We start from the raw sequence: 72,089 nt of genomic DNA, 5'->3' as shown, positions 1-72,089 counted from the left end.
CTGACTACACTCGCTCACAGGGGTTCCACCCGCAGAGCTGCTCATGAAAATGTCACTCAAAACCAGGTTACCCCTCATACACACCACATGAAAGAAATTGTTGAGAGCAGGCGCCGGTCACGTGACTACCATGATGGGAGTGCGAGGGCGCGATGTATTGATGTCAATGACCCTGTCTTTGTCCTCAACTACGCTGCAGGGCCCAAATGGCTCACAGGCACTGTGATTGCCAAAGAGCGGAATAGGATTCTGGTAGTTATACTTACCAATGGACAAATCTGCCAGAAACATGTGGATCAAACAAAAAGGAGGTTTAGCAACCCCATAGAAGAAGCAGAGGAAGAACATGATGTAGAGTTCACTCCACCACAGGTGACCGAACACCCGAACCAAGTAGAAGAGAGCCCAGTCACTGTGGGCAGTCTGGACAGGCCTGAGGCACCGCAAACAGCAAACACTCAGGCCAGCGCCCAACAACCGGAGCCCCAACTCAGGCGCTCTACAAGGGAGTGTAAACCACCAGAGACTTAACCTGTGATCCCAATAAGACTTTGGTGGGGAGGTGATGTCATGTATTCAACTATCATTGTAACCCATGTATAAACTGACCTACGTTGTACACCGTGTAATGAACTTGTGGGAGACACTCCTAACCTGGACTTTCAGGTATAAAAGGGGAAGCTCCACCCACCTTCATCACTTCAGTGCTGGAATAAAGGTTACTGGTCACAGAGTGACCTTCTCTCAAGTATGGGCCTTGTGTGCATTTGTACTGTATAGTAAGGACATATCAGCCCCAGTATTTACCATTAGTGTCTGGCCAACTGTTTAAAGAGCTTCAGCAGACCCCAGCAGCTCATGTGGATGACCTGCTCCTGTTCACTGATGAGTGGGAGGAGCATGGCCCACTGCTGGCTGAAGTGCTGGAGCTGCTGTAAGAAGAAGGGTTTAAGGTAAACCCCAAGAAGGCACAGATCGGCCTGAAGGAAATAAAATTCCTGGGACTGGTTGTGTGCGCTGGGGAAAGAGCCATTGACAAAGCTAGAAGCGAAGCAGTGCAGAAGTTACCAGCCCCCAACACAGTAATAGGAGTAAGATCTTTTCTAGGGCTAACCGGGTACTGCAGAGATTTCATTGAGGATTATGCAGCCACCGCAGCCCCTCTGCTCTGACTCCTACATAAGGGAGTGGAGTGGGAATGGGACAAAGGTTGCGAGGCAGCATTTATCCAACTCAAGAAAGACCTGCAGACAGCGTCAGCTCTAGGGGCCATCAATGGGGGTAAAGAGTTTTTTCTGGAGGTAGCAGCCAGTGGGGGCAGCCTGAGCACAGTACTGTTCCAACAGTTGCACAGCTGAGACCAATGGTCTACTCCTCCAGGATACTCACGGATGTGGAGAAGGGATACTCCAACTGTGAGCAGCACTTCCTAGCCACTCACTGGACTGTGAAAAGATCACTGATATTCACAAGGGGGTCCCCATCACACTCCTTACCCACCATACGCCCACCCAAATGCTCCTGGATGGGAGAATCAAAGACGGGACAGTGAGCAGTGCCCGCATTGCTCGCTGGACCTTGCTCCTCTCTCAAATGGACATAAGGGTAAAGGGTCTCTGCGAGCCAAGACTTGCAGCCAACATGATTTATCCAGGGACAGCCCACCAGTGTTCAGTAGAAGGGGTATGGGAAATGAATATAGGCTTTCGAGCTGGGTTATACCCACAGGCCGAGAGATCTATGTGGACGGTTCAAGCACAGTATCTGCAGGTGAACGACTCACAGGCTGCAGAGTTTATGACCCCGAGGCAGGCATTGCCCTGGCGATTAAACTCCCCAGTAATATGAGCGCCCAGCACGCTGAACCGTCTGCAGTGGTGTACGTAGTCACACACCCCGAAGAATTCCCTACCCCGTACACAATTTGCTCGGACAGTATGTTCACATGCACTTCGTGTATGGAGTACCTGGCTATTTGGTCCCGCCGCGGATATACATCCGCAGACGAGAGACCCCTGGCAATTAAGCCTCTACTGGAAAAGATCATGAAAGCCGTAGGGGAGGAAGGGAATATCTATATACATAAGGTGAAGGCACATTCTACTACCGAACCCCGTAGCGAGGGAAACCAGCAGGCTGACAGGTTGGCCAAACAGGGTGCTCGCACAGGCAAGCTCTGGGATCCGTACAACCCAGGATCCATTGCAGCGGTTAGGGGCAGTATTGGGACAACAGGGAAGGCAGGGATAGCTTTGCCCGATGTCATGTATGTAACCATAATGTAACACCACTGTATTACTGTATACACTCAACCTAGATGCACACCTTGACCACTAGGGGTGAACTTGTGGGAGATACTCCTTACTTGATCACACAGGTATAAAAAGGGAAGTCCCACGCAGGGTCATTGTCTTTGGAGTCCTGTGAATAAAGTGTTAAGGTCACAGAGTGATCTTGTCCCCAGAATGTGCCTCGTGTGGTTTCATACTGTAGAGTAAGGACTTTACACCCCCGGAACTAAAAATGGTCCAGACCCAAGACACCATCCTCAAAACTGTCCTGAACACACTAGCTAAAGGGGAAAGGATTGACAGCCCATAATGCACCGCAGCAATTGCCATTAAAGAAGGCATGCTGTTCAGGGTGGAGCAATGGGTAGTACTGCAACAACACCGGAGAGAATTCCTCCAGCTAGCCCACGAGGGTCCAAGAGCAAGACAGCCCGGACCTGAGACCACTTGGCAACGAGTGGAACAGGCAGGGTGGTGGCCAGGACTCAGGGAAGATCTCCGCGAGTTCTGTGCTAGCTGTCTGGTGTACAACAACCCCGACTCCCAGAAAAGAAAGGTGTCTATGAGGCATATCAGGAGGGTAGAGGGACCCTGGCAGTCTATCCAAATTGATTACATCGGGCCCCTACCCATTGCCCAGGGAGGTTACAATACTGCCTAGTATTGGTGAATGTATTCACCAAATGGGTGGAAGCCTTCCCATGCCAAACAGCCACTGCCCTGGGAACAGCTAGGATCCTGGTCAAAGAAGTGTTCTCCTGAGGGGGACTACCACAATATGTGGAGTCCGACCATGGGAGTCACTTCACCGGGCAGGTGATGCAGGAGATCCTTTAGGTACTCGGCATCAAAGGAAAATGGCATGCTTTCCACAACTTGCAGTCATCCAGGCCTGTGGAGCGTTTAAACTGCATTAGCAAAGAAAGACTGCGCAAAGAGACGGGGGACTCTCACCCAAAGGGTAGGTAGAGGTCCTACCACTGGTCCTCATAGGGATCCGGGCCAGCCAGTCAAAGAGCACGGGGTACTCCTCGTACGAGCACATGACCTGCAGAGCCATACGAACCCCCACCCGTATGTCAGCCCCGGTATTCGCGGAAGTTCAGCTTCGGGAAGCGAACTGGGACAGCTTTGTCTGGAATTTGTTTGAACACCTTAAACAGATTCACCGGCAGACTGCTAACAACATGGGAAAACAGCATCGGAGCAACCGACTGCTGCTAGAGGCCCGCAAGCACCACGAGTGGGAGATAGGGGACCAGGTTATGGTGAGAAACTACGCTAGAGTAGGGGTCTTTGAGGCACTGTACATGGGACTGTACCACATTGTCGACAAGACACGCCCCCCCCCATGGTCTATGCCATAAAATTGCCCCGCCGTACAAAGTGCTTCACATAGCATTACATGAAAGAAGGCAATGGCGTCATTTCCCACTTAAGGAGATAAAAACCGGTCACTAGAATGGAGACAGACCGATGGTCATGAATGGAGATACTGAAGATAGTGAATTGATCTAACACGTAAAATGGTCCAGATTAAGAGGGCTTATCAGTATTAGGAGATTCTGAGAAATCAGGACTTCTCTCTTACGGTATGGATTGTAATATTAACTGATTATGTAAAACTCGCTTATGTATGTAAAGCACGCTTATACACTCGCTGGCATTGGGTTAAGAAGAAGGATGCAGCAATGTTGATGGTTAATGAACCAGCCGTTGGATTAACCTTAGAAGAGACTTATGGAAGTGTACATATTCAGTACAGAACAAGGACAGAAATGTTTGGGAACATAGATTATAGCAACAGGGGAACAGGATGATATTAACTGGTAGAATTCTTGGGAGAGGGATAAGGAGGCACCACCCTGGAAACCAAAGTTAATCAACACGTCATGAGGAACTGAGGCAAAGTTGACATCACTCAATAACACATTCTGGGAGGGTGACATGTGATGGGAAATGGACAGGTGGGAGAGAACCACTCTGGGCTAGTCTGAGCAGTAGGCCAATCGATGGTTTTGTAGGAGGGTCATACACCTCGAAAAACTGTACAAATGTAATTGTAAAACCTCTGATCAGAGACGTGTTCATCGGAACCTTCCTGAGCATGTTCAAATAAAAACCGGTTAAACTAGGTTTTGTCTGAGTGATTCCGTGGTCGCTTTACAATACGGGCAGGTGTCGATTCCTTATATCAGGAGTCCACCTCGAGGAAGAGACGTCTTCCTTCTATCCCAACAGCCTCATCTACCAAGATGCTACCAATCATTTCCAAAACCTACCTGTAAATGACCATTGGGGCTGGTCTTCTCAGAGTTTAGATCAGCAGAGAGGGAGATGCTGTAATGTATCATATTCTCAACTTCTTGAGAAGTATTAAAGGAGTATTATTGCTGGTGACTCGTGATTGACTGCTAATTTTTTCTCTGACACTAATGAAATCACATTCTCAAAAACTGTATGATTGAAAAGATACACATTCCTGGGACTTCATTAACATTGCATTAGTCTGGGTGACAACGGGGTAGATCATGATTTTGTGCGATAATATGAATGGATGATAGCAAGTCAGCAGCGAGTCAGAAATCAATGGAAATAAATAAGTGGAGAGATGCAAAATGGGCTGCTTCAGGACATCCCACAGCACTTTATAGCTGATGAAGTGCTTTTGAAATGTAGTCACTGATGAAATGCAAGGAAACTTAGCAACCAACTTGTACACAGTAAGATCCCACAAAAAGTAATTGCATAAATGACTGGATCATCTGTTTTACGTGTTGTCTGACAATAAATTTTGGCCAGGACACTGGGAGACATTCCCCTGATCGTCTTTGAAAAGTGCCATGTCCACGTGAGAAGGCAGATGGGACCTCGGTATAACGTCTCACCACCTCCGACAATGCAGCACTCCCTCAGTACTGCACTGAAATATAAACTCATTCTTAACATGTGGACAACAGAACTGTCAACAAAAGGTATTTTGGGCTGCTTGTAGTCCAGCACCATGCGCTAGTTCTGCAATAAATAAACAAAAAGTCACAGTGTAATTTCAGAATAACTTTAGTTCTATCTCAAATATTAATTCATTTCAAATTAATGCATCAATATATAAATTTAATTCATTACCTAATGCATTCACTGATAAATAACTACACATGCAAATTGATTATACACACATTTTTTCCTAAATTAATTCCTATTTGTGAAATTTAGAATTCATTATTAAATTGATTTGTGCATAAATTTAAGAATTAATTTCAAATTTAAGCTGTTGCTAACTTTTTATTAATTAAATAAATTAGAGAGTTGCTGGTACTGCAGTGGATGGTACAAACCATTAAATTCAGATGATATACTGGCAGTTAAGGGGCTGCAAGTTTAGATCAGACATTGCTGGGTGCTACTCAGCTTTGTACTACAGAACTACTGTTTCATTGGAAGTTAGGAAGGCTTGAAGGAAGATATTACTGTTGCATGGCTGATTTCGATTCAGAATATGAAAATAAATCACACAGACACAAGACAACAGCTGAATAAAGTTATCAAGCTTATTACTCTTTGCGTAGAAATGTTCCTCCTGACTTCCCTTCTTACTCACTACTTCCTCATTTTTAGCTTCTATCACCTGGTATTTGAATCTTTCACCACAGTGAATCATGGCCCGGAATTTGTGGTTGTAATGACGGCGAAACTGTCGGCGTTCACCGTCATTACCCCGTGAAACTGACAGCAGCTTCTGGAGTTTGTACATGTGTAGCTAAACGTGGAAATCCAAAAGTTGCTGTCAGTGATTCCCTGCTTCTCCACAGGTTTCGCTGTTGGCGTCCCTGCAGAGAGCTAGCTTCGAGAAATCACTGAGCTGATGAGAACATCCCCTTTTACGTTGTAATATCATGGTTAAAAAAAAAAGTTAATCATTGTTGAATGAGGTGTAGCTGGGTTGTTAATGACATACTAAGTCATAATTGCTGCTGAACAATCTCTCTGGCCCTGAAAAACTAATTTTATATTTGTGCAATGTCACATTTTTCCATTGTGATAAAAATATTTTTTTTAATATTAAAAGCTTTTTTTTTAAAGTTTGTTCATGTTATTTCACCTTCAACATTAATCCCATGTGTATGTTGTAATCTTTACTTCGCTCTCTGTAAAATATATAAAAAGTGAAAGATAATCAGTGCATTTTACTTCCTGGTTTGCTGTCTGTGAGAATTCTTCAATGTGATTGCTGCTTAGCCTGCTTCATACTACCACTGTTGCTGGACACCGAAGATACCCTGGACTTGATGCCAGAATCAAATTAAGATTGGGAAAGGTGAAATCCACACCACAGAGATTGTTAGATCTTTGTGAGCAGCTTTCTTCAAGGTCAGCGGCGAATAGGAGAGGGCAGCACTCCGAGCTCTCCTATATAAATTAGTAGACTTGTATATCCTCATCTTCCCCAGGAAAGAAAGACTTTGCATTTATATATGAACTTCCCACATTCTCAGAATGTTTCAGAGTGCTTTTCAGCCAACAATTATTTATGTAGGCAAACATGGCAGCCAGTTTTTGCACAGCAAGATCTCCAAACAGCAAATGAATGTATGACCAGATGAGAAAAAAAAAGAAAAACAAATAATGGAAATACTCAGCAGGACTGACCAGATGATCAGTTTGTAGTTGTGTTCTTTGAGAAAGAAATGTCAGCCACGATAACAAGACATAATTGGGGTGAAAATTGATAGGCTGGATGTACTGGAAAGGCTGGATATGCTTAGAGTTGATAAGTCTCCTAGTCTGGATGGTTTGCATCCCAGGTGGCTAAGGGAAGTGGAGGTGGAGATAACGGAAGGCCTTGCCATAATCTTCCAATCTTCCTTAGATGCGGGTGAGGTGCCAGTGAATTAGAAAGTGACAAATGTGATACCCTTGTTCAAGAAAGGGTGTAAGGAAAATCGTAGTAACTACAGGTTGGTCAGTTTAACAACAGTGGTGCATAAGATTTTAGAAACAGTAATCAGAGAGAACATTAACAAGTATTTGGAGAAGTTTAAGTTAATTAAGGAGAGCCAGTACGGATTTGTAAAAGATAGATCAGTTTAAATAATCTAATTTAATTTTTTGATGAAATAGCAGAGCTGGTTGATGAAGGGAATGCAATGGATGTTGTATATATGGATTTTAAGAAAGCATTTGAAAAGTACCTCATAAAAGGCTGGTTAACAAAATTGAGGGTCAGTGTCAGCCTGGATAAGAAATTGGCTTAAGGACAGAAAACAGCGAGTCATGGTAAATGATTGTTTTTCAGACTGGAGAATGCTAGACAGGGATGTTCCCCAAGTCAGTGTTAGGACCACTGCTTTTTCTGATTATATATAAATGATATTGGAATACAGGGTAAAATTTCAAAATTTGCCGCATACCAAACTTGGAGGTGTAGCAAACAATGAGGATGATACCAAGCGACTACAACAGGACATAGATAGGCTAGCATAATGGGCAGACAAGTGGCAGATGGAATTTAATACAGAAAAGTAAGAGATTGGGCATTTCGGCAGAAGGGATAGGGAGAGGCAGTATAGACTTAATGGCACAATTCCAAAAGAGTGTGCAGGGACAGAGGGACCTGGGAGTTCATGTGCATAGATCTTTGAAGGTGGCAAGACATATTGAAAGTAAATGGGATCTTGGGTTTCATAAATAGAGGAATTGAGTACAAAAGCAAGGAAGTTATGCTGAACCTTATAAAGTTCTGGTTAGGCCACAACTCGAGTATTGCGCCCAGTTCTGGTCAACAGACTTTAGGAGGGATGTGAAGGCCCTTGAGAGGGTGCAGAGGAAATTTACCAGAATGGTTCCAGGGATGAGGGATTTTAGCTACAAGGTTAGGTTGGAGAAGCTGAGGTTGTTCTCCTTGGAACAAAGAAGGTTGAGGGGAGATTTGATAGAGGTGTGCAAGATTATGACAGGTTTGGATAAGGTAGACAGAGAAAGGCTGCTCCCATTAGCTGATGGAACAAGGACCAGGGGACACAGGTTTAAGGTTTTGGGCAAGAGATACAGGGGGATGTGAGGAATAACTTTTTTTACGCAGTGAGTGGTAATGACCTGGAACCTGCTGCTGACAAGGGCCATGGGAGGGGAGACGATCAATGATTTCAAAAGGAAATTCGATAGGCACTTGAGGGAAACAAACTTGCAGGGCCATGAGGATAGAGCAGGGGAATGGGACTGGCTGAATTGCTCTATAGAGAGCCGGCATGGACTCGATGTGCCGAATGGCCTCCTTCTGTGCCGTTATGATGCTATAACTAAGCAGAGGACCGTGTGTTCAGTGTTGTCAATGACTGCGGGTCCTGAGAAACGAGCCTGAGAACTGAATCGTGAGAAATGCATGCCATTGAGTAAAACCTGAATGAAAATGCTGGGTCCCCTCCACTCTCATTGCAACTATTTATTTTTCTGCGACATGTGTCTGGCCATTGAATTTCAGTTTCCACAGGAAAGCAAACTGAATTGTATAATGTGAGCCTGAAAAGGTAATAAAAATTAAATCCAATATAATTAAAAGGAATTTATCTTATTCAGTGAGCCTGAAGCAGTGTTCTGGTTTCGGCCATTAGTCACGGCTGTCTTTCAGTTGCTTGTCATTTTTGAGTTGTCAGTTTTTATGACGCTGTTCCAGCTGTTTTTGGAACTGTTGGTCAGTTTTTCTGAATTCTGTAGGTAGGAACATATTTGTACCCTTCACATCCATGGAGAAAATGTTGAGAACTGTTACAAGATATCGATGCCCAGTGCTGACCAACATATCAATTTAGCTGTTTTTATTGAATATAACATGTTGTTGCATAAATCATATTTGTAATTCAGCCTGTAAACTAAGAATTGACAAAGCAGTTAGGAATTGATTAAAAAGGACATGAACAGAAGTTAAATGGATGGTTAACAAAACACTTCATATTATATCAAAATAAGTTGAAACCATGCACAACAAAATCGATAAATATTAATAGGAACATGTGAATTTTTTTTTTCAATTGAAACTATCTCAATGTAACAAAACTTCTTGTTCCCCAGATTGTTTTTATAATGTAATTAAGGTATATCTCACCATTTTCTCCATTCATCTCAATTTGTTTAAATTTGTTCCGGGATGTGAACATCGCTGGCAGCATTTATTGCCCATCCCTAATTGCCCTTGAGAAGGTGGTGGTGAGCCGCCTTCTTGAACCGCTACAGTCCTTGTGGTGAAGGAACTCCCACAGTGCTATTAGGGAAAGAGTTCCAGGATTTTGACCCAGTGACGATGAAGGAATGGCGATATATTTCCAAGTCAGGATGGTGTGTAACCTGGAGGTGATGGTGCTCCCATGCACTTGCTGCCCTTGTCCTTCTAAGAAGCAGAGGTCACAGGTTTGGGAGATGCTGCCGAAGAAACCTCGGCGAGTTGCTGCAGTGGAAATGCCATTTGATGGCAACTGAATCAGTTGGAACCTACAGGGTAAATTAACCAATCCTGGCTTCCCAGCAGGGAGCTGGCCTCAAAGAGAACACAGCTGAGATGTGTACAACATTAGTGCCGATTCTCTAACCAATGGTCCCTTTGAGCATGACTACCTGCTGAGAGCACAGTATTGGTGAATTTATCCTTGCATGCCAAAATATCATATAAAAATGATGATTTTTTGAAATGTTTTTCTTTGTTGGCATTGAAGAAAACTTATTTTTATTCATTTTCAATCAGAAAGGTATGCTATGCTCTTTGTTTTGTTCCCCTCCCTCTGTCCTGAAGGTGCAGAGTCATAGTAAGGAAAATAGAAACAGCGGGTTGTGATCCCGCTGTCAACATGCCTCCATGTGGGTTTCTCAGCTGTCAGGTCTGCGGTAGATCGCAAACCCAGCAGCAAGGGACGGGCCAGTAAATTAAGGTCGTTAAGAGGTGGTTGAATGCTACTTAAGAGGGTTAACGACAGGCACTTACAATTTTACCACCTTTTTGTTGGGTTTTCTGTTCCTCTGAGAACACGCCAGGCAAGTGGATTCGGGTTCTCAGTGGCAAGCTGACAGCTGCAGAAGTGGTATAAAAGCTGCCATTTCGCAGCTGTTCACTTTCCAATGTCAGAAGCTTTCATGATTTGGAAGAAACTTTTGACCTCTTGGAAGTGTTTGCAGTGAACTCTCTATTCACTGTCACCTCCTTGGAGCAACCTCTCTCACCACTGACAGATCTCTTCTGTCATTTCAAACTCACCTGCCATCTATTCCAGCAGCATTGATGCTCTTGAGAAAATCGCACCTTGGTCCTCAGAATCCCACCACGATCAGCCCCAACATCACTAAACAGACAGCATCATTACCAGCAACACCGACCTTCTCTGCAATCACCTGATGCTGCACAGGGACAGGGCATCAGCACCTGACCACATTGCTGCCTGGGAGGCCAGGGATAGCCTCACCATGGCTCCATTTACTTCACTTGACGCTAAGCACCCTGGCTGCCACATGATGTCTTAGGTTGGCACCATCCCACACCAGCTCCATAAAGCATCTCTACAATGTCCAAGCCATTCTTTTCACACTCATCGCCATTGTGCAGGGTTCCATTATGGCTGACCATTCACTACAACTCACTAAGCCACTTCCCAAGGTTAACAAATCTGTCCAAGAACACAAAGTGTTCAACATAAAGATTTCAATGTTTGACAACAAGTTAGCAGAAACTCTACATGAACATTGGCTTAAAGACCCAAGTGCCTACCCTTGCATGTTGTTAATTGGTATGATTGGAACAGGATGAGGGTGAGTGTGAGGGGTGGCTAGTGAGATGGGGAAGTGATCATGTAAATAGAGAGGGATGGGTGGAGGTGCAAGGTAAGTTGGTGTGAGTAAGGATGTGTAGGACTAGAGTAGGGAAGGCAGAGTAATGGGAATATGATAATTGGCAGGATGAGTTTGTGTGTCTTTGCAGTAACGTTTCGTGATCCACTGAGATAATTGAAAGGTTTGCACACTGCAGCCAGCACCTCCTGACGTCATCCCTGCATGTTATCACCTGTGCAATGTGCAACCAGGCTGCATTGGTGTCCTGGGGAGGTCTCTTCCGTCCATTGGAAGGGAAGCGAACCTCCCTGCATGCTGTAACTCCCTCCATAATCATCTGGAGGGAGTCATGGGAGAGCCTGGGTGCAGCCGTGCAACTTTTGCAACACCTCATTGCTGTAGAACAGTGATAGAAGAACTTTCAAAAAAAGTTGCCCATGGTCCCTTTAAGAAAACCGGCTGATGACGTGTCATCAGACCCGCTTCCTGTTAATTGGCAGGGAACCATGCAAGGTGCGCTTAACAAGCCCAATCATCGCATGAATGCTGTTAGAGGGCGGGCTGCAGCTGGAAGCGTGATCCCCACACGCTACCAATGTCGCCTGCCCCCAACTCGCACCCAGTGGTGAAATCGCGGCGTACAAGGGGCTGCACTTCAAAAAGTACTTCATCGGTTGCAAAGCGCTTTGGGATGTCCTGAGGTCATGAAAGGCGCTGTATAAATGCAAGGCATTTCTTTCTTTTCATCTACCTATCTTGGTTACATAATCTTTAATAGCCTTGCCTAACAAAAATCTATAAATTTCAGTTTTAAAATTTTTAATTGACCGATCCTCAACAGCCTTTTGGGGAGAGGGTTCCTCCCAAAACATATGCTGGGGTACAGTCTGTGGCTGCTACTCACCCTTCAAAACAGCAACCTTCAGGGCTCCAGCACCAATATCTGTCCCCTGGGGTGGCAGTGGGAGGGGGGGCCGTGGTGGAAGGCACTTACCTTGGTTCCTGTGTTTTTGCTGCCTGCCCCTCTCTGATCCAGGAGATGCTGAACACAGATCCTGAGGTCCTCTGCAACCATCAAAATGGGAACTCCATCGGCGATTAAAAATGAAAGTGAGGCAGGAATCCTGGGAACACCCCTCCAGCCTCATTAACATCTGGTCAGAGCTGCTGGGACTACCCTCAGGGGACACCTCAGAAATCCCAGGGTTATGGAGCACCAACGTCACAGATCTCCCCTTCTTTATCCGGGTTGTTGCTCCCAAGGAGAAAAGCACAGGAAAATCGTCCCCCTAGATCAGGCTATTCAGTTGAAGCAGGGTTGGGGCATTGGGAAGCATCATAGATGAAGTCAATCCTTTCTTCATGTCTCATACACATCAGGAGTCACGGGATAGCAATCAACGCTGGGAGTGCTGACTGGCTTTTCCTTTCTATCTCAGCAATGCTGAGGCTAATTGTAGTACCCCAATCACCAGCTTGGGTGAGGTCAGCTAATTCAGCAAATATTGGCAGACAAACCTCTAACATTCCTAATTTGTTTAATTCACACCAGATAATGCGCTTACCGACATCATACAGAGAGCACATTACAATACTTATATTATTTTAGAGATCATCTCAATTTCTGAGTTCCGGGCTATCTAAGACAAAACTGTAGTGGAGTTTGGTGAGTCCGCTTATTTGTAAATGCAACAAAAATAAATCTAGTTCATCAGAAACACAACAAAATAGAGAAATTAAATCTAAGCAATTTTGAAGGCAGCAGGATAAGAAGACAGAGATTCAGAGCTGTGAAAGCCATGGTTCGGACAGAAATCAGGCAAAAAAAAATCATCATCATAGGCAGTCCGTCGGAATCGAGGAAGACTTGCTTCCACTCTTACAATGAGTCCTTAGGTGGCTGAACAGTCCAATACGAGAACCACAGTCCCTACCACAGGTGGGACAGACAGTCGTTGAGGGTAAGGGAGGGTGGAACAGGTTTGCTGCGCGTTCCTTCCGCTGCCTGCGCTTGTTTTCTGCATGCACTCAGCGATGAGACTCGAGGCACTCAGCACCCTCCCAGATGCACTTCCTCCGCTCAGGGCGGTCTTTGGCCAGGGACTCCCAGGTGTCAATGGTGTTGCCGCACTTTATCAGGGAGGCTTTGAGGGTGTCCTTGTAATGTTTCCTCTGTCCACCCTTGGCTCGTTTGCCATGAAGGAGTTCTGAGTGGAGCGCTTGCTTTGGGATTCTCGTGTCTGGCATGCGGACAATGTGGCCTGCCCAGCGGAGCTGATCAAGTGTGGTCAGTGCTTCAATGCTGGGGATGTTGACCTGGTCGAGGACCCTAATGTTAGTGCGTCTGTCCTCCCAGGGGATTTGCAGGATCTTGCGAAGACATCGTTGATGTTATTTCTCCAGCGACTTGAAGTGTCTACTGTACATGGTCCATGCCTCTGAGCCATACAGGAGGGTGGGTATTACTACAGCCCTGTAGACTATGAGCTTGGTGGTAGATTTGAGGACCTGGTCTTTGAACACTCTTTTCCTCAGGTGGCCAAAGGCTGCACTGGCACACTGGAGGTAGTGTTAAATCTCCTCATCAATGTCTGTTTTTGTTGATAAGAGGCTCCTGAGGAATGGGAAATGGTCCACGTTGTCCAGGGCCGCGCTGTGGATCTTGATGACTGGGGGGCAGTGCTGTGCGGTGAGGACAGGCTGATGAAGGACCTTTGTCTTACGGATGTTTAGCGTAAGGCCCATGTTTTTGTATGCCTCAGTAAATAACTCGATTATATCCTGGAATTCAGCCTCTGAATATGTGCAGACGCAGGCATCATCACGTACTGTGGCTCGATGACAGAGGTTGGGCTGGTTTTGGACCTGGCCTGGAGGCGGCGAAGGTTAAACAGCTTCCCACTGGTTCTGTAGTTTAGTTCAACTCCAGCGGAGAGCTTGTTGACTGTGAGGTGGAGCATGGCAGCGAGGAAGATTGAGAAGAGGGTTGGAGCGATGACGCAACCCTGTTTGACCCCAGTCCGGACATGGATTGGGTCTGTATAATAGAGGGTATTAAATAGAGGATGATTAATAACTGATCAGGTCACCAGGAAAAATGCTTCAGGTCAGGATGTTGGACTCTTTTAAGAAACAGCTTGATGCTGTAATAGGGAAATGATAGGGTTGGTATTCTGGAAGGATGAGATAAAATGGTCTCAAGGACCTTCTTGCCGAAACTGATCTTGTGAGTTCCATATAGAGTGATACAGCACAAAAAGAAGCCATTCAGCCCATCATATATGTGCCAGTTCTTTGAAAGAGCTATTCATTTAGTCACATTCTGCTCCCTTTTCCCATAGTCCAGATCATAGCAACTCGCTGCGTAAAAATGATTCTCCTCATCTCAACTTCTTTTGCCAATTACCTTAACTCTGTATCCTCGGGTTAATGATCTTTCTGCTACTAGAAATAGTTTCTCCTTATTTACTCTACACCTTACTTGTCACAGACTCTGTGAGATTGGGAGAGGGATGAAGTTAACCAACAAACACAGCAAATAATTTTCTAGAATTTTCAATTAGTTACTAGAAATGTACTGCTTGCTTGAATCATTATCTGTAATAAGTATCTTGGTGCCTTTGTTGGAGGAAACCTACTACAATAAATACTAGCTATTTTCTGATACTTTCCTTTCCTCAAGCTAGCAAGATTAAACTAGTACAAAAAAATTTAACTAGTGTAGTGTTCAAAAGGAAACTAAATACAATCTAATTTATCTAAATATTGTTTGTAGATTTCCTTTTATGTCTTCATAATAGATAGACGCACACTTTATTTTTGATTTGATTACAAAAAGCACAAAGGGCTAGAATTTCCCCAAAGTCCGCCAGCGATGGATTGCCAGCCAAAAAACCACGAAGGCTGACAAGAAAACGTCCCTAAAAAAAATCTGCCAGCGAAAAATATGGTCTTTGCACCCCCAATCTAGGTGAAAAAGTAAAATTTTGGCTAGATTGAGTGGTGCCTAAAGAAAATGGGCGAAAATTTTAAAAAGCTATAAAAATTTACCCGGAGGCTGCACGAGAAAAAGAATAAAAATAATTTTTCAAAAAACCTAACTAAAAAAAAAAAATCAAAAAAACATTCCAAACACACTTTTAAATTAAATCGCCCCAACAGATTTTGAAAATAAATAGTAAAAAACCAATCACTTATCTTTTTCTTGCAGACCTACTCACCTACCGCCCAGCTCCGCTGATCCTTGGGGGTGTTTTTTTTCATACTTACCAACGGATCCCCACTCAGCCAAAAATCACGCCAGGGCGATCTGTAGACGATGCACACCGGCGGTCCTCTCCCCAGCAGGACTTTGAAACCACCAGTGTGCCTCAGCTGGGAATTTTTTGCCGACCCGGTTCTCACCCAAAACGGCCAATACCGCCGAGAAATCGGGCGGTGAACCAGTGCAAATTCTAGCCCAAAGTGTTGTTGGAATGCTTTGCCACAGGGTATAGTTGAGGGAGAGACCATTAAATATACAAAGCAGAAGAATATTGAAGCCCAAGCTCATTGGTGTTATACTCAAAGGGTGGACCAATAAGAGGTGCAGTCTAATTACAAGTCATGATTGCCGCAAGCTTTTTTCAGTTCTCAAAGGGGAGGTTCACTGATGCTGCTGAATTTCATTCTCAGCATTGCTGGCTGTGCAGCAAGTAGATCATGGTGAAGGAGCCAAAGGACTGAAGCTGCCTGAGTCATGGCAAATCCAATGCCCCAGGGAGAGAGCCAACAGATTCTGTGATCAAGCATTGAAAGCGTTGGTGTTTGCTGTGGAGAGACAGAGGGCGGCGCTCTATCTAGCAAGTGGCAGGAGGCACTCCCCGCAAGTCTTCTGCACTGTATGGAGGGAGGTAGTGCAGCACGTCTCGGGCAACACTGTGGTCCCCAGGACCCACACACAGTACAGGAAGAAATTTAACAGCCTCACACGGGTGGTCAGGGTGAGTGAATGCTTCAACAAATGCTACATACCACCATCTGAACCACACACTTCACGCACTGTCCAAAGCATCACACCCCCCCAGCACCCATCCACCAACAATCCCTACCTACCAACGCTCACACCCACACCTTGCACACTGACAGCTATTCAACTATGGTAGGCACATAGTCCAAACACCTTGCTCCACACTCATGCACACACTTTCCTTTCTCTCGTAGGCCAAAGTGGTTCACAACAGGAGGGAGCAGGAGTGCACAGGCGGAGGACAAGCTGACACCCAACCACTGTCAGCACTGGAGAATTGAGTGCTGCAGATTATTGGGCACCAGGTGGTGGGCGCTGTGGCCACCAACAAAGTTGACCCCCTTGGGGGCAACAACAGTATGGTTATCCCTACTCCTCCTCATATCCCACTTCCCCCTCACACCAAAAGCATTTTTCACTTTCCAGTTGATCATGCTGAATGCATGCATTTCTCCCTTCCTGCACCCCTTCATTTTAACCTGACTCTTGTGTCTTTATGCTTTCAGGTAATAGCAGGCACCTGAGCAGCCAATCCCTGAGGACACCATAGAGAGTGAGGTGGGTCAAGAGGAGGAGGAGGAAGAACACACCATGTCACTGGTGTCTCGCCTGCTGGCACAATGCGTTCTTTAGAGGCTAGTATAGTAATGGGACCTCACCGGCTGAGGCATCAGGGATGACTTGGCTGCAGCAAGGCCAGGGGGAAAGGGTAGCTCAGGGGCCAGCTCCCCGGAGGGCGGGTTTTGCACATGAGTTCTACTGAACTGAATTCCAATGAGGACCTCAATGGGGAGACATTTAGAAGAAGGGCGATGGCCTTGCACTCCGAGATGATGAGTGCAATGGCAAGTGTTGAGAGCCTCTCGGCAATGATCAGAAATGTGGAGGATTCTGCCTCCAACATTGCACAAGGCTCTACGCACATCATGGAGCCCATCATTTCCAGTCTGCAGACAATGGTGGACTCCCACAGAGACTGTGTTGATCCAGACCTGATGCAGCATATGATGGGCGATTTGGCAGCTTCCATTGCAGCACAGGTGGAGGCGATGCTACGTTTTAGTGCTGTAATGCAGTCTATGCTTAGTGGCATCCAATCTCAGACTGCTCTCATGCTGTCTCAGCCTGATGCCATGCAAGCTCTGACTGCTGCCATCATGGCTGGATCTATCACCGCCAACCGGGGCTTTCACAGTGTCTCAGCAGGCCAGCAACTGGTGCTCCAACAAATTGCTGGAGATGCTGAGGTGCTTCCCCGGTGGTGCGGCAGTTCATCAGTGGAGCAGGAACCTGTTGTCCTCTCTAAGGATGACAGCATTCCTGCTCCCGTCACTGCCATTCTGCCATTGCCCTTGTCACTGCCTGTCATCAAGCCAGTCCAGTCTGCTGCCGCCCATGCTAAGGTGGTGCAGTCTAGGGCCGGACCTTCCAAGCCCAGAGCAGCCACTGAGCAAACACTTCATAGGAGCACGAGAGTTATGTAACTGGACCAATAATCTAGAGGCCTGGACTAATACTCTGGAGACAGGAGTTCAAATCAAACCATGGCAGCTGTGGAATTTAAATTCAGTTAATTAAATATATCTGGGCTATAAAAGCTAGTATCAGTAATGGTGACCATGAAAACTACCGGATTGCCATTTAAAAAAAAAACATTCTGGTTCATTAATATCCTTTAATGGAAGGAAGTCTGCCATCCTTATCTGGTTTGGCCTACATGTGACTCCAGGCCCACAGCAATGTGGTTGACTCTTAACTGCCCTCGGAAATGGCCTGGCAAACCATTCAGTTATACCACATCGTGTCGACAAAGTCACTGTGGGAGTACCTTCACCACAAGGACTGCAGCGGTTCAAGAAAGCAGCTCACCACCACCTCCTCGAGAGCAATTGGGGATGGGCAATAAATGCCGGCTTTTTCCAGCTGTATTGTCCTTACACACTACTATAAATTCACACGAGGCACATTCTGCAGACAAGGTCACTCTGTGACCCGAACCTTTATTCACAGGACCAAGAAGTGATGACCCTGCATGGGGCTGCTCTTTATATACCTGGATGACCAGGTGAGGAATGTCTCCCACAAGTTCACCCCCTGTGGTCAAGGTGTGCATTTCATAGGTGTATACAGTATGCAGTGTTGTTACATGAATGTTACATAAATGACATCACCTCCCACCCCCCCCCCCCACCCCCGCAACGTCTTATGGGGTCAAAGATTAAGTCTTTCAGGCGGCCGACGCTCTCTCGTGGAACGCCGCAGTTGGGGCTCTGGTTGTTGAGCCTAGCCATGCGTCTCTGTCACCTGTGGTGATTCCGGCTTGTCCGGGCTGGTCGCAGGGACTGTGCATGCTACTGAATGTTCTTGTTGCTCGTTCACTGGCGGTGGGCAACATCTCATGATCTTCCTCAAGTTCCTCAGTGTCCATGCTGAACTTTTTTTTTTTACTTGGTCCAGATGCTTGCGGCATATCTGTCCATTGTTAAGTCTGACCACTATGACCCTATTCCTCTTTGCCAATTACAGTACCCTCAAGCCACTTGGGCCCCAAAGCATGATTAAGAACAAATACTGGGTCATCGATTTCTATACATCTCCTCTTTGAGTTACGGTCATGGCACTCATTTTGGGACTGGCGCTTGCCCTCAACAATGTCTGACAGGACTGGATGAATGAAGGACAGCCGAGTTTTTTCAGCACCGTTGCTTCAGCAGGCTGATGATGTTCCTGGTGGCAGCATGGCTCTCATTATAGGAGTGTTGTGGTTGTGGAGGGGAGTCAGGAGCTAGGTGGAGAGCGGATAGTCTTTGTCTCGAGCAGCCAGCCGCGAGCTTGACATGTTGGCTGGAAGAATGCTGGCACAGGATTAAGGCATCGTGGCTGCTGCCAGGATAGTGGGCATTGACGGTGAGGATTCACTGTCTGTGATCACACACCAACCACACATTATGTGAGTGGTGGCCTTTGCGGTTACGGAAGATCTCAGGATTGTTATGCGTTGCCCACAAAACCATGTGCGTTCAGCCGGTGACGCCCTGCACCATGGGGAAATCCCGCTATCCTGGCAAAGCCACATGCACACTCGTCCTGCTTCTCTCTGGTGATAGGGAATGGAAATGTGATCCCTTCTCCTACTATAGAGAGCCTCTATGACCTCTCGTGATGCAACGATGGATGGCAAACTGCAAGGTATTACCTATGTCTCCTGTTGCACACTGGAAGGATCTGCTGGTAAATAAATTGTGGGCGGCGATGACCTTCACTGCCACTGAGAGCAGTGGTCACTCTGATCTGAGGCTGGAGGTCTGGTTGCAGGAGATAGCAGAGTTCTGTGACCAACTCCTTGGTGAAGCAGAGCCTCCTAATACATTGCTCCTTGCTTAATTGGAGGTAGGAGAAGTGCTCTCGGAATTATCTCCGAGGGGAAGGCCTCTTGTTGATGACCCTCCTCCTCTCTCTGGCCACATGTTCCAGTCTTTCTCACTGCCTCCAATCCCTCTGCTGTAGATCCTGTAGTGTGAGGTCAACTGCCTGTATAGCCCACATTAATGTAACCAAATGCAGCAGTTTGATTAAAAAAAATGTAGGTACTTTTTAGTAGCCACAACTCCTAATATTAAATAACCTTGAAATTACAGAATGAGACTGTTGGACTGTGTGAAACTGACAAGAAAGCAGTAAAACTCACTAAGCTACAGCTGCGACTCATTATTGATGATCCCTTTAAATAATGTCTCTGAAGCCGGCTTCCTGGTGCTTCATGCCAGCTCTCCTGTCACTGTTTACTCCAGGTGCTAAGGTAGGTGGCGACAATCCATTTTGCAGATCGGGCAGTCAGTGAGCGTTGCCCACTCACTGATGTCACGATCCACCTGGCATTGTGGCTCCTGGCAATAGCTGTTAGCGGCAGTGCTATGGCGGGGGGCAGGAGGGGCGGGATTTGGCAGGCGACATCGCTTTGCCTCAGCGATAATCTAGTGTCCATTAGTGCATTCTGGTGACGTTAACAGGATGCGCTAAGGTACCAACTTTTTCCCCCAAAGACTTGAATTGGGACTCCAATCATATCTTTGAGCAGTGAGCATGAATTTTGTGTGCAGTCTCCAACTTTTCTAATGATACAGCCCATCCCTGGGCTCCAATGAATTTCTAGCCCTAAAGACTTGAAAGAAAAACTTTTTGTCTTTCACTCTCTGTTACCTCTTCAAAGAATTCAATGAGATTGGCCAAGCAAGTCTTTCCCTTATGGAATCCATGCTGACTATTCATTATTATATTTTTGATTTCTAGATGTTCTTCTATTTTTTTTCTTTAGTAGGGATTCTATTATTTTTCCGACCACTGATGTTAAACTGACTGATCTATAGTTCCCTAGATATGTTCCATCTCCTTTCTTAAAAATAGATGGTCTGTTAGCTAACCACCAGTCCCCTGGCACGACACATTTTTCTAACAAATTATTAAGCATGTGTAATCGTGCCTCTTTTATCTCTTTCGTAGATTCTTTTTAAATGTGTAGCTGTAATCGATCCGCACCAGGGATTTTATTGTCTTTTGAGATTGATTAGTTCATTTAATATTTTTCCTTTTTATGTTTTATGTTCCTTGATAATTTAATATCATAGTTCATCTTTACTTTCCTAATTGTTTTTTCACTTCTCTCTTCATATTCTCCCTTGTCATGGTTGCCCCTGTGGTCCATGTACTCCAGTGTATGTCTTTTTCCTCACCCTCAACTTTTCCCTTATGTCTTTAGTTATCCATGGTGTAACATTAGTGTTTATTATGTTCTTGTTTTTTAGCAGAATATATATTTTACTGGACTCTGTTGAACACTGTTTTAAATGGTTCTCACTGCTCATCTACATCATTGTTTACCAATATCATTGTCCATTTTATTTTCCCAAGTTAGATTGTCTGCCCCTCAAAATTGGCTTTAATCCAACCTATTTCCCTGGTCTTCATCGTACGTACGACCTTCTCAATTATTATCTTAGCGCGTGTTATATTATGGTCACTATTGCCGAGATGTTCTTCCTCTTCTTGGACAGTCCCTCGGAGTCGAGGATCACTTGCTTCCACACGATGAATGAAATCTGATGAGTCTGATGTGAGACCTACAGTTGCTGTCGCAGGTGGGGCAGACGGAGGTTGAAGGGATGTTAGTTGAAGGACAGATGGGTTTGGTGCTTGGGTTGTCATGCGCTCCTTCTGTTGTTTGCACTTGGCTTCCACTTGCTCCGGGCGAAGAGACTCGAGATGTTCAGCGCCTTCCCGGATGCTTCTCCTCCACTTTGAGCAGTTTTGGGCCAGGGATTCCCAGGTGTCAGTGGGGATGTCGCACTTTTTCAAGGAGGCTTTGAGGGTGTCCTTGAAGCGTTTCCCCTGCCCACTTGGTGCTCGCTTGCCATGTCGGAGCTCTGAGTAGAATGCTTGTTTTGGGAGTCTCGTATCGGGCATGTGGACAATGTGAACCACCCATCAGAGCTGATCGAGAGTGGTCAATGCTTCGATGCTGGGGATGTTGGCCTGAGCGAGAACACTGATGTTGGTGATTTGCAGGATCTTGCAGAGGCAGCATTGATGGTATTTCTCCAGTGCTTTGAGGTGCCTGCTGTACAGAGTCCATGTCTCTAAAACATATAGGAGGGTGGGTATCACTACTGCTCTGTCGACCATGAGCTTGGTGCTGGTTTTTGGTCCTGGTCTTCAAACACTCTCTTCCTCAGGTGACCGAAGGCTGCACTGGCACACTGAAGGCAGTGTTGGACTTCGTCATCGATGCCTGCCCTTGTTGACAGTAGGCTCCCGAAGTATGGGAAATGGTTCACGTTGACCAAGGCCTCGTCATGGATTTTGATAATCTGGGGGGCAGTACTGTGTGGCGGGGGCAGGTTGGTAGAGGACCTTTGTCTTACAGATGTTTAGTGTAAGGCCCATGCTCTTGTATGCTTCGGTTAAGATATTAACGATAGCTTGAAGTTCGGCCACCGAGTGTGCACAGAAGCAAGTGCCGTCCACATAATGTAATTCAATGACAGAGGATGGGACGACCTTGGATCTAGACTGGAGGCGACAGAGGTTGAACAGTTTCCCATTTGTTCAGTAGATTAGCTCCACTCCAGTAGGAAGATTGCAGAGGGTGAGATGGAGTATTGCAGCAAGGAAGATCGAGAAGTGTGTTGGTGCAATGACACAGCCTTGCTTGACCCTGGTCCGTAAGTGAAGTGGGTCTGTAGTGAATCCGTTGGTCATCGTGAAGCAGGTGGAGGATGGTGACAAACTTTTGAATGCAGTTGAACTTGAGAACGCTCCATAATCCCTCACGGTTGACAGTGTTGAAGGTCTTTGTGAGGTCAAAGGGTGCCATGTACAGAGGTTGGTGTTGTTCCCTGCATTTCTCTTGAATTTGACGCATGGTGAAGATCATGTCCATTGTGCCCCTTAGTAGGTGGAATTCGCATTGCTACTCTGGAAGGGGCTCTTCAGCTACAGCGACAAGGCGGTTGAGGAGGATTCTTGCAATGATTTTCCCTGTGGCAGGGAATCCCCTCTGTAATTACCGCAATCGGACTTGTCCCCTTTCTTGAAGATGGTCATGGTTATGGCGTCTCTGAGATTCCTTGGCATGCTCTCCTACTTCCAAATAAGAGAAATAAGTTCATGTATTCGCACCAATAATGTTTTTCCGCCATGTTTTAGTGCTTCGGCAGGGATTCCATCTGCTCCTGAGGCCTTGTTGTTCTCCAGTTGTCAGATGGCCTTTGAACCTCGTGCCGGGCTGGGGTTGTGCTGAGGTGGTGGCGGGTAGCAAGTTGTGGGATGGGGTCGAGGACATTCATGTCAAAGACAGCACCTCAGTTAAGGAGATCTTCGAAGTGCTCCTTCCAGCGGGCATTTACTGCCTTTCTGTCCTTGATGAGTATCTCTCCATTGTTGGCCTGCCGTGGAGTAGGACCTTGCGTGCTTGGGTCATAGGAGGTCTTGACTGCACTAAAGAATCCACGCACGTTGTGGTTGTCGGTTATTTGCTGGATCTCCTGCGCTTTCTCTACCCACCATCTGTTCTTTAGGTCGCGAGCTTTTTGTTGGTCCTCGGCCTGATACAAAGATCCATTATATTATGGTCACTATTGCCTATATGTTACCCTACCAATAAAGTATTTTTGAAGTGTAGTCACTGTTGTAATGTTGGAAATGCAGCAGCCAGTATGCATACAGCAAGGTCCCACAATCTGTTTTAGTGATGTTGGTTGAGGGATAAATATTGGTCATGACACCAGGGAGAATGACCTGTTCTTCTTCGAAACAGTGCTATGGAATCTTTTAAGACCACCTGAGATCGCAGACGAGGTTTTGGTTTAACATAGAAACATAGAAACATAGAAAATAGGTGCAGGAGTAGGCCATTCAGCCCTTCTAGCCTGCACCGCCATTCAATGAGTTCATGGCTGAACATGCAACTTCAGTACCCCCTTCCTGCTTTCTCGCCATACCCCTTGATCCCCCTAGTAGTAAGGACTTCATCTAACTCCCTCATCCAAAATATGAGGAGACTGCAGAGCAGTGGGATAGTGTTGGATGTTTGATACAAAGACCCAGCACAGATACGATGGGCCAAATGGCCTCCTTTTGTAAGGTAAACTTATATGGCTCAATGTTACTGTCAAAATCAACTAAAATGTCCCGTATCTGTGAAGTTGACAAAACATTCTGTATGAGCGCAGATATTTCCAAACCCATCAGTTTTTATTCTGTACATTGAGAACAGATTGATACCACTGAACTGAGAAGTTCCTCAATAGCTGATTACAGAGAAAGTAAGCATAAGAAATAGTGTGGATAGACATGAGAAGTTGGGATTGTTCTCCTTGGAGCAGAGAAGGTTAGGAGGAGATTTAATGGAGGTGTTCAAAATTGTGAAGAGTTTTAGTAGTGTAAATTAGGAAAAATTGTTGGTAGCTTGGTCAGTGACCAGAGGGCACAGATTTAAGGTAATTGACAAAGGGGCTAGAGGGAAGATCAGGTTTTCTTTACACAGCGAGATGTTATGATTTGGAATACACTGTCTGATGGAAGCAAATTCAATGTTAACTTTCAAAATGGAATTGGATATATCATAGAATCATAGAAATTTACAGCATGGAAGGAGGCAATTTCAGCCCATCATGTCCATGCCGGCCGGCAAACAGCAATCCAACCTAATCCCACTTTCAAGCTCTTGGTCTGTAGCCCTGCAGGTTACAGCACTTCAAGTACACATCCAAACACCTCTTAAATGTGGTGAGGGTTTCTGCCTCTACCATCCTTTCAGGCAATGAGTTCCAGACCCCAACCACCCTCTGAAGACATTTTCTCTCGTATCTCCTCTAAACCTCTTACCAATTACTTTAAATCAATGTCCCATGGTTGTTGACCCCTCTGCCAAGAGAAATAGGTCCTTCCTATCCACTTTATCTAGGCCCCTCATAATTTTATACACCTAAAGAAAGTCATCCCTCCGCCTCCTCTGTTCCAAGGAAAACAAACCCAGTCTATTCAATCTTAGCTCATAGCTAAAATTTTCCAGACCAGTCAATAGCCTCATAAATCCCCTCTGTACCCTCTCCAGTGCAATCACTTCTTTCCTGTAATGAGGTGATCAGAACTGCACACAGTGCTCTAGCTGTGGCCTGATTAGTGTTTTATAGAGTTGAAGCATAACCTCCCTGCTCTTGAATTCTATGCCTCGACGAATAAAGACACGTATTCCATATGCCTTCTTCACCACCTTATCTACCATCGTGGGTCACCACGACCTGAGAGAACACCTCCGCAACTTGGGTCTTCAAAAAGAGCTGGAGTGGAGGCCCTTCACCGAAAAGATCTGGTGCACGCCACTGCAGCTTCCACATAAGCTGACACAGGTGGGCAACTGGGTGAAGTCATCAGGACGCGGGTCACTGTTTGGAGTGTGGGCAGGAACATCGGCGGGGCCCTGGTACAGCAGAGGAGTGGGTAGGTTGTGGCGGACTTGCGATGAGTGATCGGGGCGGAGGAGCAATGAGGGATCGTGGCTGAGAGTTGGTGGGTGATCATGGCAGAGTTTCGGCAAATGTTTGGTGCGGAGGTGCGGCGAGAGATCATGGTGGTGGTGTGGCGAGTGTTTTTGTGGCGGAGGTGTGGCGAATGTTTGTGGCGGAGGAGCAGCGAGAGATTGTGGCGGAGGTGCGGCGAATGAGGGTACGGGGCCCAGAAGAGCCCAGGGGCAACACGGGCCTGCCCACACTGCGATATGTGTGCGCGCTAGGTCTGTGTAGCAGAGCAGGTCCACGCACAGGCATCTTCCAACCCCTCAATTGGAGTTCAGGACAGGAACATCGGGTCCTTCATTGAAACTCGTGGAAGCAAGTCAACCTCGTTCAAGGGATCGCCGATGATGATCTATCTTCAGTGCAGGTCTACAGATCCCTGAAGTGAAAGGGAGCATGGCCACCTTTAGTTTGACAGTGTGCTGTCAGTGTTCTACAGCATTGCGGTGCTGCAAACACTGACAATGACTGCACAAATGTGCAAGGTTGCACCCAGGCTTTGCCATGTCTTCCTCCATATGCTTATAGAGGGAGTCGCAGCATGCAGGGATGTTCTTTTCCCTTGCCATGGGTGGAAGAGACATCCCCAGGAGATCAACATGGCCTGGTTGCACATTGCAAAGGAGGGCACAAGCAGAGATGTTATCAGGAGGACCGGGGTGCAGTGGTCCAAACATTTAAATGATTTGAGTAGATCACAAAAGATTAGTACAAGCTACACGCCCCTTCATCCTCATGTACCTCTCATCACATCTCCATCACTCTCCCTTCCCTACCTTACTCTTGCACATCTTTATTCACACCAACTTACCTTGCACCCCTGCCCATCCCTCTCAATCTACATTATCACATCCCCATCACACTGACCAATCCTCACCCACCCTCATCCGAGTGCAATCATACCAACTAACAACACTCGAGGGTAGGCACTTGAGTGCCTTATGGAATGTTCATGTAAAGTTTCTGTGAATGTGGTGTCAAACATTAAAATCTTTATTTTCAACACTTTGCATTCTTGGACAGATTTGTGTGGACTTTTGGAAGTGAATTAGTGAGTTGCAGTGAATGGTGAGACATAACCGTACCCTCTCGCAATGGTGATGAGACTGAAAGGAATTGATTGAACATTGAAGGGATGCTTTATGGTCTTGGTGTGGGGTGGTGCCAACTTGGCAGATCATGTGGCAGCCAGAGTATTTGGCATCAAGTGAAGTAAATCTGGTCATGGTGAGGTCATCCCTGGCCTCCCAGGCAGTAATATGGTTGGATCCTGTGCAACATCAGGTGATTGCAGAGAAGGTTGGTAGTGGTGTTGGTGGTGTTGTTAGGGCTGATCATGGTGGGATTCTGAGCATCAAGTTGATAGAGTATAAAGGGCACCCCTGCTGATAGAATAGATGGCAGATGAAGTAGAGATGACTGAAGCAATCTGTCAATTGATGAGGTCAGAGTGGATGGAGACTTGTGTGAAGACTTGCAGCATAGTGAATATGTTGTGGAAATGCAGTGAGGAAGAGCTTGTGGCTGAGGGGAGATATCTCTAAGGTGGGAGCTTTTACTGTACATTTGAAGCTGTCAATTCAATAGCTGATTTGACCCAAAACGTTAACTCTCTTTTTCTCGCCACAGATGCTGCCTGACCTGCTGAGATTTCCAGCATTTTCTGTTTTGCCCATCCCTAATTGCCCTTGAGAAGGTGATGGTGGTGAGTTGTCATTTCAGATGGCAGTTAAGAGTCAATCACATTGCTATGGGTTTGGTGTCACATATAAGCCAGACCGGTAAGGATGGAAGATTTCCTTCCCAAAAGGACATTAGTGAACCAGATAGGTTTTTACAATAATCTCTTAGTTTTATGGTCACCATTACTCATACTGGTTTTTAAAAAGAAAATTAATTTCAGATTTATTTAATGAACTGAATGTAAATTCTCCAGCTGCTGTGGTGGGATTTGAATTCACGTCTCTGGATCATTAGTCCAGACCTCTGGATTACTAGTGTGTGTTAGTGTGAGTGTGTGTGTGTGTGTGTGCGGCATTATGGAAGCCATGTTTTAAATCACATGTCGCATCCTTTAAAAGCTGCTGTGCTTCAACCTCTGGGGAGTTCAGATGTACTCTGCAGGTCGTTGGAGTTGATGTGAACATCTCTACAAACATCTTGAACATACTGTGGCTGATTGGAATTGAATAGGTGTCTTTGTCGGGCCATTCATTGTTTTCCACTGATTTGTCACAAACAGAGAGCTACTGCAATGGGGCCTGTCCTTTCTCACCCTCTTTTGATGCCCAATTACATGCAGCAGACTTGAGATCGCCGAAGGTATGCTCCACAGCATTATGTGCCCAATGTAAGACATGCCAGACTGATGGAGGACCAGACGTTACACCCACCGCAAGTACAGAGAGAAGCATTCTTACCTCAATTTGCCTGACACCACCTGCCTTTGGAGTCTGTGCTTCTACAAAGAGGTTATCGCTGAGATATGCCAGATGATAAGGAGAGATCTGCAGCCTGTCAGCACCATCAGTACTGCACTGTCCATCGAGGTCAAAGTCACGGCGGCACTGTCGCTCTACACCTCGGGTTCTTTTCAGGCCACAGCTGGCGACATTTGCGGACTTTCTCAACATGCCACACATTGCTGCATTAGACAGGTCACTGAAGCCCTGTACGCATGCAGGTGGGACTTGATCAGCTTCCCTATGACAAGGGAGGCACAGAGTGAGAGGGCTCTAGGATTCTCCAGAATTGCAAACTTCCCCAAGGTGCAGGGAGCAATAGAATGTATGCACAGCATGATGCGGGCATTTTTTCAGGATGCAAAGGTTTTCAGGAACCACAAGGGATTCCACTCCCTGAATGTCCAACTAGTTGTCGACCACCAGCAAATTATACTGGTAGTGAATGCTCAATTTCCAGGCAGCACCCATGATGCTCACATCCTGCATGAGAGCACTGTTAAACAAGTCAGATACAATCAGCCACAAGGTCAATGCTGGATGCTTGGTGACAAAGGATATGGCCTCGCCACCTGGCTGATGACCCCCCCCCCCCGCATGATACCCACACCGAAGCCAAGAGGCAATACAACGAGAGCCTCAGAGCAACTCGCAATGTCGTGGAGAAAACCATTGGAGTGCTGAAGCAGCGCTTTAGATGCATGGACCATGCAGGGGTCTCATGCAGGGGGGTCATTAGTCAGGTGACGAGGCCATATCCTTTGTCACCAAGCATCCAGCATTGACTTTGTGGCTGATTGTTAAACAAGTCAGATACAGTGCTCTCTCGCAGGATGAGCATCAGGAGACGAGCTCCAATACCACCCTGAGCAGGTAGCTCAATTCGTGGTGGTGTGCTCCATGCTGCACAACATGGCTATCAGGAGGGGACAAGAATTGCCTGATGAGTCTGACAGTCCACCTCACCAGAAAGAGAGAAAGAGGAGGATGAGGAGGCGGACGCTGACATCGGCCCAGGCAATCAGGCTGATGCTGAAGCCATGCCCCCGCCCCCCTGTAGACCACATAAAGGGCCCGTGATGGCATGATAGCTGCAAGAGCTTTATGTCAGGAGCTCATCAATAATCGCTTTGCCTGAAAGAATGTTAGTGTTATTTACAAGGCTGACACACTGCTGGGTGTGCAGGTGATACATCAATGGTGGGCATCACCTTGGTGCCAGTTAAAGTTTAAGTTGATTGAAGTTAAGCGTCATTATACCCTTTAAGGGATCACCAGCATGTAACGGTGCAGCTATCTGAGCCAATGCGCATCAAGGTTTTGTTAAATAAAATACATTTAAACCGAACATTTGTCTGAAATCATCAGTACTTCTGTAAAAACCATCCCCCCGACCCCCTCCCCCTGCTTCTCCTCACCACCTCTACCCCTTCTCCTTCCCCTCCTGACTCCAAGCCTCCTGGCCAAGGAGCTCCTTAGGTGATGCTTCATTGCAGGGGAGGGGGTGACGGCCGAAGCACTGCTCGGACGGATACGAGAGAGGACGCTCCTGAGGTGAGAACATGCTCCAAGCCAGAAGCAAGATGTTGCTGCTGGCTCTCGTGTGGTTGGCAATGGGGGTGGGGCACCTTGGGGTGCAGTGCCCTGCTCCGGGACCACTGGGTGCCCTCTGCCACCAGTGTTCCTGGCTACCAGCTCCAGGGCCTCCACCATCCCTTCCATGTTATATCTTGTTTGTAGGACAAAAACTCGGTGCCAACTATGTTCTTGGTGCTTAGTAGGCTTTTTGCTGCTGGTGAATCTCCCACCTGCCTCCCACAACAGCCAAACAAGCACACACCACAGCCACACACGCCTTCATTCCCTCTCAGCTCCCTCTCTCTGTCTCTTCTTCTGTGCATGTCATGATGACTCTTGACCTCCGAAATTGCGGGAATCGAGCGTTGCCAAGCCGTTGCTAAGGATGGCGATACTTCACGGCAGTAGGTCAAAAAAATTTACTACCGCCCATTTGATATCGCTCGTGGTAACGCCCATTTTCAAAAATGGAGACTAGGTGGTTTGAGAATGGGCGAGAAGCCGGTGGTCTGAAAACCCTTTTTTACCGTCCATGCCAGAAATAACGCCCATTTTTAGGCCATAAGCACAAAAGTGGAAAATCTAGCCCCATATCCACAACATAATATTAATTGCTCAATTAGAGCAATACTTCAACACACTTTTGACTTCAATATTGGTCTCCCGGACTTCCATTGAAAGTAAGGCGAGTACACAATGGCAATTGAGGGGGCTGAATCAGTCTGCCTTAGATTGGACCTCAGATGAGGACCAAGATGACCAGCAACAGCACCAGCAGCTTGTTGGATGCAGACACCAGAAAGGGACGCAGTGGAGAGATGACCAGCACAGAGGTGCAGCTCACAGGAGGCACTACTCATGAAACAGGGTCTCCAGGCAGAGGCTTAGTTTCCTTGACATGTCTGACACCAGTCTGTCCAGAGCATAAGGATGTCACATCAGATGGTAGCAGATATCTGCTGCCTCCAAGAAGAAGACCTGCTGCCTACTGGACCTTGGCAAGGAACATAATGTTGTATTTTATGATGACTGGAAGGAAATCTTATTTATGGTAATAACTTGTTGTAATTTCCAAATTTTTCTCAAACTGTCTTGCTTCCTCCTCTACCTGATTGCTACTTTTATTTTCTTCATTCCGATCTAACGTTAGACATGGGAATATGAATAATGGTTCCAAGTGCAAATGCCATGCTCTATGAAAGCTGGGTACCAGTGCTTCCCATGGTGCCCAAGTTCACCTGATATTAAGGCCCGATTAAGCTTGGTTGCCAAAACAAAAATAATAGAAACAAGATTTACGTCTGATGTCTTGAAGTGGCTCATAAATAATCCATCAGCATCAATTTGAGCTGTGTGGTGTAGCTGCAGTAAGCATCAACTAACCTTTAGTGACATTTACAAAGATTCACTAATGGATAGATCAATTGTATTAAAATGACCTTTCTGTGCAGAGTCTGATCAAAAGCAATACGCAATTCATTGTCAAAGTGGATTCTGGTGTGAAATGCTGTGGCTTGTGCCCTCTTTTCTAGTCCATTGACACATCATTCAATATGTAACGCAAGGTAAAGGTCAAAATAGGGGTAGTTGCGATTTGAATTTCTTATCTGATGGCTAATTCTCTTTGAGTGCATCATTTATGTGTGTCTTCCAGGCCGAAACTAAGTTTCTATTAATTAGTTTAGTGTTTTTCTCAACAGAAAAATGTCCAATTGTTATCTGCATCTGAATTAATAAATGAATGTTGTCCTAATGTCAGTGTTCCCCATTTTAAGTGATTCACAATTAAGGAACGATTCCTTGATCGCCCCAGCAGGGAGCCACACTCACAGGGAGCATGCATCGGAGAATTGGCGCAAACTCTGACTCATTCTTCCTGCAAGTGAGCATGAGATTGCTGCTTCACCCCTTTTAATTCATTTATTTCTTAATTTTGTGTTAACCCATCATCTTATATTCCAGTAGGCGACAACTGCAGAAAGTTGCCAGACCTTTGTGCAAGGATATCATGTCTGTATCTATGACGTAATCTATAAATAGGTGAGGTTGAACCAAGATCGAGTATTTTAACCCCCCTCTCATTCTTCATAATATCAGGAAGAAATAAAATGACAAGGCTCTTTTTGCAGCTCCGGTATCATCCTGTAACTATTTTAAAGTGGTTGTGGCGCCCAGTTGATACACATGGGGTCCTATTGAGATTATCTATTTTAGTTTGCCGAATGTTACAGGCCTATCTCCAACTTGCTTTTCCTTCAAGCACAACTTCCTGGTGAAAAATCAATGAATTTGCTCACCCAAAGGATGGCAACTCAAATGACAACAAGTAAATACACCAAGTAAACAAATCATAAATTATCAAAATCTTTCAGACAACTATTGGATTAACAGTTCTTCCAGACCTTGTCACAAGTCCCGCACTTGTAAACCTCGAGTTCCACAGACAATCCTAGCTCTGATCGAAAGACCCTCCTTAAAACCTACCTTTTTAACCAAGCTTTTAGTCTCCTATCCTAATATTTCCTTCTCTAGCTGGGTGTCAGCGTTTATCTGATAATGCTCCTGTGAAGCACCTGGGGATGTTTTCCTTTGTTAAATGTGCTATATAAATGCAGTTGTTGTTGTTATAATTGCAGGTATTCTTTCTGCTGATTTCAGAGCTGGGGTAAGTTATTTGCCTTGATTTCTAACTGTTTTGGCAGTTTAAAGTGCTCCATAGATGCAAACCATAATGGTGACCATGAAAATACCGGATTGCTGTAAACACCCATTTGATTCATAGAAACATAGAAACATAGAAAATAGGTGCAGGAGTAGGCCATTCGGCACTTCGAGCCTGCACCACCATTCAATAAGATCTTGGCTGATCATTCACCTCAGTACCCCTTTCCTGCTTTCTCTCCATACCCTTTGATCCCTTTAGCCGTAAGGGTCATATCTAACTCCCTCTTGAATATATCCAATGAACTGGCATCAACAACTCACTGAGGTAGAGACTTCCACAGGTTAACAACTCTCTGAGTGAAGAAGTTTCTCCTCATCTCAGTACTAAATGGCTTACCACTTATCCTTAGACTGTGTCCCCTGGTTCTGGACTTCCCCAACATCGGGAACATTCTTCCTGCATCCAACCTGTCCATCCCGTCAAAATTTTATATGTTTCTATGAAATCCCCTCTCATCCTTCTAAACACCAGTGAATATGGGCCCAGTTGATCCAGTCTCTCCTCATATGTCAGTCCTGCCATTCCGGGAATCAGTCTGGTGAACCTTCGCTGCACTCCCTCAATAGCAAGAACGTCCTTCCTCAGATTAGGAGACCAAAACTGAACACAATATTCCAGGTGAGGCCTCACCAAGGCCCTGTACAACTGCAGTAAGACGTCCCTGCTCCTATACTCAAACCCCCTAGCTATGAAGGCCAACATACCATTTGCCTTCTTCACCGCCTGCTGTACCAGCATGCCAACTTTCAATGACTGATGTACCATGACACCCAGCTCTCGTTGCACTTCCCCTTTTCCTAATCCGCCACCATTCAGATAATATTCTGCCTTTGTGTTTTTGCCATCAAAGTGGATAACCTCACATTTATCCACATTATACTGCATCTGCCATGCATTTGCCCACTCACCTAACCTGTCCAAGTCACCCTGCAGCCTCTTAGCATCCTCCTCAAAGCTCACACTGCCACCCAGCTTAGTGTCATCTGCAATCTTGGAGATATTACACTTAATTCCTTCATCTAAATCATTGATGTATATTGTAAATAGGTGGGGTTCCAGCACTGAGCCCTGCAGCACCACACTAGTCACTGCCTGCCATTCTGAAAAGGACCCATTTATCCCAACTCTCTGCTTCCTGTCTGCCAATCAGTTCTCTATCCATGTCAGTACATTACCCCCAATGCCATCTGCTTTAATTTTGCACACCAGTCTCTTGTGTGGGACCTTGTCAAAAGCCTTTTGAAAGTCCAAATACACCACATCCACTGGTTCTCCCTTGTCCACTCTACTAGTTACATCCTCAAAAATTTCTAGAAGATTTGTCAAGCATGATTTCCCCTTCATAAATCCATGCTGACTTGGACCGATCCTGTCATTGCTTTCCAAATGCACTGCTATTTCATCTTTAATAATTGATTCCAACATTTTCCCCACTACTGATGTCAGGCTAACCGATCTATAATTACCTGTTTTCTCTCTCCCTCCTTTTTTAAAAAGTGGTATTACATTAGTTACCCTCCAGTCCATGGGAACTGATCCAGAGTTGATAGACTGTTGGAAAATGATTACCAATGCACCCACTATTTCTAGGGCCACTTCCTTAAGTACTCTGGGATGTAGACGATCAGGCCCTCGGGATTTATCGGCCTTCAATCCCATCAATTTCCTTTCGTGAACTAATGTCCTTGAGGGAAGGAAATCTGCCGTCCTTACCCGGTCTGGTCTATATGTGACTCCAGACCCACAGCAATGTGGTTGACTCTTAACCGCCCTCTGAAATGGCCTAGCAAGCCCTTCAGGTGTACCAAAGCTCTAAAAAACAGCTCACCTTCTCGAGGGCAATTAGGGATAGGCAATAAATGCTGGCCTTGTCGGCGATGCCCACATCCCGTGAACAAATAATTTTTTTTTTAAAACCACTGGTGTTCTTATCAGCTTGGCTCAGTTGGTGGTAGTCTTGCCACTGAGTCAGATGAGTTTGAGTTACAGTGGCAGAATTCTCCTTCCATTGGTGGGTTTGCAGAAGGCAGGATGTGCACCTCCCCACGTGACTCCACTACCAACTTGCTGAAATCGCCTTCTGGGGTTCTCAGTCACCCTACAGCTAGTAGCAGTTTAGATGCCGGCCTTGGATCAGTGATGGCACTCTCACCTCAGTGAAAGAATGTCATAGGTTGAGTCAGGCGTGCCCTCCAGTGGGTGTGAAGGAAAAGAAAAATATCAGCCTTTAGTTGTTCTTGTTTCTTAGTTTTATATTGTCTCTATTGCAAGCATCCCTGCTGGCTCGCCTAACAGACATTTCTTTGTTTTTTTTTTGCATTCTCCCTATCTCTCTCTGGATTTAACCTTGGCTGTGGGCCAAGCTAACACTCAGCTTGAGTTCCCTCCTCACCAGTCCTACGCACTTATGTTACATCTTTTCGCAGATGGAAAAAATTGAAGCTGTTTGGAAAGGAGCCAAGCTCTCTGATCCTGAAGCTGTTGCCATTCCCATTTTATACTTGGGAAGTAAAACAGCCACCTTGCTCCCAATTATGATTCACATGACTTGTTTTTCTAATTTACTTCTACTTCCTCCAAACCAACTTAACCAGATTTATTTTTCAAGAGAAGCAGATTGTGACAATCTCACCTCAAATTTCTTTTATTGCCCTAATTCATTGTCCTCTCAATACTGCTCCACGTTGTTGACTAGCCTCGGCATTTTCTTTTCAATTTCTATGGAGATAATTTTATCCAGAGCTCTACTTTAAAATAAGATATCTGCTTCTCCAAGAGGGTCGTACAAAAACAAAATTTTGTATGAGCGAATAAATAGTTGTTAAAGCGCTTGTCACTAAAATTACTGAAGATAACAAACAAATGTATACTTCATCAGTTAAAGGGGACTCATGCATACAGATACTGTCTGTGTCATGTATGTAACCTCTATGTAACACCACTGCAATACTGTATATACTTAAGCAATGCACACCTTGACCACAGGGGGTGAACTTGTGGGAGACACTCCTTACCTGGTCATCCAGGTATGTAAAGGGAGGTCCCATGCAGGATCATCACTTCTTGGTCCTGTGAATAAGTCATAGAGTGACCTTGTCCATAGAATGTGCCTCGTGTGGGTTTTGTGCCATTGAGTAAGGACTTTACAGTCTGTTTCTGTATAATCACGGATTGTAACAGCTTAACTGCACAAGGTCTGCCACAGAGCTATACTTTCCCAATTACCGCTACACAATTCTTCCATACAATGCAAATAAGTGAAAGTTGGTCAAATGTACAGGGCAAAATGTACCAGATAGATGTGAATGCCACAAGAAACTATTTCTTATCAGCAACTGAGCTATTCATAAATTGACAAGTTCACGTCTCTACTTTATAAAGTCTGTAAATAAGCAGCAGGCTGATCAGCCACACAAGTATCAGGCAATGACCATCTCCAACAAGAGAGAGCATAACCACATCCCGTTGGCATTCAAAGGGCATTACCACCACCGAGTCCCCCACTATCAACAACCTGGGGATCACCATTGACCAGAAACTGAACTGGACCAGCCACAGAAATGCTGTTGCTACTAGAGCAGATCAGAGGCTGGGTGTTCTGTGACAAGTAAAAACATAAAAACATAAGAAATCGCAACAGGAGTAGGCCATACAGAGAAACATAGAAACATAGAAGCAGAGAAATTTACAGCGCAGAAGGAGGTCATTTTGGCCCATTGTGTCTGTGCCGGCCGACAAAGAGCCGCACAGCCCTTTGTCAGCAGCCCTAAAGGTTACATACAAACCCATGAATAATGACGGAAAGGCAAAGAGCACCCAGTCCAACCAGTCCACTCCACACGACTGCAACACCCCTTATACTAAAAACTTCACCCCAACCGGAGCCATGTGATCTCCTGGGAGAGGCAAAAACCAGACAAAAACCCAGGCCAATTTAGGGAGAAAAAATCTGGGAAAATTCCTCTCCGACCCATCCAGGCGATTGAACCTAGTCCAGGAGATCACCCTGGCCGTATTCTATTCCTTGCAGTACTTACCATTATATCTGTGCCGACCAACAAAAAGTCATCTAGTCTAATCCCAATTACCGACTCTAGGTCCATAACTCTGCAGGTAACCATCTCTTAAAAGTGTTGAGGATTTCTGCATCCACCACTCTTCCAGGCAGCGAGTTGCAGATCCCCACAACCCTCTGCATAAAGAAGCTCCCCCTCAAATCCTTTCGAAACCTTCCACCAGCCACCTTAAAACTATGCCCCCTCGTAATAGCCCCCTCCACCGATGGAAATAGACCCTTACGATCCACTATGTCTAGGCCCCTCAATATTTTGCACACCTCGATGAGGTCTCCTCTCAACCTCCTCTGTTCTAATGAGAACAAATCCAATCTGTTCTCATAACTAAGATTCTCCATTCCATGCAGCATCCTCGTAAATCTCCTGTGCATGCTCCGCCATTCAATAAGATCATGGCTGATCTGTTCATGGACTCAGCTCCACTTCCCCGCCTGCTCCCCAAAACCCCTTATCCCTTATCATTTAAGAAACTGTCTATTTTTGTCTTAAATTTATTCAATATCCCAGCTTGCAGCTCTCTGAGGCAGTGAATTCCACAGATGTACAACCCTCTGAGAGAAGACATTTCTCCTCATCTCTGTTTTAAATAGGCGGCTCCTTATTCTAAGATCATGCCCTCTCGTTCTATTCTCCCCCATCAGTGGAAACATACTCTCTGCATCCACCTTTTCAAGCCCCCTCATCATCTTATACGTTTCGATAAGATCGCCTCTCATTCTTCTGAATTCCATTGAGTAGAGGCCCAACCTACTCAACCTTTCCTCATAAGTCAACCCCCTCATCCCCGGAATCAACCTAGTGAACCTTCTCTGAACTGCCTCCAAAGCAAGTATATCCTTTCGTAAATATGGAAACCAAAACTGCATGCAGTATTCCAGGTGTGGCCTCACCAATACCTTATATAGCTGTAGCAAGATTTCCCTGCTTTTATACTCCATCCCCTTTGCAATAAAGGCCAAGATACCATTGGCCTTCTTGATCATTGCTGTATACTATCCTTTTGCCTCTTGACTCCCCAAAGCCTCTCTCATACTTACAAGGCACAAGTCAGGAGTACGATGGAATATTCTCATTTGCCTGAAAGAGTGGAGCTTGAACAACACTCGAAAAGCTCAGTACCATCCAGGACAAAGCAGCCTGCTTGTCCAGCACCCCATCCATTCTCTTAAACATGAACTCCCTCCACTATCTATGGAATGCACTGCAGCAAACACCAAGCTTTTTCAGCAACACATCTCAAATGTGCAACCTCCACTATCTTGAAAGACATGGGCAGCAGGAGCAAAGGAACACCATCACCTCCAAGTTCATCTACAAGGGCCCAAACCATCCTGACTTGTACATATATTGCTGTTCCTTCATTGTCCCTGGGTCAAAATCTTGGACCTCCTTACCCAACAGCATTGTGAGAGGACTTTCGCCACATGGACTCCAACAATTCAAGATAAAGGCTTCTCAAGGGCAACTAGGGATGGCAATAAATGTTAGCCATGCCAGCGACACCCACATCCCAAAAATAATTGTTTTGAAGCATCTGAAAGAGAAAGATTGGCCAATGATTTGGGTGTAATGGTTCTGCTGAAGGGTTTAGTTCAGCTGCAAAGGGACCAGAAGTTGAGGATAAAACAATAAGGAGCAGAGAAAATACATTGAAAAATAATGCATTACACTTAAAATTTGTTTCCAAATATCAAGTTAATTCAACAAGAAATACTCCTGCAAATAAAAGTGGTACCTCATCTTATTTAAACAAAATAAATGATGAAGAAGATGCAGATATCTTGCAACTATTACCTTCTGTATGTCCCTTCCACATTAATATTACTTAACATAGTAAAACGTCCCAAGGCGTATCACAACAGTGTTACAAGACAAGAAACATCATGGACCGCCCCGACCTGTGTGAGAACACCACTGCAGGTCGTGGCTATAAATAGAGCTGGAGCGTCGGGCTCGGGAACATCGTGGCGGAGGTGCGCCAAATGAGGGTATGGGGCCCAGAAGAGCCGAGGACCCAGGGGCAGCACGGACCTGCCCACACTGCGATATGTGTGCTCACTTGGTCCGTGCAGCAGAGCAGGTCTTCAGTCATCCTGATTAATCCTTGCCACTGGATAAAGGCATAGCCCTGTCAAGCCCGTATGTGGCTGATGTGCAATGGTCACCACGCGTTGAAAAAATTCACGCACAGGCATCTTCCACCCCCTCAACTGGAGTTCAGGACTGGAACATTGGGTCCTTCATTCAAACATCTGTGAACTCTCATGGAAGCAATTCATCCTCGTTCGATGGACCGCCTATGATGATGATGAATATTACTTCTGTAAGAAGACCAACCCTTAATTGCTCAATTCAACTAATGTGGTATTTAACACAATTATGGATCACCTCAATGTGGAGACATTTTTTAGTGTTAGACATTGTGCAAGTAAGATTGCTTCACCAAACTGTTGGCCAATTGTGCAGCCTGAGTGCCCTCTCTTGGAAAAAATTGACATTAATTTTATTTAATTGCATTCGAGGTAAAAGCTGTTTTTGAAACACTGAAATGTTGTGCTTCTGCACACTTCTCCTTCTCCCTCTTACCTCACAAGCAAAAAAACAGTCTCGGAGCGGGTGCAGGACATTCTGAAATGGGAGGGAGAACAGCCAGTTGTCGTGGTGCACATTGGTACCAACGACATAGGTAAAAAAAGGGATGAGGTCCTACGAAACGAATTTAAGGAGCTAGGAGCTAAATTAAAAAGTAGGACCTCAAAAGTAGTAATCTCGGGATTGCTACCAGTGCCACGTGCTAGTCAGAATAGGAATCGCAGGATAGCGCAGATGAATACGTGGCTAGAGCAGTGGTGCAGCAGGGAGGGATTCAAATTCCTGGGGCATTGGAACCGGTTCTGGGGGAGGTGGGACCAGTACAAACCGGACGGTCTGCACCTGGGCAGGACCGGAACCAATGTCCTAGAGGGAGTGTTTGCTAGTGCTGTTGGGGAGGAGTTAAACTAATATGGCAGGGGGATGGGAACCAATGCAGGGAGACAGAGGGAGACAAAAAGGAGGCAAAAGCAAAAGACAGAAAGGAGATGAGGAAAAGTGGAGGGCAGAGAAACCCAAGGCAAAGAACAAAAAGGGCCACTGTACAGCAAAATTCTAAAAGGACAAAGGGTGTTAAAAAAACAAGCCTGAAGGCTTTGTGTCTTAATGCAAGAAGTATCCGCAATAAAGTGGATGAATTAACTGTGCAAATAGATGTTAACAAATATGATGTGATTGAGATTACGGAGACGTGGCTCCAGGATGATCAGGGCTGGGAACTCAACATCCAGGGGTATTCAACATTCAAGAAGGATAGAATAAAAGGAAAAGGAGGTGGGGTAGCATTGCTGGTTAAAGAGGAGATTAATGCAATAGTTAGGAAAGACATTAGCTTGGATGATGTGGAATCTATATGGGTGGAGCTGCAGAACACCAAAGGGCAAAAAACGTTAGTGGGAGTTGTATACAGCCCTCCAAACAGTAGTAGTGATGTTGGGGAGGGCATCAAACAGGAAATTAGGGGTGCATGCAATAAAGGTGCAGCAGTTATAATGGGTGACTTTAATATGCACATAGATTGGGCTAGCCAAACTGGAAGCAATACGGTGGAGGAGGATTTCCTGGAGTGCATAAGGGATGGTTTTCGAGACCAATATGTCGAGGAACCAAATAGGGGGGAGGCCATCTTAGATGGGTGTTGTGTAATGAGAGAGGATTAATTAGCAATCTCATTGTGCGAGGCCCCTTGGGGAAGAGTGACCATAATATGGTGGAATTCTGCATTAGGATGGAGAATGAAACAGTTAATTCAGAGACCCTGGTCCAGAACTTAAAGAAGGGTAACTTTGAAGGTATGAGGCGTGAATTGGCTCGGATAGATTTGCGAATGATACTGAAGGGGTTGACTGTGGATGGGCAATGGCAGACATTTAGAGACCGCATGGATGAATTACAACAATTGTACATTCCTGTCTGGCATAAAAATAAAAAAGGGAAGGTGGCTCAACCGTGGCTATCTAAGGAAATCAGGAATAGTATTAAAGCCAAGGAAGTGGCATACAAATTGGCCAGAAATAGCAGTGAACCCAGGGACTGGGAGAAATTTAGAACTCAGCAGAGGAGGACGAAGGGTTTGATTAGGGCAGGGAAAATGGAGTACGAGAAGAAGCTTGCAGGGAACATTAAGGCGGATTGCAAAAGTTTCTATAGGTATGTAAAGAGAAAAAGGTTAGAAAAGACAAACGTAGGTCCCCTGCAGTCAGAATCAGGGGAAGTCATAACGGGAACAAAGAAATGGCAGACCAATTGAACAAGTACTTTGGTTCGGTATTCACTAAGGAGGACACAAACAACCTTCCGGATATAAAAGGGGTCAGAGGTCTAGTAAGGAGGAGGAACTGAGGGAAATCTTTATTAGTCGGGAAATTGTGTTGGGGAAATTGATGGGATTGAAGGCCGATAAATCCCCAGGGCCTGATGGACTGCATCCCAGAGTACTTAAGGAGGTGGCCTTGGAAATAGCGGATGCATTGACAGTCATTTTCCAACATTCCATAGACTCTGGATCAGTTCCTATCGAGTGGAGGGTAGCCAATGTAACCCCACTTTTTAAAAAAGGAGGGAGAGAGAAAACAGGGAATTATAGACCAGTCAGCCTGACCTCAGTAGTGGGTAAAATGATGGAATCAATTATTAAGGATGTCATAGCAGCGCATTTGGAAAATGGTGACATGATCGGTCCAAGTCAGCATGGATTTGTGAAAGGGAAATCATGCTTGACAAATCTTCTGGAATTTTTTGAGGATGTTTCCAGTAAAGTGGACAAAGGAGAACCAGTTGATGTGGTATATTTGGACTTTCAGAAGGCTTTCGACAAGGTCCCACACAAGAGATTAATGTGCAAAGTTTTAAAGCACATGGGATTGGGGGTAGTGTGCTGACATGGATTGAGAACTGGTTGTCAGACAGGAAGCAAAGAGTAGGAGTAAATGGGAACTTTTCAGAATGGCAGGCAGTGACTAGTGGGGTGCCGCAAGGTTCTGTGCTGGGGCCCCAGCTGTTTACATTGTACATTAATGATTTAGACGAGGGGATTAAATGTAGTATCTCAAAATTTGCGGATGACACTAAGTTGCGTGGCAGTGTGAGCTGCGAGGAGGATGCTATGAGGCTGCAGAGTGACTTGGATAGGTTAGGTGAGTGGGCAAATGCATGGCAGATGAAGTATAATGTGGATTAATGTGAGGTTATCCACTTTGGTGGTAAAAACAGAGAGACAGACTATTATCTGAATGGTGACAGATTAGGAAAAGGGAAGGTGCAACGAGACCTGGGTGTCATGGTACATCAGTCATTGAAGGTTGGCATGCAGGTACAGCAGGCGGTTAAGAAAGCAAATGGCATGTTGGCCTTCATAGCGAGGGGATTTGAGTACAGGGGCAGGGAGGTGTTGCTACAGTTGTACAGGGCCTTGGTGAGGCCACACCTTGAGTATTGTGTACAGTTTTGGTCTCCTAACTTGAGGAAGGACATTCTTGCTATTGAGGGAGTGCAGCGAAGATTCACCAGACTGATTCCTGGGATGGTGGGACTGACCTATCAAGAAAGACTGGATCAACTGGGCTTGTATTCACTGGAGTTCAGAAGAATGAGAGGGGACCTCATAGAAACGTTTAAAATTCTAACGGGTTTAGACAGGTTAGATGCAGGAAGAATGTTCCCAATGTTGGGGAAGTCCAGAACCAGGGGTCACAGTCTAAGGATAAGGGGTAAGCCATTTAGGACCCAGATGAGGAGAAACTTCTTCACCCAGAGAGTGGTGAACCTGTGGAATTCTCTACCACAGAAAGTAGTTGAGGCCAATTCACTAAATATATTCAAAAGGGAGTTAGATGAAGTCCTTACTACTCGGGGTTCAAGGGGTATGGCGAGAAAGCAGGAAGCAGGTACTGAAGTTTCATGTTCAGCCATGAACTCATTGAATGGCGGTGCAGGCTAGAAGGGCTGAATGGCCTGCTCCTGCACCTATTTTCTATGTTTCTATGTTTCTATGTGATGCTGTGTGTTATTTGAACAAAAGCAAAATACTGCGGATGCTTGAATCTGAAATACAAACAGAAAATGTTGGACATCTCAGCAGGTCCGGCAGCATCTGTAGAGAGAAACTCGAGAGATCAGACCAATGTATTGTTTGCCCTCTTTCTTCCTAATTCCTCAAGATTTTTGAATCTTCTCTCTCTAGTTTTTCAATACAATTGTGGACTTTCCAATTGAGCTTTCCTCTTTTCTTCCTCTTAATTTCAAATACACTATAACATATGCTCTTTCTTCTTCCTGACTTCTGCCTCATTCTTGATTTTTTTCTGCCTGAATGAATTTTGATGATTTTATTCATAACCTTGACACTTCAATTAGATCACTCAGTCTTCTCTTTGCCAAGAAAATAAGCTCATTAAATGTGGAGCTACTTACATCACTCAGCCTTCCTTTGTGCATTCCTGTAGCTATTAAAACCCAATCTGGAAATACCTGACCAATAGTCCTTGACTTACCTTGTCTAGTTTAATCTTCTATTCTTTTCAGCCTTGGAGACATCCCACACAATAGGTGCCAGGCCTTCACTGAGACTCCTCACTGTCCACAACTTCAGTCCATGCCCCACTGGTCAGAAAACACTGGTCCACTTCAATATACCATCTGTCATAACCTGATTAACAGACAACATCACAGACTGGCACAGCTCTTCCTGTTGATGTCAAATTCACCATGACATTACATAAGAACATAAGAACATAAGAAATAGGAACAGGAGTAGGCCATATGGCCCTTCAAGCCTGCTCTTCCATTCAATAAGATCATGGCTGAGCTGAACATGGATTCAGCTCCACTTCCCCGCTCGCTCCCCATAACCCCTTATCCCCTTATCGCTCAATAAACTGTCTATTTCTGTCTTAAATTTTTTCAATGTCCCAGCTTCCACAGCTCTCCGAGGCAGCAAATTCCACAGATTTACAACCCTCTGAGAGAAGAAATTCCTCCTCATCTCTGTTTTTAATGGGCAGCCCCTTATTCTAAGATCATACCCTTCAGTTCGAGTCTCCCCCATCAATGGACATATCCTCTCACCTCGTCAAGCCCCCTCATAATCGTATACGTTTTGATAAGATCACCTCTCATTCTTCTGAACTCCAATGAGTGGAGGCCCAACCTACGCAACTTTTCCTTATAAATCAACCCCCTCATCCCCGCAATCAACCGACTGAACCTTCTCTGAACTGCCTCCAAAGCAAGTATATCCTTTCGTAAATATGGAAACCAAAACTGCATGCGGTATTCCAGGTGTGGCCTCACCAATACATTGTATAGCAGTAGCAACACTTCCCTGATTTTATACTCCATCCCCTTTGCAATAAAGGCAAGATACCATTGGCCTTCCTGATCACTTGCTGTACCTGCATACTATCCTTTTGTGTTTCATGCACAAGTACCCCCAGGTCCCGCTGCACTGCGGCACTTTGCAATCTTTCTCTAATTAAATAATAACTTGCTCTTTGATTTTGATCTTATGGCACATTAAACTTCTTAACGTGCCACAAGATCTAAGTAGGCTGCCACAGTTGGAATTTCCCAGATAATACAGACTGCAGTTCATTCTTGCATTATGCGACTGAATGATACTATTTTGCCTGTAAAACAACTTCATCATATTCCCAAGGAATAGAAGACACCAACTGGATAGCCCATATTCTCATTCGCACTAAAACCAATTGATCCATCACCTCTGTGCACTCTGACTTACATTGTCTCCTGGTCCGGCAACGCCTCAATTTTAATATTTTCATCCTTGTTTTCAAATCCGTCCGCAGCCTCACTCCACCCTATATAAGCTGTTGTTGTTTATTATGTGGCAGGTAGTCATTTGTCAGCAAAGCGTGTATGGAGCAACACGGGTCCAATTCATGGTGCTCCCAATTTTACAACCATCAACTTTCACTGCACAAATGAGACTGCATTATTGCCGTGCAAGGACTTTAAAAAAAATATTATACTGTGGGCAAGGGACCGAACATGGCATCTTGCTCATCCGTTTTACCTTGGCATATCAGGGCTCATAGGGTCTAACCTGCTCAAGCAGGCCTCTTAAAGATAGATGGATGTGCTCATTGGGAGGGTTTTTGTTTATGCTGCATCTCGCTCCATGCATTCATAAGAACATAAGAACATAAGAATTAGGAACAGGAGAAGGCCATCTAGCCCCTCGAGCCTGCTCCGCCATTCAACAAGATCATGACTGATCTGGCCGTGGACTCAGCTCCACTTACCCACCCGCTCCCCATAACCTTTAATTCCCTTATTGGTTAAAAATCTATCTATCTGTGATTTGGATACATTCAATGAGCTAGCCTTAACTGCTTCCTTGGGCAGAGAATTCCACAGATTCACAACCCTCTGGAGAAGAAATTCCTTCTCAACTCGGTTTTAAATTGCCCCCCCCTGTATTTTGAGGCTGTGCCCCCTAGTTCTAGTCTCCCCGACCAGTGAAAACAACCTCTCTGCTTCTATCTTGTCTATCCCTTTCATTATTTTAAATGTTTCTCTAAGATCACCCCTCACCCTTCTGAAATCCAACAAGTAAAGACCCAGTCTTCTCAATCTATCATCATAAGATAACCCCCTCATCTCCTGTATCAGCCTAGTGAATCGTCTCTGTACACCCTCCAAAGCTAGTTTATCCTTCCTTAAGTAAGGTGACCAAAACTGCACGCAGTACTCCAGGTGCGGCCTCACCAATACCCTATACAGTTGCAGCAGGAACTCCCTGCTTTTGTACTCCATCCCTCTCGCAATGAAGGCCAAAATTCCATTTGCCTTCCTGATTACCTGCTGCACCTGCAAACTAACTTTTTGGGATTCATGCACAAGGACCCCCAAGTCCCTCTGCACGGCAGCATGTTGTAATTTCTCCCCATTCAAATAATATTCCCTTTTACTGTTTTTTTTTTACAAGGTGGATGACCTCACATTTTCCGACATTGTATTCCATCTGCCAAACCTTAGCCCATTCGCTTAACCTATCTAAATCTCTTTGCAGCCTCTCTGTGTCCTCTACACAACCCACTTTCCCACTAATCTTTGTGTCATTTGAAAATTTTGTTACACTACACTTTGTCCCCTCTTCCAGATCATCTATGTATATTGTAAACAGTTGTGGTCCCAGCACCGATCTCTGTGGCACACCACTAACCACCGATTTCCAACCCGAAAAGGACCTATTTATCCCAACTCTCTGCTTTCTGTTAGCCAGCCAATTCTCGATCCATGCTAATACATTTCCTCTGACTCCGCGTACCTTTATCTTCTGCAGTCATCTTTTTTGTGGCACCTTACCGAATGCCTTTTGGAAATCTAAATACACCACATCCATCGGTACACCTCTATCCACCATGCTCGTTAAATCCTCAAAGAATTCCAATAAATTAGTAAAACATGATTTCCCTTTCATGAATCCATGTTGCGTCTGCTTGTTTGCACTATTCCTATCTAGATGTCCCACTATTTCTTCCTTAATGATAGCTTCAAGCATTTTCCCCACTACAGATGTTAAACTAATCGGCCTATAGTGACCTGCCTTTTGTCTGCCCCCTTTTTTAAACAGAGGCGTTACGTTAACTGCTTTCCAATCCGCTGGTACCTCCCCAGAGTCCAGAGAATTTTCGTAGATTATAACGAATGCATCTGCTATAACTTCTGCCATCTCTTTTAATACCCTGGGATACATTTCATCAGGATCAGGGGACTTGTCTACCTTGTGTCCCATTAGCCTGTCCAGCACTACCCCCCTTGTGATAGTGATTATCTCAAGGTCCTCCCTTCCCACATTCCCATGACCAGCAATTTTTGGCATGGTTTTTGTGTCTTCCACTGTGAAGACCGAAGCAAAATAATTGTTTAAGGTCTCAGCCATTTCCACATTTCCCATTATTAAATCCCCCTTCTCATCTTCTAAGGTACCAACATTTACTTTGTCTGGGAACGCTGCCGTTTTTGAGATTTATTGCTATCAATGCTGTCCTCCAGTTTCTGTGGCACTTAAATGACAACACAGAAAGTGGTGACCATGGGCATTCCATGCCAATTACCAAATTTAACTGCATGTTTCAGATGAGGAAGAGGAAATTATGAAGGTCCACCAAATGCAGGTGCAGCAACACTCAAAGATGTTCTGTCTGCATCCATCACTACCCTAAGTTCCATGTTTACACATTTCTCCATATCTACCTGGATATTCGTGTGTGCTATCTTTGCAAAATGATTTGCAGACCGGATCTCTATCATGCTATTGCATCTTTCTAAGCCAACCAGGAACATAAGCTACATCAGGCAGTCTACAGTGAATCAATAAAGTAATTGTTGCTATGCTTGATCACTTCACCTGCAGAAAGGAGGCTGGACAAGATGCAGTTTCCTGGTAAGCTTTTCTCAAAGTGTAAGGTGCCACAAATGGTGCAATTTCGTGCTGTAGCATTCATCATATGAATCATATGGCCTACATGCAAAGAAAATATTTACATGGAGGCCATATCATTCAGATCTTCAAGTAATGTGGTTCCTTTGTTTCAGAAGGGAGAAAGTGATAGACCGAGTAATTACAGGCCAGTCTGCCTAACCTCAGTAGTGGGAAAATTTATTGCAAGAAATCCTGAAGGACAGGATAAATCTACATTTAGAAAGACACAGATTAATCAGCCGACAGATTTGTCAGCACAGATTTGTTAGAGGAAGGTCGTGTCTGACTAACTTGATTGAATTTTTCGAGGAGGTAACCAGGAGGGTCGATGAGGGCAGTGTGTATGATGTAGTGTATATGGATTTTAGCAAAGCTTTTGATAAGATCCCACATGGCAGACTGGTCATGAAAGTAAAAGTCCATGGGATCCAGGGAAAAGTGGCAAGTTGGATCCAAAATTGGCTCAGAGGCAGGAAGCAAAGGGTAATGGTTGATGGGTGTTTTTGTGACTGGAAGGATGTTTCCAGTGGGGTTCCGCAGAGCTCAGTGCTTTTTGTGGTATGCATCAATGATCTAGACTTCATTATAGGGAGTAGGATTAAGAAGTTTGCAGATGATACATAAATTGACTGTGTGGTTGATAATGAAGAAGAAAGCTGTGGACTGCGAGAAGATATTAATCAACTGGTCAAGTGGGCAGAACAGTGGCAAACGGAATTTAATCCAGAGAAGTGTGAGGTAATGCATTTGGGGAGGGCTAACAAGGAAAGGGTAGGACACTGAGAAGTGAAAAGGAACAAAGGGACCTTGGAGTGCATGTCACAGATCCCTGAAGGTAACTGGCCAGGTAGATAAGGTGGTTAAGAAGGCATACAGAATGCTTGCCTTTATTAGCTGAGACATAAAGGCAATGTAAGAGCAAGGGGGGTTATGCTTGAACTGTATAAAACACTGGTTAGGCCACAGCTGGAGTATGTCATGCAGTTCTGGTCACCACATTACAGGAAGGACGTGATTGCACTGGAGAGGGTACAGAGGAGATTTGCAAGGATGTTGCCGGGAGTGGAGAATCTTAACTATGAGGACAGATTGGATAGGCTGGGTTTGTTTTCATTGGAACAGAGGAGGCTGAGGGGGAGACCTCATTAAGGTGTATAACATTATGAGCGGCCTAGATATGGATAGAAAGGGCCTATTTCCCTTAGCAGAGGGGTCAACAACCAGGAGGCTTAAAAATAAAATAATTGGTCGGTTTAAAGGGGATTTGAGGGGAAATTTCTTCACGCAGAGGGTTGTGGGGGTCTGGAATTCACTGCTTAAAGGATGATAGCGGCAGAAACCCTCACCACATTTAAAAAGTACTTGGGTGTGCTCTTGAAGTGCCGTAACCTGCAGGGTTACAGACCTAGAGATGGAAAGTGGGATTAAGTTGGATCGCCTCTTGTTGACAGGCGTGGACACGATGGGCCAAAATGGCCTCCTTCCATGCTGTAAACTTCTATGATTCTATGAATCTTGTCTTTGGCCACTGAAATAACATTATGTATGATCTTGGGCATTATCCAGGAAGCAGCCATGATGCCATCAATAAACAGTAGTCAATGTTGTTTAAATGTTTAAATACCTTCATGACCTTGCCGCTCTCTATCTCTATCTTTCTTTCACTCTCAAAGCCTTAGGCAGATAAGATCCCATCCATTGGAATTCCCTCCCTAACCCCTTCATTAAACTCCTCCTTAAAACCCACCTCTTCGACCAACCTTTTGGTCACCTTTCCTGAGATTTCGATTAACTCACTGCCCATTTTTATCCTTACACCTTTGCAAAGCATATTGGGATCTCCTTGTACAGTGGTGTAGTGGTTATGCTATTGGCCTAGTAATTCAGAGGCCTGGACTAATAATCCAGAGAATGTGTTTAAACTCTGCCATGATAGTTTCAGAATATGAGATCAATTTTTTTTAAATATGGAAATAAAAAACTGGATCAGTAAAAGTGACCATGAAGCTGTTAGATTATCCTAAAAACCCAACTGATTCACTCGTGTCCTTTTAGGGGTTGCAACCTGCTGTTCTTCTCCAGTCTGGCTTATAAATCACTCCAGCCCAATTCTCAATATGCTTTTCTGAAATGATACTGAAAGATTCACAGCTTACATAACCAAAGTGACAAATTGCACTTTAATGCTTAAAATTTTAAAAGGTGACCTAATTTTCAATCCAAGTTGAAAAAACTTTGCTGCAGCCTATCAAAGAGCTATTGAAGGAAAAACATCATACAGAAGTTCCTCCAGAGGTGCATTCTAATTAATTTATCTACTCAACTATCGGCCATAAAAGTCTCCAATTTTCTCATGTATGTTGAGAATTTAGAAGCCAGAATACAGGACACAAGGCCATACAGAATGCAGGATGTTATTGTTACGGGCAAGGTAATGGTGACTTCCAGCAGTCAATAACTAGTGCAATATGAATAAGTCAAGGGTTCCTATCTACTTGGAATATAAAGCCAAATATTCTTCCACGTGTCTTTTCAGTATGGCATTCTTGTAACCAAGTAAGCAAACTGACCTTGATATTCTCCTAAAGTAAATTTTATAGTGACAGTAATTGTGCAATTCATCAAGAAGGAGAACTGTTGCTGTAGAATTTCCATACAAAGCTGTTATATTAAGTACCTTGGGGCTGTTCTATGACAATTACAGGAAGTTATTGAAAATCTACTCAGTCTACATTTGTGACAAATTTTCGGAATTTTGACCAGACAATTTGTCCATATATTAAAAAGCTGTGATAACCCAAATCTAAGATCGGTTTCACTTATTTTCATTAAACTAAAATGCCTGCTTTAAACCTGTCCAGACAATATGCATTTCCTTTTTTTGCATTCTGGAGAGTCTTCGTCGTGATAACATAGTCTAATTTTAGAGTAGTTGAAATCAATTTGCTGTTGTTACATGTCAAAATATTATTTTTGCTTTGATATTCAAAGGAAACAAAATGTATTAAAAATGCTGCAAACATACTGCCTCAGAATTTTCTGCTAATGGACTCTTGAACAGTGCAAAAAAAAAAATTATGGAGTAAGTGACTGATACCATTATTTTCCTGGGACGTTTGCGCAGCTTCGCCGATACCTTTGCCAAACAGGTCATTATCATAGCTCTGCCCCCATTAAAATCAATGACAATGGAGATTTTCCTACAATCAAGCAAGTTTTCACGCCACTACCACTTAAACTTAAAAATAATGATTCAAGTGGCATGGCAGTGACATGGTTCATTGCTCCAAGATAGGGTTTAAACTCCCACAACTGCCACAAACATTGAACAACTAGGATTTTTGAGTATCCATTTCATATGCCCAGGATTTTCAATTTTAATATTCACACACCATGTCCAGAGCCCATTCAATTTATGGGATCGCCTTCAGAATTTAAATGACTCTGTTTTCCAACAGTGCTCAACTACATTAATGCTACTAACACAACAAAATACCATTTTTAATAAATCTAATTTGCTTATTAATCACCAATGTTTTGAACAGTTATGAGTAAATGATAATGGGCCCGAGTTTGGTCGACTTACCATCAGCTGCCGCTGAAATCGCCGATCTTCATGTTTTCTGGGCACTCTCCCCTCTGAGCGAGTTTGGTCAGGTCCTCCTGCCGGCGGGGAGAGAAGAACGCTGGGGAGTGTCCGCTGGCGTGCGCCACCATGCAATACTGACAAAAGTCCCCCCGCTCGCTGACTCCCCAGATTGGTCCGGGCGGTCCTCCGCTCCAGCAGTAGAAGAGACCACCGTGTGGGGGCAGGTCTTACCTGAACGGTAGGTATTAAGACCCACAAGAAAAGGTTAGTGTACTTCTTTTCTTCATTTCTTTTGCAGCGATTTTGGTGAACAGGGTCCTCTGAAGGATTTGTAATTTTTTTTCATGTTTTATTTTTCCCGTTCCCCCCCTCCCTGGGCCCGACTCTATCCTCGGCGTTACTTTGCCGAGGATCGCATTTGCCGCCCAGAATGCGACCTACCGCCTATTGCCGCCCAGAATCGGCGTGTAAGGCCCATTTTTTCCGCCAGGTGGTTTTATCCACATTTTCCCTCCAAACTTCCGCCCAAAGTACCGTCAGGATCTTAGCGGTTCTTTCGATGGTACATGGGCAGAACTTAGGTTTGACCAAACCCGGGCCCAATATGTCAGCTACCCCAAAAACATTTGAAGCCCTTGCCCGATCCACAAAAAAGGTAATGATTATTTTCTTGCTATATTTTCATTCGGTTATAATGTCGCGACTGGGTGTGGCTTGAATTCAACACACACCCCCCCCCACTTAGCAGTGAAACCAACAAAAATCTCCAAACTCAAAAAATGACTCCAGTTAAAATAATTGTAGATGAAAGTTTATTTAATTCACACGTGTGCCATCACCTTAGTTCTTAGACTGAGTGCCTGATTCACCATTATACTCATGTATTCATATTAAAAAAAACAGCAACATTGGGAGCAACGACGAGGTCGGCATGCTGTCTGGCTTATTTGTGATATACGTCACCAATCCCAGCATTACGGGATAATCTGGGCTAAATCAGCAGTGGCTTGGAGATAGCACTTTCGCCTCTGCTTTAAAAGGCTTTGGGTCCAAGTCCCACTCCAGGGACTTGAGCACAAAATACAGCTAACACTTCAGTGTAGTATTGTGGGAGTGCTGCACTCTCAGAGGTGCCTTCTTTTACATGAAACGTTAAATCGAGAAAGTAATAAAATCCCATGAGTTCAAAGAAGAGCAGGGGAGTTCTCTCCGATGTCCTGGCCAATATCACTAAAATGGATTACCTGGTAATTTATCTCATTGCTGTTTGTGAGAGCTTGCTGTGCACAAATTGGCTGTTGCGTTTCCTACATTAAAAATAGTGACTGCATTTCAAAAAGTACTTATTGGCTCAATTTGGCTGAAAAGTGCTTTGACACATCCTGAGGTCATTAAAGGTGTTATATAAATGCAAGTTCTTTATTTCTTCTTCAGCCAATCAATGCCGAAATAGCAAATAGTATCGGAAAACGTCACGAATGAGATTCCTAGTCACAAATGTAAGAGTTATAAAACTGTTTGAAATAAACAGTGTGGCATTTTGAGAGTCTTATGTATTTGACTCAGAAGGACTTTGATTTAATTTCTATTTGTTGCTGTAAGGGCGGGTTCAATTGACGAAGGGTTAACTTCAACAAAGACACAAGACATTTACAATGTTTATTAGAATGATGAGGTGAAGTAGAAAATGGAAAAACCATCAAATTGTCTCACAGTTAAGCATATCCCAGAGCAGTTCCAACCTACAGATAGAATGGGTTTTCATTCAATATGTCCAACAGAGCTTAGCTCAATAGACAATACAATTGCCATGAGATATCACACCAGTGGGATGAAGTGTTCTCAATGTGCTAGCTTTGATTGGTGGTTTGGTGATCAATCCTCATAAGATGATTTTTTTCTGGAGAAGTGCATCAAGCACAATCTGAGCCTGGAACATCTAATGGGGCAGAAAGAGAGAGAAATCTCACTCTATCATTAGTGAGGGAAGCAGTGAGATTATAGCCTCAGATATGAATATTTTTGGCCAACTTGTAAGTGAGCTTAACTCATAACAGGGACAGAGTTGCAAATGCTGTGCTGTTTTATTGTACAAGGAGCAATACAGCAACAAGTTAGCATCTTTAACCAGGTAAAATGTCCCAAGGCACTTCACAGGAGTGTAATCAGACAGGAATTGGCACCGAGATAAAGCAAATAAACTAAATGGTACAATTTTAAAGGATTTGCAAGAACAGAGAGTCCTGGAGTGTGCGTACACAAATCTTTGTAGGTGACAGGTCAAGTTGAGAAGGTTGTTAAAAATGCAAATGGGATCCTTGGCTTCATAAATAGAGGCATAGAGTACAAAAGCAAGGAAGTTATGCTACGTCTTTATAAATCACTGGTTAGGCCACAGATGGAGCATTGTGTCTAATTGTGGGTACCACACTTTAGCAATTATGTCAAAGCCTTAGAGAACGTGCAGAGGAGATTTATTAGAATGGCATCAAGGAATCAGGACTTCAGTTACATGGAGGGACAAATTTGAATTTGAACAAGCTGAATTTGTTCTCCTTAGAGCAGAGATGGCTAAGGGGAGATTTAGTAGAGGTGTTCAAGATCATAAAGGGTTTTGATAGAGAAAATAAGGTAAAGCTGTTTCCAGTGGCAGAACAGTCGGTAACCAGAGGACGCAGATTTAAGGTAATCGGCAAAAGAACCAGAGACGAGATGAGGAGAATTTTTTTTATGCAGCAAGTTGTTATGATCTTTCAAATTGCCAGCACAGGCACAATGGGCCGAATGGGTTCCTTCTGTGTTGAATCATTCCATGATTCTGTGATTCAAAGGACAGGTGACTGAATACTTGGTCAAAGAGGTAGTTTTAAGCACAGTTATAAAAGAGAGCGAGGTGGTGAGGCAGAGAGGTTTAGGGCACAAGTTTTGGATGTCCTCCCAGAACGGCGCACACCAAGAGGTCCGCCTATTTTTTAGAAATAAAAAAGCGTCTAAAACTTACCTCACGATTCTCTGAGTCCAGCAGGACTGTTTCACAGTCAACGCAGCGCAACACAAGCAGCTGGGGACAGAGCTATGGTCCTGCGCCAGAAAAAGTGGCGGCAGCTGCGCGCATGTGCAGTGGAGGCTGCACGCATGCGCAATAGCTTCTGGCCCTCCCAGCGCATCCTGTCTCCGGGCCAGCCTCTCCTTGGCCGAAGGGACATCGCCCCTATCCCGGGCCGAGTGGCCTGCCTGCCCTTACCTCCTCACCACGGAGCCCGCCCGACCAGCAGCTCTTCGGTGGTGGGCCCCGCCTGAACTCCTCCTCGGTGGTGGGCCCTGCCCGAACTCCTCCTCGGTGGCGGGCCCTGCCCAAACTACTCCTCGGTGGTGGGCCCTGCCCAAACTACTCCTCGGTGGTGGGCCCTGCCCAAACTACTCCTCGGTGGTGGGCCCTGCCCAAACTACTCCTCGGTGGTGGGCCCTGCCCGAACTCCTCCTTGGTAGTGGGCCCTGCCCGAACTCCTCCTTGGTAGTGGGCCCTGCCCGAACTCCTCCTCGGTGGTGGGCCCTGCCCGAACTCCTCCTCGGTGGTGGGCCCTGCCCGAACTCCTCCTCGGTGGTGGGCCCTGCCCGAACTCCTCCTCGGTAGTGGGCCCTGCCCGAACTCCTCCTCGGTGGTGGGCCCTGCCCAAACTCCTCCTCGGTGGTGGGCCCTGCCCAAACTCCTCCTCGGTAGTGGGCCCTGCCCGAACTCCTCCTCGGTGGTGGGCCCTGCCCGAACTCCTCCTCGGTAGTGGGCCCTGCCCGAACTCCTCCTCGGTGGTGGGCCCTGCCCGAACACCTCCTCGGTAGTGGGCCCTGCCCGAACTCCTCCTCGGTGGTGGGCCCTGCCCGAACTCCTCCTCGGTGGTGGGCCCTGCCCGAACTACTCCTCGGTGGTGGGCCCTGCCCGAACACCTCCTCGGTGGTGGGCCCTGCCCGAACACCTCCTCTCTGGGGGAGCCAGCCTGACCAGCACCTCGGCCGCAGCGGGCCCCTCGCGAGCACCTCCTCGGTGGTGGGCCCTGCCCGAACTCCTCCTCGGTGGTGGGCCCTGCCCGAACACCTCCTCGCTGGGGGAGCCAGCCTGACCAGCACCTCGGCCGCAGTGGGCCCCTCGCGAGCACCTCATCGGCGGCGGGCCCCGCCCGAGTTGCACCTCGTCGGCAGCAGGGCACCGCCCACCCAGCTTTTCAGCAGGCTGTTGGAGGGCTCTCGGTGCTGCAGTAGGTGAGTAGAATTTATTTATTTATTTATTGGTTGATTTTTTTATTATTTATTTATTTGTTATTTTTTTGATTGATTGATTTATTGGTTGATTTATTTATTTATTTATCATTTATTATTGATCATGGCTGTTTATTGGTAAAAGTGAAGTGTTTAATGCTTTGTAAAATCCCCTAACTTCCCTCTAACTTCCCTTCCCCACCCCCCCACCCCCCACTATCTCTCGCTACCTGCGCCTAATTTATAAAATGTAGGCAAGGTTTTTCGAGCGTACAAAAATCAGCATTTCCTCCGTTCTAGGTGAGTTTGGAGTAACTTTTCGCTGCCTAAATTTGCAAAACAGGCGTAAGTGGCTGGTAACTCCACCTTTTGAAAAAAAAAACTGTACTAAAACAAAACTTTTCTAACCAACTAGAACTGGAGCAAACAAACAAATAGGAGCAACTCGAGCCGAAACTTGGGCCCTCAGGGAATTTCAGAGTTTAGGACCTAGACGGCTGAAGTGGGGCAATGGAAGTGGATGTACAAGAGGCCAGAATTGAAAGAATGCAGCCCGATGGTTTGTAGGGCTGGAGGAGATTACAGAGATGGGAAGGAGCAAGGTCATGGAGGGAGTTAAACACAAGGATGAAAATTTTTAAATCAAGGCATTGATGGACCAGGAGTTAATGTAGGTCAGTGAGCACAGGGGTGAACGAGACTTGGTGCGAGTTCGGATACTATCGTTTGACGAGAAACTGGAGGGTAATGGTACTCTGCTAATTGTCAGTGATGTGACATCCGCCATTGGGAGTGACATGTAACACAGAACCTGAGAGACTATTTACCCATGAGTTTGTAACATAGGAACATATAAAGGAACAGCCCTTTGAGCCTGTTCCACAATTAGATCATGGCTAATCTGTATCGAACTCCATCGAATGAGGTAATGCTATTTTTTCGATGGAAGCATTCAAATAGATTACATTTTGAAACTAAATTAAAGGAATCTCACACCAAATAATTGGGATTTTACTCACTGCTCCAGTGTATTCTTGCTGTATAAAATTCATGTTACTAATACAGTACCCACCTCTTGTGGACTATAATGGTGCCAACGCAATTTGCCCACGATGTGTGTTGGATGGTTTAAAGGAGTACCGCTATAACTATTCAAACAAGACTATAGAAAATCGCTATTGATGCTGTAACCCCACACCTCTTCAAGGGGATTAAGTACACAAGGTAATTTGACCTTATCGAAGTGCTATTTACTTATTGAACATGCTTGCTATTGCAGGCAGTGCTGAGTCGTGCAAGCTGTAACACGACACCAGATAGAGGTGATTAAGGATACAAGGGAATTGCATCTTAACGAGATGCAAACTACTGAATGAACACCTGTTTCTGCCCGAAATACATGGAGTGTTTAACACGCTGTAAGCAGCAGCTTTGTAATTGACTGTAAGGGAAATGGAAAATAGTTAGCGATTTTTGCCAATTCAATTGATTGCCCGATTTAAATATTTAAGTGATGGAGATTGATGGAGACTGTATAACATTCAAATTGATGATCTCCAGTAATTGTTCAACAATCCTGCCACCATGTGGTTCTTGACCTGGAGTTATATTACTGGAGAACATTAATGGCAGCAGGGAAGATCATGCCCCCGCAGATTGTATGGTATATGCTGGAGCATCTAAAACAATGTTACTTAAACTATTAGTATTTCTCATTCAATTTGCTATTTACTATAAATAGATCATTCCTGAGCTCAAAAGAGACCAATTGTTGTTAAGTCAATTGGAAGCTAATTGCTGCTGGGGTGATCTTTTATTTTTAAAGATGCTATTTATTCATTGATATGTTCCCTATTTGTTGAGGTGTGATTTGTTGCTGTTTACTAAATATGAGCCTTGACCCAATCAAGTCCAAATGTGACATACACTTTCAAGTGCAACACTATGAGGTGTGACAAATGTGTGCTCGGTGTATATCGATAGATAGATATAGTGATCGAACCGTGAAGTTCTCCAGCAGAAGTCTGCGCATCATGATCAATGTTGACTAATAGAAACCACTCACATAGATCACTGTTTTAACCAGCCTATTGATGAATTTCTGATTTTCATCTTGTCCCAAGGACATTTATTTAAGCTATAAGTCACCTGTGAGGCAGTTTATCAAACATTTTGAAAAAGATAACATGAATTATTTTTTGAGATGACCAAGTGAAAAGTCTATAGTGCAGGGCAGAATCAAGATTAAAATGAGTAGGGGAGAAGATGAACCATAAATGTCAAGTTATTGGGCCGATAATTCAAAAACAACAACAACAACTTGTATTGATAAAACACCTTTAACGCAGTGAAACAGCTCAAGGCACTTCACAGGAGTATCATCAAACAAAATTTGACACCGAGCCACATAAGGAGAAGTACAACCAATGCTGCCTCCGCAAAATCTTGCAAATCCATTGACAGGATAGGTGCACCGATGCCAGCGTTCTCGCTCAGGCCAATATCCCCACACTAAACATCCGTAAGACAAAGGTTCTCTATCAACTTGCCCCCGCCACACAGTATTGCCTCCCGATTATCAAGATCCATGACAAGGCCTTGGACAACATGGACCATTTTCCAAACCTCGGAAGCCTACTGTCAACAAGGGCAAATGTCGCTGATGAAGTCCAACACCATCTTCAGTGTGCCAGTGCAGCCTTCGGTCGCTTGAGGAAGAAGATCTTTGAAGACCAGGACCTCAAACCCGGCACCAAGCTCATGGTCTACAGAGCAGTAGTGATACCCACCCTCCAATTGCTTCAGAGGCATGGACTATGCACAGCAGGCACCTCAAAACACTGGTGAAGTACCACCAATGCTGCCTCCACAAGATCCTGCAAATCCATTGGCAGGATAGGCTCACCAATGCCAGCCTTCTCATTCAGGCCAATATCCTCAGCATCGAAGCATTGACCATATGTTCTATCTGCTACACTTTACTCCCATCCTCTCCTAAAAGCACTGACTCAGGCTCAGTATGATTCCACAGGTCTACTGGCCATCATGTAGCAGATCATTTAAGTGGCCATTTCTCTTATATGAGTGCAGATCTTAAGGACTGAATCTGATGATTCTGTCCTCATCTGTAATCAAGAGCAGGAATCCTACCTATTTTTTTCCTTTATAGCCCAGGGCACTAAGACTAATTGTAGCCTCCATTTTATATTAAGTAATCTGATGTGGGTTAAGTCTTCTTGTCTGGTATGACTTCAGAATCCTCGCACTTTGGTCCCGACGAGGTCCTAAATTATACTGTTAGCTCTGCATACACTTAACATTCTTCTTCAATTCGTACCATATGTCAAGCAACAGAAGATGAATGTCATCATGGAACACCTCACAAGAATTATTTGCTGTAAGACCTGCAAATGAACACATGCAGAGAGTGATGAAGAGGTGTGGGAGTTCTTTCCTGAACTTCAGTAACACACAGATTATCTGTCTAATTGTGACTTTTCTTCCATTGAAACCAAATACAGCTTTATTTGATGGAAAAAAACTTTCTTCTTCTTCAATTCACAGTGGCTGCATGTAGTTTAACAGCATGCTGTCACAAAGCATTGCTGCATCTTTACCTGCTGAAACAGTACAACAGCTGTTTTCATGAAATATGATTATTATTCCCATGACATGATAGGTTCAATGTGTGGCATTATGTTGCATGTTGACACTGCCTGAGACGGACATTGACCAATAGATCTGAGTTATACTATTGGCTCCATGATGTTCTCTTGCCATACTGGTCATGAAAGTAGAAGCTCATGGGATCCAGGGCAAAGTAGCAAGATGGATCCAAATTTGGCTCAGAAGCAGGAAGCAAAGGGTAATGGTTGATGGGTGTTTTTGTGACTGGAAGCCGGTTCCTTGAAGGGTTCCACAGGGCTCAGTACTAGGTCCCTTGCTTTTTGTGGTATGTATCAATGAATTAGACTTGAATGTAGGGTGTATTAATCAGAAGTTTGCAGATGATACAAACATTGGCCGTGTGATTGATAATGAAAGCTGTAGACTGCAGGAAGATACCAATGAACTACTCAGGGGCAGAACAGTGAAAAATGGAATTTAATCCAGAGAGTGTAAGGTAATGCATTTGGAGAGGGCTAACAAGGAAAGGGATTACATATTAAATGGTAGGACACTGAGAAGTGTAGAGGAACAAAGGAACCTTGGAGTGCATGTCCACAGATCCCTGAAGGTAGCAGGACAGGTAGATAAGGTGGTTAAGAAGGCATGCCGAATATTTGCCTTTATTAGTTGAGGCATAGATTACAAGAGCAGGGAGGTTATGCTTGAACTGTATAAAAAAGACTAGTTAGGCTACAGCTAGACTTCTGTGTGCAGTTCTGGTTACCATGTTACAGGAAAGATGTGATTGTACTAGAGAGGGTATAGAGGAGATTTACGAGGATGTTGGCTGGACTGGAGAATTCTAGCTATGAGGATATGCTGGGTTTGTTTTCTTTGGAATAGAGGAGGGTGAGGGGAGACCTGATTGAGATGTAGAAAATGATGATGGGCCTAGATAGAGTGAATAGGAAGGACCTATTTCCCTTATCAGATGGGTCAACAACCAGAGGGCATAGATTGAATGTAATTGATAGGAGATTTAGATGGGATTTGAGGGGAATCTTTTTCATCCAGAGGGTGATGGGGGTCTGAAACTCACTGCCTGAAAGGGTGGTAGAGGCAGAAACCCTCACCACATTTAAAAAGTAATTGGATATGCACTTGAAGTGCCACAACCTACAAGGCTACAGACCAAGAGCTGGAAAGTGGAAAGTAGACTGGATAGCTCTTTGTCGGCTGTCACGGACATGATGGGCCGAAATGGCCTCCTTCCGTGCTGTAAATTTCTACGAATCTATGAATCTAAAAAGAACATTAAACATATGCGATTACCCATATGATCTTCACCACGCATCAAATTCAAGAAAAATGCAGAGACAGCACTAGTCTCTGTACATGGCTGCCTTTGACCTTACAAAGCCTTCAACACTGTCAACCGGGAGGGATTATGGAGTGTCTTCCTTAAATTCACCTGCCCTCAAAAGTTCATCACGATCCTCCGTCTGCTTCATGATGACATGTAATCCATGATCCTGACCAATGGGTCCACCACAGACCCAATACACGTGCGGACCAGGGTCAAGCAAGGCTGTATCTTCACACCAACGCTCTTCTTGGTCTTCCTTGCTGCAATGCTCCATCTCACCCTCAATGAGCTCCTCGCTGGAGTGGAGCTAATCTACAGAACAAATGGGAAATTGTTCAACCTCCATTGCCTCCAGTCCAGATCCAAGGTTGTCCCATCTTCTGTCATTGAATTACAATATGCAAACGACGCTTGCGTTTGCGCACACTCGGAGGTCGAACTCCAAACCATCGTCAACACCTTCATCGAATCGGACAAGAGTATGGGACTTACACTAAACATCCGTAAGACAAAGGTTCTCTACCAACCTGCCTCCACCACACAGTATTGCCCCCCGATTATCAAGATCCATGATGAAGCCTTGGACAATGTGGACCATTTTCCATACATCGGGAGCCTACTGTCAACAAGGGCAGACGTCGATGACAAAGTCCAATACTGTCTTCAGTGTGCCAGTGTAGCCTTCGGTCACCTGAGGAAGAAAGTGTTTGAAGACCAGGACCTCAAATCCGGCAACAAGCTCATGGTCTACAGAGCAGTAGTGATACCCGCCCTCCAATTGCTTCAGAGACATGGACTATGTACAGCAGGCACCTCAAAGCACTGGAGAAATACCACCAATGCTGTTTCCGCAAGATCCTACAAATCCACTGGCAGGATAGGCGCACCAACATCAGTATTCTCGCTCAGGGCAAAATCCCCAACATCGAAGCACTGACCACGCTCGCTCAGCTCCGATGGACGGGCCACATTGTCCGCATGCCCAATACTAAAAATTCCAAAAGTGAGCCCCAGGTGGGCAGAGGAACTGCTTCAAGAACACTCTCAAAGCCTCCTCGAAAATCTCCACTGACACCTGGGAATCCCTGGCGCAAGACTGCTCAAAATGAAGGAGAAGTATCCGGGAAGGCGCAGAACACCTCGAGTCTCTTCGCCGGAAGCACGCAGAAGCCAAGCGCAAACAGCAGAAGGAGCGCTCGACAACCCAAGCATCCATCCACCCGTCCCTCCAACCACCATCTGCCCCACCTGCATTGGACTTATCAATCACCTGAGAACTCATATTAATGTGGAAGCAAGTCATCCTTGGCATCAAGGGACTGCCTAAGAAGAGAGACCCATATGTGTAGACCTTCACTCACTATTGTCTGGGTGGTAGCTTAAATTTTAACATTTAGTAAAAACTGATGGACCAATTACAGAGTGTGACTCATTGAGACATTGAGATGGTATTATAAACCTTCTTATTACTATCTGCACTTTTGACCCTCTCCCTTCATTGTTTTCAAATTATGACCCACTTCAATTTCCTACTGTAACTTAGAATCATAGTATCATAGAAAGAGGCCATTAGGCCTGTGTCAGCTCTTTGGTGGAGCTATCCAATTAGCTCCACCCCAATGCTCTTTCTCCATGGCCCTGTATTTCTTTTCCATTTTAGTAATTATCCAATTCCCTTTTGAAAGTTACTATTGAATCTGTTTCCACCATCCTTTCAGGCAGTGGATTCCAGATCACAACAACTCACTGCTTAAAAAATGTTTTCCTCATGTTACATCTGATTCTTTTGCCAATTACCTTAAATCTGGTTGCTGGCCCTTCTATCACTGGAAACAGTTCCCTCTTATATACTGTCAAAACTGTTCATGATTTTTGAGCAACTCCATCAAATCACCTCTTAACCCTAATTTGCTCTAAGGACAACAATCCCAGCTTGTCCAGTTTCTCCACATAACTGAAGTCTCTCATCGCAAGTCATCATCATCATCATAGGCAGTCTCTCGGAATCGAGGAAGACTTGCTTCCACTCTTAGCATGAGTTCTTAGGTGGCTGTACAGTCCAATACGAGAACCACAGTCTCTGTCACAGGTGGGACAAACAGTCGTCAAGGGAAGGGGTGGGTGGGACTGGTTTGCTGCATGCTCTTTCCGCTGCCTGTGCTTGATTTCTGCATGCTCTCGATGACGAAACTCGAGATGCTCAGCGCCGTCCCGGATGCATTTCCTCCACTTAGGGCAGTCTTTGGCCAGGGATTCCCAGGTGTCAGTGGGGATGTTGCACTTTATCAGGGAGGCTTTGAGGGTGTCCTTGTAACGTTTCCGTTGCCCTACTTTGGCTCGTTTGCCGTGAAGGAGTTCCAAGTAGAGCGCTTGCTTTGGGAGCCTCGTGTCTGGCATGCGAAATATCTAGCCTGCGCAGCAAAGCTGCCAACCCTCTTCTCAACCTTCCTCGCTGCCATGCTCCACCTCACAGTCGACAAGCTCCCTACTGGAGTGGAACTAAACTACAGAACCAGTGGGAACCTGTTCAACCTTCGTCATCTCCAGGCCAGGTCCAAGACCACGCCAACCTCTGTCATCGAGCTACAGTACACGGACGATGCCTGCGTCTGCACACATACTGAGGCGGAACTTCAGGACATAGTCAATATATTTACTGAGGCATACGAAAGCATGGGCCTTACGCTAAACATCGCAAGTACCATTCTAGGAAATCTCTTCTGCATCCTTTCTTAACATCCTTCATATGGTGTCCATAATTGGCCACAATACTCCAGCGAGAGTCTAACTGGTGTTTTATAAAGATTTAACATAACTTCCTTGCTTTTGTACTCTTTGCCTCTGTCTATAAAGCCAAAGATCCCGTGTGCCTTTTTATCAGACTTCTCAACTTGTCCTGCCATCTTCAAAGATTTGTGTACATACACTCTCAGGTCTCTCTGTTCCTGCACCCCTTTTAAAATTATACTATTTAGTTTATATTGCCTCTCCTCATTCTTCCTACCAAAATGAATCACTTCACACTTCTCTGCATTAAATTTCATTTGCGTTTCATATGTATCTGCCTATTTCACCAGTCTGTCTATATCCTCCTGATGTCTGTTATTATCATCCTCATTATTTACTACATTTCAGAGTTTCGTATCATCTGCAAACTTTGAAATTATACCCTGTACATCCAAGTTCAGATCATTAATATATGTCAAAAAGAGAAGTGGTCCCAATATCAACCCCTATTATATACTTGTTCACCACTACTCTCTGCCTTCTGTCCTTCAGCCAATTTCATATCCACGCTGCCACTGTCCCTTTAATCCCAAGGGCTATAGTTTTGCTAACAAGTCTATTATGTGGTACTTTATCAAACACTGATTGAATACAACACTCCATGTATACAACATCAACTGCACTCCCTTCGTCAACCCTCTCCGATACTTAATTTTTTTCCAGGCCCTCAAAACTGTGGAATTTTTTTTATCTTCTGTTTCTTTTTCTCTTACAATCCATGATTTTTTTACCAGCCAAATCTGGATACACTTAATCATTACTTTTCTCCCCTCGTTTTAAGTTTGATACTGTCCTTCACTACAAACTTGGCTTTTCACTTGATCATCTCAATAATTACTTTTTTAAATTCCATACAATTACCATTGAGCCATCAAGCAGCAATACACACAAAATAAATTTGAATATTTATGTTTGATATAAGGGTTTGTTCAATGATCCTGCATTCCCAGTGGGAAGCTGCACTGAAACAGTGAGACATATGGTACTGCACTGATGTAGCCCTATCTCTCGCTCATATTCCCTACAAGCATTGTTCCCTGTTACAATCATAGTATCATGCAGCACAGAAAGAGGCCACCCAGTGATCGTAACTGTGCCAGCTCTTTGAAATAGCTATCCAATTAATCCCAATCCGTTGCTTTTTCCTCATGGCCCTGCAATTCTTTCATTTTCAAGTATTTATCCAATTCCTTTTGAAAGTTACTGAATCTGCTTCCACCATCCTTTCTAGATCATTACAAATTGCTGATAAATGATCAGCTGCTATAGGAATATCAAAGGATTTCAAACTTCTTCACTGCTACAGGAAATAGGTCAGTGAGCACAGGGATGATGGGTGCGAGTTAGGACACAGGTAGCCGAGTTTTGCATGACCTCAAGTTTACATAGGGTAGAATGTGTGAGTGTGTTGGAGTCATCAAGTCTAGAGGTAACAAAGGCATGGATGAGGGTTTCAGCAGCATTTGAGCTGAGGCAGGAGCGGAGACAGGCAGTGTTACAGAGGTAGAAATAGGGGTTTCAGTTATGCCGCGGATATGTGGTTAGAAGCTCATTTCAGGGTCAAAATAAGACACCAAGGTTGCAAACAGTCCGGTTCAGCCTCAGACAGATGCTAGGTAGTGGGATGGAGTCGGTGGCTAGGCAACGCCGTTTGTGGCGGGGATCAAAGACAATGGCTTTGGGCTTCCCAATATTTAATTGGAGAAAATTTCTACTCATCCAGTACTGGATTTCAGACAAGCAGTCTGACAATTAAGAGACCAGTTAGCCTAACATCTGCAGTTGGGAAAATGTTGGAGTCCATTATTAAAGAAGCACTAGCAATACATTTGGAAAAGCAAAATTCAGTCAGGCAGAGTCAGCATGGATTATGAAGGGGAAGTCATGTTTGACAAATTTGCTGGAATTCTTTGAGGATGCAATGAACAGGGTGGATAAAGGGGAACCAGTGGATGTAGTGTATTTGGACTTCCAGAAGGCATTTGACAAGGCGCCACATAAAAGGTACCTCCCAAGATAAAAGTTCACGGGGTTGGGGGTAATATATTAGCATGGATAGAGGATTAGCTAACGAGCAGAAAACGGAGAGTTGGGATAAATGGTTCATTCTCGGGTTGGCAATCAGTAACCAGTGGGGTGCCGCAGGGATCAATGTTGGGACCCCAACTATTTACAATCTATATTAATGACTTGGAAGAAGGGACTGAGTGTAACGTAGCCAAGTTTGCTGATGATACAAGATGGGAGGAAAAGCAATGTGTGAGGTGGACACAAAATATCTGCAAAAGGACATCGACAGGCTAAGTGAGTGGGCAAAAATTTGGCAGATGGAGTATAATGTTGGAAAGTGTGAGGTCATGCACTTTAGCAGAAAAAATCAAAGAGCAAGTTATTATTTAAATGGAGAAAGATTGCAAAGTGCTGCAGTACAGCAGGGCCTAGGGGTACTTGTGCATGAAACACAAAAGGATAGTATGCAGGTCCAGCAAATGATCAGGAAGGCCAATGGAATCTTGGCCTTTATTGCAAAAGGGATGGAGTATAAAAGCAGGCAAGTCTTGCTACAGTTGTACAGGGTATTGGTGAGGCCAAACCTGGAAAACTGCGTGCAGTTTTGGTTTCCATCCTTACAAAAGGATATACTTGCTTTGGAGGCAGTTCAGAGAAGGTTCACAAGGTTGATTCTGGAGATGAGGGGGTTAACTTATGAGGAAAGGTTGAGTAGGTTGGGCCTCTGCTCATTGGAATTAAGAAGAATGAGAGGTGATCTTATCGAAACGTATAAGATTATGAGAGGGCTTGACAAGGTGGATGCAGAGAAGATGTTTCCACTGATAGGGGAGACTAGAACTAGAGGGCATGATCTTAGAATAAGAGGTCGCCCATTTAAAACAGAGATGAGGAGAAATTTCTTCTCTCAGAGGGTTGTGGATCTATGGAATTCGCTGCCTCAGAGGGCTGTGGAAGCTGGGACATTGAATAAATTTAAGTCAGAAATAGACAGTTTCTTAAATGATAAGGGAATAAGGGGTGATGGAGAACGGGCAGAGAAGTGGACCTGAGTCCATGATCGGATCAGCCATGATCATATTAAATGGCGAAACAGGCTCGAGGGGCCATATGGCCTACTCCTGCTTCTATTTCTTATGTTCTTATGTTCTTATGGAGGGATCGAGAGAAGTGGTGGTGAGGTAGAGCTGGGTGTCATCAGCGTACAGGGGGAAACTGACGCCATGTTTTTGGATTATGTTACCAAGGGGCAGTATATTGATGGGAAATAGGAGGGGGTCAAGGATAGATCCTTGGAGGACAAGAGGTAAAGATATGGGACTGGGAAGAGAAGCCATTGCAGGTGATTTTCTGGCTACGATTAGATAGATAAGAATGGAACCTGGTGAGTGCAGTCCCATCCAGCTGGACGACAGTAGAGAGGCGTTGGAGGAGGATGGATTGGTCAATCCTGACAAAGGCTGCAGAAAGGTCGAGAAGAATGAGGAGGGAAAGTTTAGCGTTGTCACATGTCACAAAAGATGTCATTTGTGACTTTGGTGAGAGCCGTTTCAGTAATGTGACGGGGTGGAAACCGGATTGAAGATTCAACCATGGATTTCCGGGAAAGACCCGCATGGATTTGGTAAATTACTATACGTTCAAGGACTTTGGAAAGGAAAGGGAGGTTGGAGATCGGGCGGTAGCTTGCAAGCACAGTGAGATCAAGGGTTGTTTTCTTCAGGGGAGGAGTTATGACGGCAGATTTGAAGGAGAGGGGGACAGTACCTGAGAAAAGTGAACCATTAACGATGTCAGCTAACATAGGAGCCAGAAAAGGAAGTTGGGTGGTCAGCAGTTTAATGGAAAATGAGTTAAGGGAGCAGGAAGTAGATCTCATGGACAAGATGAGTGTGGAGAGGTCAAGAGGGGAGACCAGAGAGAAACTGGAGAGAGATGCGAGCTCAGGGCTCGGAGGAAGTTTGGCTCGATGGGCTAGGGGAAGAAAGGGAAGTGGCAGAGGCAGCTGATCGTATGGAATCAATCTTAGGGACAAAGAAGACCATGAGCTCTTCGCACTTGTTGTGGAGGTGAGTGTGGTGGAGTCAGGGGAGAGGGGTTTAAGAAGACAGTTGGTGATAGAGGGGGACAGCCGGGAGTTATCTTTGCATTCCAGAATGATCCTGGAATAGTGAGCAATTTTAATAGACAAGAGTAGGACCCGATAATGCTTTATGTAATCCAACCAGATCTGGCAGTGAATGACTAAATCTTGGACTTGAGGGAGCAAAGATGAGGACCATACCAGGTGGAACGGCCAGGGTGAGAGAGAGTAATAGTTTTAATAGGGACCAGGGCATCAAAGGTGGTGGTGAGGGTGCGGTTGAGTAGATCGCTGGCTGCAGAAATGTCAATGGGGGAATGCTGATGTAAATAGAAAGCAATACAAGGAAGTGGTCAGAGATAGCCTTATCTGTAATTGATACGGTGGGACTAATGAAGCCACAAGAGATGGCATGGTCAAAGAGGTGGCCATGAATATGGGTTGGGAAGTTCACATGGAGGAAGAGATTAAGGGAGGATAGTAGGATCGTGAACTCAGAAAAGAGAGAGCATGATGAATTGAGATGGAGGTTGAAATCACTGAGGTTAAGAAGTCACCCGGTGCAGAAGCTGAGGGAGGAAAACAGCGAAGATATCTCGGTGATAATATCTTGATCGTATTGTTTGGGCGATATAGAACGAGATTTTTAAATTAGAGGGGTGGAATAAGGTAGATGTTCAAATGAGGAGAAAGTGCCGGAGGAGTAGGGGAACAGACCAAGGTGTGATTTGGTGATGAGAGCCACATCGCTACCACAGAGGTCTGAGTGGGGTAAGTGGTGGAAAGTATAGCCGGGCGGGAAGGCTTCATTTAAGGTAAGGTATCATCACCCCTCAGCCAAGTTTCTGTCAGAATAAGATAAGGTTAAAGGTTTACATTCTGCGAATAAGGCAATAAACTAATTGTGAAAATTGTTACCTGGGAGGCACATCATTCTGTGCATAAAATTACATCTTCCTAGGCAATTTAGCTTGCAGCATCGAGAAATCTATTTGCACTGTTTGCCTGAGCAAGGTCATATAAGTGCCATGTAATTGCTTCTCTGTTTTAAGGAGATTACAATTTGTATTTAGGTTTTCACTCTTGCTCATTTTACATTTTGTCCTCATTAAAATAAAGATTGACTCACTATTGACTCATCGATCTCAATAAGTACTTGATGTTCAGACATGACAAGCAAATTGCTTAAAGACTAGAAAATGTAAAAGTAGAGATATCATGGCAACCTATCTTAGCATTCATTACCCAGTGTTGATCAAGTCATTGGTCCATTTGGACAATGACTATTGATTTTCCAATTGGGTATGATCATAAGAAAACCAAAGAGCTAAAATTTGCCAATCCCCAAAAATGAGCGTGGGGATCGCGGTAAGCGATTAACCCGCGTCTGTTCATTCTGTTGCTGCAGCACGTTAAATTGGTACTGCCTGCTGTTTTTAATTTTTTTCTGCATGCAGGCAGCACTACCCATGTTGTTCCTTGTCTGCACACATCAGCAGTGCGCCCAATATCGCGAGTGGCTAACACGACTTAAAGGCAACCTGCACCTCTTAAAGGGGAGATGCATTATGGCTGCATGAAGTGCTGGGTATTTTTTGAAAAGGGAATCTAGATTATGATAGTTTGAGGAATGGCTGAACATGCGAGAGAGCGAGCATCAAGGTTTTCTTACAAAGCACTTGATGTCTTGGTGGAAGAGGTGGAAACATCCTATATCCACAGGGGGAGCAGGAGACCCTCCAGGCATATGCTCAGTAGGCAGTGGGAAGAAGTAGTGGCGGAGGTCAATCCAAGAACATGGATGCAGTGCAGGAAGAAGTTTAACAATCTCACAAGTATGTTTAATTCCCAGTCTTGGCCACCCTGCAATCACATTTCTGTAATGGCCACCAAATCATACCCATTTGTAATGATTTGTGCCGTCAACTCATTTACTTTATTTCGAATGCTGCGTGCGTTTAGATGGAGTGTTTTAATACTAGTTTTTAATCCATGGTTTTTAGTTTTGACCCCTCCTGCAGCCCCTTTACATTCAGTGGCCCTTTTTGTTTTTTGCCTTGGGTTTCTCTGCCCTCCACTTTTACTCATCTCCTTTCTGTCTTTTGCTTTTGTCTCCTTTTTGTTTCCCTCTGTCTCCCTGCATTGGTTCCCATCCCCCTGCCACATTAGTTTAACTCCTCCCCAACACACTAGTAAACACTCCCCCTCGGACATTGGTTCCGATCCGTCCGGTTTGTACTGGTCCCACCTCCCCCAGAACCGGTTCCAATGCCCCAGGAATTTGAATCCCTCCCTGCTGCACCACTGCTCAAGCCACGTATTCATCTGAGCTATCCTGCAATTCCTACTCTGACTAGCACGTGGCACTGGTAGCAATCCTGAGATTACTACTTTTGAGGTCCTGCGTTTTAATTTAGCTCCTAGCTCCTTAAATTCATCTCGTAGGACCTCATCCCTTTTTTTAACTATATCGTTGGTACCAATGTGCACCACGACAACTGGCTGTTCACCCTCCCTTTTCAGAATGTTCTGCACCCGCTCCGAGACATCCTTGACCCTTGCACCAGGGAGGCAACATACCATCCTGGAGTCTCGGTTGCGGCCGCAGAAACGCCTATCTATTCCTGGGTATAAGGGAATTCACAAGAGACTGCTTTTGAGAAAGCCAGACATCTGTTGTGTTCAAACAAACTGCTTGTCCTGTGTAACCCTTGTAAACGATCAGTGCTAGCTTGCGATGCGTCGTCATACAGGGTCGGGTGTGTGTTACAACAGGCTAATGAATCGGGGATTTTGCAACCGGTCACTTATGCATCCAGGAGTCTGTCCAAGGCCAAAAGGGCCTACAGCATGATTGAAAAAGAGGCTTTGGCGTGTGTTTACGGGGTGAAAAAATACACCAGTACTTGCTTGGCCTCAAGTTTGAGTTTGAAACTGACCACAAGCTCATATCGTTGTTCTCTGAGAGCAAAGGGATTAACACCAATGCCTCTGCCCACATCCAAAGATGGGTGCTCACGCTGTCAGCATACAACTATGTAATCCGCCACAGAGCGGGCACAGAGAACTGCGCTGATGCTTTCAGTTGGCTACCATTGCCCACCACCGGGGTGGAAATGGCACAGCCTGTGGGCTTGCTCATGGTAATGGATGCATTCGAAAACAAAAAGTCACCCGTTATGGCTCGACAGATCAGGACCTTTGCTGTCCTTGGTAAAAAACTGTGTCCTCCATGGGAGCTGGTCCAGCATCCCAGCGGAGATGCAGGAGGCGATTAAGCCATTCCACAGGCGCAAAGACGAAATGTCCTTGCAGGCAGACTGTCTGTTGTGGGGCAATCGTGCGGTATTGCCTAAGAAAGGTTAAGATATGTTCATTTGTGAGCTGCACATCACCCACCCAGGCATTGTAATGATGAAAGCCATAGCCAGATCCCATGTGTGGTGGCCCAGCATCGACTCAGATTTGGAGCCATGCGTGTGCCAGTGCAACACTTGTTCTCAGCTGAGCAATGCACCCAGAGAGGCACCGTTAAGTTTGTGGTCGTGGCCCTCCAAACTGTGGAGGATCCATGTGGACTATGCGGGCCCATTTCTAGGCAAAATGTCCTTGGTTGTCGTGGATGCTTATTCAAAATGGATTGAATGTGCGATAATGTCTGTAAGTACGTCCACGGCCACCATCGAAAGCCTACGAGCTATGTATGCCATGCACGGCCTGCCTGATGTCTTAGTCAGCGACAATGGGCCGTGTTTCACCAGTACTGAATTCAAGGAATTCATGACCTGCAATGGGATCAAGCATGTCACATCTGCCCCGTTCAAGCCTGCATCCAACGGCCAGGCAGAACGGGCAGTTCAGACCATCAGGCAAAGCTTGAAACGCTTGTCGGAAGGCTCCCTGCAGACCCGACTGTCCCGTGTACTGCTCAGCTACCGCACCAGACTCCACTCACGCACCAGGGTTCCCCAGCCGAGCTGCTCATGAAAAGGGCGCTCAAAACAAGGCTCTCTCTTGTCCACCCTGATCTCCGTGATCACGTGGAGGGCAGGCGGCATCAACAAAGTATGTACCATGATCGCGCAAACTTGTCACGCGATATTGAGGTCAATGATCCTGTGTTTGTGCTCAATTATGGACATGGTCCCAAATGGCTCGCTGGCACGGTCAAAGCCAAAGAGGGGAGTAGGGTGTTTCAGGTCAAATTGGCCAATGGACTAACGTGCAGAAAACATTTGGACCAAATCAAATTGCAGTTCACTAACAGCTACGAACAACCCGAAGAAAACACCACCAACTTTGACCCTCCAACACACACACAAGTGACAACCGACATCATGGTTGACCACGAAACTGAACTCACCATCCCCAGCAGCCCGGCAAGGCCAGCTGCCCAGCAGCCCAGTGAAGAACTAACCAACTCACCCACACCAGCATTTGTACCGAGACGATCGACAAGGAAGTGAAAAGCCCCCGATCGTCCCACGCTGTAAATAAGTGTACTATTAACTTTCCGAGGGAGTGATGTTATGTATTTAACCCCTTGCAACCTGTATCACACTACCACCAGAGTGCCTACCTGTTGGAGTCCCAAGGGATCCCAGCATCCCTTGGGAACATGGTATATAAGCAGGCCACCCATGTGGTACCTGCACTCTGGAGTCTTATTAAAGGAGCTATGGTCACACTTGCTCATTGTTCAAAGTACTCAGTTTCATCCTTTATTATGAGTGTATCAGTTACTATTGTGGCTCTGGATACCACTGTTCAAAGGGGCTTCCGGGGCATCACGGCAGTCCGTCAATCTGATCTCCAACAGGTCAGTAGGCTTTGCTGAGTCTCCACGCTGGGTGAGTGGCAGTGGCTCCATGGAGCACGAACCTGCTGTCCTTTCTCAGGGTGACAGCATTCTTGCTCCCACCCCTGCCACTCTGCCAGTGCCCTTGCTGTTGCCCATCAGCCAGCCAGCCCGGATTGCTGCAGCACAGGCCGACATGCTGCAGTCTGGATCTGGGCCTTCTAGACCCAGAGCTGCTTGAGGTCACCTCCAAGGCCATCTGCAGTCTCACCCACTGAAATCAGCAGCCTTCCACCACCAATGCAGCACTGGGGAAGTACCTCGTAGGAGCACTAGGATAGGCAAAGGCACACAGAAGACAGGCAATAAGGGAATGCAGAAGGGTGATTAGTTTATTTTTGTATGCATTATGAAATGATTGAATTTATAAAATTGAATTATAACGTGCATTTTAAGATTGTTTTTATTTTTGTGTTCTCGGAAAGAGGATGATGTGATGATCAGTGATAGAGAAAAGGTAAGGTAAGGGACTATTGCTGAATGGGTAGGTGTGATTGGGGTTACTGATATCGCTCATGAATTATTTCATCATGTAGAGCCCGGGCAGAAAGGGGCTCTCTATTTTGTAACCTCCTTTCTTCTTGTTCTTTCTCCACTTCCTGCTGCACTTCTCTCCTGATGGGTGGTGGCACTGACTGTTCCTCATAATGGCATGGTAGTGCAGCATGCAACATACCACCGCAAATCTGTATAGCGCTCAGCTGAGTACTGCAGGGCTCCTCCATAGCGATCCAGGCAGTGGAAGCATTGCTTGAGGATGCTGATGGTGTGCTCTATAATGGCTCTCATTGTCGGCCTGCTGTACATGTGTTTATGGACTCCGGACCAGAGTCATGAGTCATGTCACAAGTGGTAACCCTTGTCGCCCAGTAGCCAGCCTTTGACTTGCCTTGGTGCATCAAATACAAGTGGCATAGAGGACTGCTGCAGAATGAAGGAATCGTGACTGCTGCCTGCATAACGGCAGTTCACCTGCA

Source organism: Pristiophorus japonicus, chromosome 1, assembly GCF_044704955.1.
Source record: "Pristiophorus japonicus isolate sPriJap1 chromosome 1, sPriJap1.hap1, whole genome shotgun sequence".
NCBI classification, from domain to species: domain Eukaryota; kingdom Metazoa; phylum Chordata; class Chondrichthyes; family Pristiophoridae; genus Pristiophorus; species Pristiophorus japonicus.
This window is presented reverse-complemented; position numbering follows the sequence as displayed.